The sequence below is a fragment of the Rutidosis leptorrhynchoides genome, chromosome 3 (genome assembly GCF_046630445.1).
Source record: "Rutidosis leptorrhynchoides isolate AG116_Rl617_1_P2 chromosome 3, CSIRO_AGI_Rlap_v1, whole genome shotgun sequence".
Taxonomy (NCBI): Eukaryota; Viridiplantae; Streptophyta; class Magnoliopsida; order Asterales; family Asteraceae; genus Rutidosis; species Rutidosis leptorrhynchoides.
In genome coordinates, this window is record NC_092335.1 from 582,301,079 (window position 1) to 582,373,167 (window position 72,089).

Below are 72,089 nucleotides of genomic sequence, written 5' to 3' on the forward strand. Positions count from 1 at the left end.
CTTTGGACACAAATCAATATATGATCAAGTTACATATATTAACAACTATTTAATGATTTTCGCAATCCTTCACAAAGGATTTAAATGGAACTAAGATGTGTCCGAAATGAATTAAAGGTGAATGAGATATCGTGTCAAAAAGTTGTTTGTTCGGTACAAAATTGTGTTACATTGACTTGTTAATCACATCGCACAAAGAATTAATGTTTGGGTAGTATATTAGTGATTGCCTACAAGATATGTTAAGATCTTCTGAGATATGTTTACCCCACGCCTACGCGTGCCCTCTTGACCTACTAACATGAACGCAACTCTGAAAATCATGACCCGTGCGTGGCCATTATATGACCCAGAAAGATAAGATTTCGTTTTAGATAAGATATATTAGTTACAATTTTAGATATGATATCATACCAGTGACGATTTTGATAAAACCAAAATCTGCTCCTTTCAGTTGCGATCGCATTGATGGAAAGTTACAATTTCGGCAATAATCTTGATTTTAGGGTTGCAGAAAACACATAATAAAAAATGAAGAAATTAACACGCTCCAAACCGTCCCATTTTTACTCTCATTATCAACGACTGTTGTGACGACCCGGAAATTTTCAACCAAATTTAAACTTAATCTTTATATGGTTTCGACATGATAAGCAAAGTCTATTAAATTGAATTTCAGAAACTCTGAACTGTGTTTCATATATTCATTTGACCTCTGACTATTCCCGACCATTCACGAATAACTATCTGTAAATAAATACATATATATTTAAATATAAATATATAAATATGAAAAAGAAACTTATGTGATTTAATTCATTTATGTAAATAAAAATGTAACAGACTGAAACCCGGGCTAGTTGTAAGTGGACTATTTTGCCCTTAGGGTTTATGCTTAGTCTTAAGTGCTTTTTATTTTAATCATTTTATTAGTGTTTTATTATATTTGTGTTGAGACCAGTTTGTGACAAGGGTTACAGAACAAGTTTGTTTATTTAATTTGGACTCTGTTAGGGCCGCCTAATGAGGTACGAAAGATATCAGATAACTGATAAATACCCGTGTGTTGTACAGTGTGGGAATTAAACCCAATTATGTGACGAGTGTGCTGTATTTTCTTCCCATTTCTAGAAAATTCACCAAATACACCGTACCTTCATCCCTCCCACCTAACCAAATCCTAATTCCCCATTGTTGATCTTGAGCTCGAATTGGTCTTGAAATCACGTTCTTTACACTCTACTGACTCTTTTAAGTTATGAATCATGGGCTTTCATGATCAATTTAGTGTTAAAATGGTGTTTTTAAGTGTATTTGTTCAAAAGCTTGATTTTGTGTCAAGATCCATGGATTTGATGTTGTTATGGTCAAAACTTTGTGGGTTTATAGTCTATAACATGTAGTAATTGAGTTGTGGTAAGTTTTGGTGTCGAAAACGAGCTCTAGATCGAGTTTTGGTGAATTTAGCTTGAAGTCCGTAGGTTTTGTTCAGAATCTGCAGATGATGAACACAGTCGGCTGACTGTCGGTCGACAGTCGACCGACTAGCGAGTGAACCGACCGACTGAGTTTAACTTTCGGCCGATTGTGGAAATACAAATAAGTCGACCGATTGTAGAAATACAAATAAGTCGACCGATTGGGAAAATCAGTCGACCGATTGGGAAAATCAGTAGACCGATTGGGAAAATCAGTCTACCGGTTGTGTAAATAGTCGACCGACTATCTACGTCAGTCGACCGATTAAGGAGACAGTCGACCGAATGTGTGTCCAGGGCAGAATGTTTTACCAAAGTGTCTTTTTCTAGCCTTTATGCTGCCAGTTTGTATTTTGGTGTTCAGGATGTAAATTTTGAAAGTGCATTGAAAGTGCATTGAAAGTGCATAAGTGTTAAGCAAGAAAATTTTAGCGGACGCATTTTTTTTTACTAATTTGCTATAATTCACTGTCAGTGTGTCTAATCTTGATGGGAACACTATTCTAACTTGGTTTTTGCTATTCTCAGGAGATAAGGACAAGGAGGAAGCTCAGAAATAATAACTGAGCAGTTGCTGGTAATTGGTGAGTGGGTCTATCTACGGATACAGTTTAAGTAGCATATCATGCTACTGTGGTTGACTCTTTTACCATGCATAGTGTAGGAATTGCCATGATAGAATAATATCATTTGCCTGATGTTGTATGTGAATTATGTGTACACTGTGTGAATGGCACCAGTCGGGCCTAGGGAGACTGGGGACTCGAGAACATGCCTAGGAGAGGTTAGGGTCCATATGAGGTCAACCGTGCCTAGGGGAGGTTGGGTCCATAGGCTACTGATTGTGGAGTATAGTGTGAACGATGCATCCCCTGCATCTGGATAACTATACTGTGAATTGAGTAGCAGGGACTATCGGTAGACTCAGGCCCGATCAGCTGAGAGTCGTGTGCTCGTACAAGCCGCCGATCCTCGTATTGTCTTATTTTATGCTAGTTGGTAGTTAGCAAGTGTTGTTGTTAGTATATAGCTTGTGTGTGGCTTAAGCTATATCTGTTAGATAGATTCCATTCACTTAGCGGTGCGCTAATCCCCCACATGTTCCCCCTTTGCAGGTTTAGGTACTGCTAGTTGGGATGGGTATTGTTGCAGAAGACATGTTTGATAACCTTACTCTGATGTGGACTTTTGTTTAATTAAAGTTTTGTAATAACGTAACACCGTTGTGTAAGCTTAAACGTAATTACACGGATTAATGTAGTGACGTGACTTATATTGTGTTTATTATTAAAGTCTTCCGCTGTGTATTAAAAAAATAATAAAAAAATAAAAAATAAAAATAGCCGGTGTTACAAAAAATAATATATAATATTACTATAAATCTATATATATATGAAAAGTATATTGAATATATATATATATATATGAAAAGTATATTGAATATATATATATATATATATATATATATATATATATATGATTTAGAATTTATTTAATAAACCCTCGTAGCACTCGTTTGTCATCTTGATAGTTACTAATCAAGTTAAAAATGAACTTATGCGATTTTAAAATAAACGGTGATCCGAAAACGAGTTCTATAAATTTTAGGCTTACTAAAAATGTATTTAGGATTTAGTTATTAAATTTTAACACTTTTTATATTTTACCCATAATTGAGCGGGACAGTTGATATAGTTTTTATTTAATAAATTAATAATTAAATTTTATACCATAATTACTAAAATAAATAAAGATAATTACTGTAAAAATTTGGGATTTTTTTTCCGAAACATTTTTATCCGCCATTAATTATCAACGGAGCACGAATTTCAGTCCGTGAATGAAATAGTAGATGACGGCTAACTTAATCACACGTTTTTATTATAAATATTATTTTATTCGATTACTGTTTTTGATTGATTAATTATCAATCTATTATATGCATGCATACAAAATCATTATATGATTGAACATGTAACAAACCTACTTTGATAAACTGATCCGTGAAATTAAATGATAAAAGTAAAAGACACTGTTTTTGTTTTCAGTCCATCCCACCATCTAATTAAAGTCATATATATAATATACATATATGCATTTACTGATACACATCACAATATTATTCTATCGTTCTTCTTAAATCAACTTATAAACAGAACCAAACACCCTTCTATTTTTCCCTGCTATTGAACCATTTATGTTGTCATTCGATCACCATGAACATTATATACACAACCGAAAACCATAAACCAAATACCTACTTCAACTCTACAATCTTCATCACTAACACCACCATAACCCATCACCTCCAAGAAAAGACCACCACCTACGGTTCACCCACTAAAAACGTCCCCCATCACCATGTCAACCAAGAGACGCCACCACCAACCCTTTACCCTTTTTATGTTTTCACTTGAATCACTAATACCGCCACCACCTCAATCAAAACCGCCATCACCTACACCTCAAACCAACCTCATCTTCAAGAGACACCATCACCCTACAACCCTCATCAAAAACAACCACCTTCGTTATCATGATACTGCTGATATTCAATTCTCGTCTAAACTGTAAAACGTCAACAATTAACACCACTATTTTTGCTCAAATTTCCAGCCCAACCATCGCCATGGTAGACTGCAATTGTTGCTGTTTCTTTTCTGTTGACTGACGCATAGAAACAAAGAAAAGAGTGTGTTTGTTAAGCTTTCAAAAAAAAAGAAGAAAGAAGCAATACCACTTATTTGTTTGGGTTTTGTTGATTTTCAAAAGTGAACAAGGAGGAATCATTTAATTGTCAAATCTGTGAGGTCTTTGTGGGTTCCTTATTGTCGACGAATACAGAAGAAAAAGAAGATCTTTTTATTTTAATTTTTCGTTTTTAACCGAAAGGTTTATTGCTTCATAAAATTGATAGATCAAAGGAATGGGCCACAATTTGTTTATTGGGTTTGAGGTGCACAACTATCTTTTATGAGTGCAGTGGACTAAAAGCCCAAACCTTTAAGCCTATTTAAAACTAATTTTAAGCCTATTTAATGGTTCTGTCCCTGTCTTCAAACACCTTATTGCTGCTACTGCTCGAATGCCATAGAAGCTCCAACTACTGGTTTATGTTTCTGTTAAATAAACAACATAATTGTGATGATGGGATGATGGTAAACAGTCGTGAGGAAGATGATGAATATGATATTAATAATGATATCGAGTGATATTAAAATGGTGATCGAATTAATGAGGAGCTGTGAAGTTATTAATGACGTGTTAAACGGGGATGAAAGTGATGAGTAAACGATGAAGATCTCATTATGTTTGCTACTGTTATATTTTTTCTCTCCTTTCAATCGATGGCAACAGCTAAGATGGCTGCTGCATGTTGCCACATCCTGTTATTTATTATTTAAAAACCGTAATCCCTTTTATTTTGACGATCAATTACTTGGGCCGATTACTTTTTCAACTTGGGCCGTGTTTGTTGTGATGTTGAGCCGAAATTTGAGTTTATAATTTCGGCTAGAGATGAAGAAGAGGGAAACAGGTTTTATGGGTTAAAAGGATTTATGAGCGGTTTATATCAGGAAAGAAACAAATAGCGTAATGGTTAAGGATGTTATCGGGTTTGCGGGAGGTTGCGGGTTCAAACCCGGACTTGGGCATTTTTTTTAAAGGACTACTTCTATGAGGTAGTATTACTATTACCATTATTATTATTATTATTATTATTATTATTATTATTATTATTATTATTATTATTATTATTATTATTATTATTATTATTATTATTATTATTATTATTATTATTATTATCATCATCATCATTATCATTATCATTATCATTATCATTACTAAAATAACTCTAATATTATTATGATAATCATTATGAATATTATTATTAACTAATATTACTATTATTCTTACAACCAATATCATTTATATAAAAGATATTTATTACATACCTATATTAATATTACATATTTTTAAACCAAATGTTATTTTTATATATAATAAAATTTAATGATACATATTATACATTATAGTTAGTAATATGATTATTATATATAAAAATTAAACCAAATATAATATATAATATTTCTAAGCATTAATATGTAATAATTATAATAAATAGCGTATAAATTACTAATATAACAAATATATTAATAATATTAATACATAAACTTGTTTAAATATTATTATACGTGTTAATATATATATATATATATATATATATATATATATATATATATATATATATATATATATATATATATATATATATATTTGATATAGGTTCGTGAATCCGAGACCAACCCTGCACTGTTCAGTTTAGTCGAATGAATATTTTTACTACAAAATATTGTATAGTGAGTTTCATTTGCTCTCTTTTACTCTTTACATTTTTGGAACTGAGAATACATGCGCTGTTTTTATAACTGTTTTATCAAATGCTTTTGAGATATATTTTGAACTGAGGATATGAACTGCTTTTATAAATGTTTGATGAAATAGACACAAATATTCAAAAACTACATTCTATGATAGAATTATTTGAATTCAGAGGTTCGATTTCCAAAAAGATTGTATTATTGACCATCGGTGAGATGATTTTGTCATTGCACGTACACATTAGCTCCCAAAATGGTTCGATTTTGTAGTTAGTAATGGAGAGATGATTTTGTCATTGCACGCATGCATTAGCTCCCATTTTAGCTACCATCGGCGAGATAATTTTGTCATTGCACGCACGCATTAGCTCCCGATGTATTGTATTGTATTGTATTCGATTTTGTACTTAGTAACGGAGAGATGATTTTGTCATTGCACGCACGCATTAGCTCCCATTTTAGCCTCCCTCGGAGAGATGATTTTGCATTGCACGCATGCATTTGCTCCCATTGTAAAATTATATTAACTACCACGGTTTGATGATTTTGCATTGCACGCACGCATTAGCTACCGTTGGTGAGTGGTTTGAAAGGTTCCGGTATTCTTCATATGAATAATTTTACAGCAGGAGTAGACCTGCACAGATTGTTTTCTAAATATGAGTATCTTGTGTTCTATTATACTATTGGAAATGATTATTTATGATAAACTAATGAACTCACCAACCTTTTGGTTGACACTTTAAAGCATGTTTATTCTCAGGTATTAAAGAAATATTCCGCTGTGCATTTGCTCATTTTAAAAATATTACTTGGAGTCATTCATGACATATTTCAAAAGACGTTGCATTCGAGTCGTTGAGTTCATCAAGATTATTATTAATTCATTGATAGTTTGGATATATTATGAAATGGTATGCATGCCGTCAACTTTCGATGTAATGAAATTTTGTCTTTTAAAAATGAATGCAATGTTTGTAAAATGTATCATATAGAGGTCAAGTACCTCGCAATGAAATCAATTATTATGTAACATTTATAATCGATATGAACGGGGCATTTCAACGGTCTCCCTACTTCTGAACGTCGTTCAGACAAGTGTTAAGTCTGACAGTGCAATGTTTTGAGCCGGTGTACCCTGAGAACAAATAAATAATTTTTTTTAAGAGAAATGTGTCAACATAAGCCGAGTTTCAAACGGTTTTCTGGTTTGGTCATTTTAATTTTCCATTCATTATCTAATTATTTGATATAAACGTTTATAATCTCATTACTTTTTTCGTATAATTTAGTTACTCGTTTTCAGTTTCGTACAATATCTCCTACAAATACTTGATAATAGTTGGCGTGTAACATACAGTTATAATAGAGGGGCTGCCCTCGAACCCCGCTCGAGTCATATATCACGTCCAACTATGGATTCATAATTTTTTGACGGTGTAGAACTAATGTAAAAAGAACAAAAACGATATCTGTAACAGACTGAAACCCGGGCTAGTTGTAAGTGGACTATTTTGCCCTTAGGGTTTGTGCTTAGTCTTAAGTGATTTTATTAGTGTTTTATTATAATTGTGTTGTGACCAATTTGTGACAAGGGTCCCAGAACAGGTTTGTTTATTTAATTTTGACTCCGTTAGGGCCGCCTAACGAGGTACGAAAGATATCAGATAACTGATAAATACCCGTGTGTTCTAAGTATGGGAATTAACCCAATTATGTGACTAGTGTGCTGTATTTTCTCCCCATTTCTATAAAATTCACCAAAAATACCGTACCTTCATCCCTCCCACCTAACCAAACCCTAATTCCCCATTGTTGATCTTGAGCTCGAATTGGTCTTGAAATCATGTTCTTTACACTCTACTGATTCTTTTAAGGTATGAATCATGAGCTTTCATGATCAATTTAGTGTTAAAATGGTGTTTTTAAGTGTATTTGTTCAAAAGCTTGATTTTGTGTCAAAATCCATGGATTTGATGTTGTTATGGTCAAAACTTTGTGGGTTTATAGTCTATAACATGTAGTAAATGAGTTGTGGTAAGTTTTGATGTCGAAAACGAGCTCTAGATCGAGTTTTGGTAAATTTAGCTTGAAGTCCATAGGTTGTGTTCAGAATCTGCAGATGATGAACACAGTCGGCCGACTGTCGGTCGACAGTCGACCGACTGGCGAGTGAACCGACCGACTGAGTTTGACTTTCGGCCGATTGTGGATATACCAAATAAGTCGACCGATTGGAAAAGTCTATCGACCGGTTGTGTCAACAGTCAACAGACTGTCTAAGTCAGTCGACCGATTGAGGAGATAGTTGATCGACTGTGTGTCTAGGGCAGAATGTTTTACCAAAGTGTTAAGCATGAAAATTTTAGCGGACGCATTTTTTTTTACTAATTTGCTATAATTCGCTGTCAGTGTGTCTAATCTTAATGGGAACACTATTCTAACTTGGTTTTTGCTGTTCTCAGGAGATAAGGACAAGGAGGAAGCTCAAAAATAATAATTGAGCAGTTGCTGGTAATTGGTGAGTAGGTCTATCTACGGATAGAGTTTAAGTAGCATATCATGCTACTGTGGTTGACTCTTTTACCATGCATAGTGTAGAGATTGCCATGTTAGAATAATATAATATGCCTGATGTTGTATGTGAATTATGTGTACACTGTGTGAATGGCACCAGTCGGGCCTAGGGAGACTGGGGACTCGAGACCGTGCCTAGGAGAGGTCAGAGTCCGTATGAGGTCAACCGTGCCTAGGGGAGGTTGGGTCCATAGGCTACTGATTGTGGTGTATAGTGTGAACGATGCATCCCCTGCATCTGGATAACTATACTGTGAATTGAGTAGCAGGGACTATCGGTAGACTCAGGTCCGATCAGCTAGGAGTCATGTGCTCGTACAAGCCGCCGATCCTCGTATTGTCTTATTGTATGCTAGTTGGTAGTTAGCATGTGTTGTTGTTAGTATATAGCTTGTGTGTGACTTAAGCTATATCTGTTAGATAGATTCCATTCACTTAGAGGTGCGCTAATCCCCCACATGTTTCCCCCTTTGCAGGTTTAGGTACTGCTAGTCGTGATGGGTATGGATGCAGAAGACATGTTTGACAACCCTACTCTGATGTGGACTTTTGTTTAAATAATGTTTTGTTATAACGTAATACCGTTGTGTAAACTTAAACGTAATTACACGGATTAATGTAATGACGTGACCTTTACTGTGTTTATTAATAAAGTCTTCCGCTGTGTTTAAAAAAAATAAAAAATGGCCGGTGTTACAAGTGAAATGTCCCGTTCTTATTGATTAAAAACGTTCCATATTAATTGATTTCGTTGCGAGGTTTTGACCTCTATATGAGACGTTTTTTCAAAGACTGCATTCATTTTTAAAACAAACCATAACCTTTATTTCATAAATACAAATTTTGAAAGTGCAAGCATGAAAATTTTAGCGGACGCATTTTTTTACTAATTTGCTATAATTCGCTGTCAGTGTGTCTAATCTTAATGGGAACACTATGCTAACTTAGTTTTTGCTGTTCTCAGGAGATAAGGATGAGGAGAAGCTCAGAAATAATAATTGAGCAGTTGCTGGTAATTGGTGAGTGGGTCTATCTACGGATAGAGTTTAAGTAGCATATCATGCTACTGTGGTTGACTCTTTTACCATGCATAGTGTAGAGATTGCCATGTTGGAATAATATAATATGCCTGATATTGTATGTGAATTATGTGTACACTGTGTGAATGGCACCAGTCGGGCCTAGGGATACTGGGGACTCGAGACCGTGCCTAGGAGAGGTCAGGGCCCGTATGAGGTCAACTGTGCCTAGGGGAGGTTGGGTCCATAGGTTACTGATTGTGGTGTATAGTGTGAACGATGCATCCCCTGCATCTGGATAACTATACTGTGAATTGAGTAGCATGGACTATCGGTAGACTCAGGTCCGATCAGCTAGGAGTCGTGTGCTCGTACAAGTCGCCGATCCTCGTATTGTCTTATTGTATGCTAGTTGGTAGTTAGCATGTGTTGTTGTTAGTATATAGCTTGTGTGTGACTTAAGCTATATCTGTTAGATAGATTCCATTCACTTAGCGGTGCGCTAATCCCCCACATGTTTCCCCCTTTGCAGGTTTAGGTACTGCTAGTCGTGATGGGTATGGATGCAGAAGACATGTTTGACAACCCTACTCTGATGCGGACTTTTGTTTAAATAATGTTTTGTTATAACGTAACACCGTTGTGTAAACTTAAATGTAATTACACGGATTAATGTAATGACGTGACCTTTACTGTGTTTATTAATAAAGTCTTCCGCTGTGTTTAAAAAAAAATAAAAATTGGCCGGTGTTACAAGTTAGTATCAGAGCATGGTTTGGCTGCAAATACGTGCGCGTATTTTGTTCCCAAACCCTGAGGCAAGTCAAACATGTCTGTGAGAGTGGGGGCTAAGTGGAAAATAGGATATACGTGTGTTAGTTGTGATTGAACTAACTGTTATCCACTAAGCTTTTGTGTGAGATGTTTTGTAGCACAGGTATGGCTGATAGAAACGCAACTGGCCCCTCCAACCCCGGAACATTCAGAGCACCAGAAGAGGGTGTTGAGTCGGATGATGATCAGAGTAGTTACATCCTTCAGTTAGAAAGCAAGCTAAAAGAGGCTGAGGACAAAATTAATGAGCTTGAATTGGCGAGGCATTCTGAAAATGATGATACACCACCTGGATTCCCAATAGCGCAATCCCAAACGATACCTAATGTGCCCCAGAACCAGTTTCAGAATCAAATACCTAACCAATATTATATGCCACCACAAAACACCTTTACTTACCAAAATCGCATGATGATGAATCCATACCAAATGCAAATGTTCCAACAACCTTACATGCAACCATCCAAAAGGTGTACTTATAAAAATTTTCGTGATTGCAAACCCTCCGAGTTCTCTGGAAGTACTGATCCGACTGTAACTCTCAATTGGTTGCGAGAAGTTGAAAGGGTATTTGAAGCGTGTCAGTGTGAACCCGAGCTGAAGGTAACATATGCTAGTAGACTGTTGAAAGGTAGGGCTATGATTTGGTGGGATTCTTTGATTTCCAGTATACCGAAAGAGCAAGTGAGTATGATCACATGGGAGCAGTTTTATGGGAAGGTGTGTGAACAGTATTGTAATCCGTTTGATATGAACCGAATCAAGACTGATTTCTTGAAATGAAGATGACACCTCAAATGATGATCGATGAGGTAGTTGAGAAGTTTATGGATAAACTGAGGTTTGTACAACAATGGGTGGCAGGCGAAGCATCTCGTATTCAGCATTTTGTTAATATTATTCTTCCAGAGTACCGAACTTTGGTTAGAACAGCTACATCGTTGTCTCAAGCTGTTGGATGGTAGAAAGTGATGTTCAGGCTGCCAGAAACAGAATGTTTGGTAATGTGCTACAACAAGGTGGGCAAGTATCTGGTCAATCAGGATCTAAATCCAAGAAGTCTAGTGGGTTTAAATCGAAGGGTAAAAGTGGTCAGAGTAGTACTGGATCTGGATCAGGTAAAGGGAATCGGTGTCACACGTGTCGATCTTCTCACAGTGGTCAGTGTTCTGAGGCTACAAGAAGATGCTTAAAGTGTGGTGTGGTTGGACATGAGTCTTCAGCATGTCCGTATCCGAATAGTGTGTGTTGGAGTTGTCATAAACCAGGGCATCGTGCAGTTAGTTGTCCATCGAAAAGTGGTAGTTCCGGGGTAGGGTTAGGGGCGCGTTCGGCATCAGCCGGAGGGTCAACTGCCTCAAGTGGGCAAAAGAGGAAGAATCCTCCAATAGCAGAGGCTAGAGCTTTTCAGATGTCGGTTGAGAATGCTGTGGCAACCGACGAAGTGATCACCGGTATGTTTCTAATCAACTCAATACCTGCTCGCGTATTGTTTGATTGTGGTGCCAATAGGTGTTTTATGTCCCTAGATTTCTGTGCTAAGTTGAAATTACCAGTTACTGTGTTACCCTAGCTGGTTAGTGTAGAAGTAGCTGATGGTAAGATCACACCCGTCACAACGTATGTGTCTGGGGTTCGTATAGAGATCGAAGGGAAGTCTTTCCCGGTGACTTGTTTAGTGTTACCTATTCCTAGCTATGATGTAGTATTAGGAATGGATTGGTTGAGCTCGCTTAGGGCTAATATTAAGTGTGATAGGAAAATGATTACCTTTCGTTCGACCGATGGAACCCGTGTTATGGCCCGAGGGGAGTGGGGTGGGTATAATTTTCGGTTGATAACCATGATGAAAGCGAAAAAGTCGATGGCAAAGGGCTGTGAATCATTTCTTGCATATGTAATTGATGCGAAGAAGGAAAAGAAAACTGTGGCTGATATTCCGGTAGTATCAGAATTTCCCGAAGTGTTCCCAGATGAGTTACCAGGTCTGCCACAGGTAAGGGAAGTCGAATATAAGATTGAGTTGGTTCCTGGAACAACTCCAGTTGCAAAAGCAACATACCGATTAGCGCCGTCTGAAATCCGTGAAATGATGTCACAGATTCAAGAGTTATTAGATCGTGGGTTCATCCGACCGAGTTCTTCACCGTGGGGTGCTCCGGTATTGTTTGTTAAAAAGAAAGATAGGTCAATGCGTATGTGTATTGATTATTGTGAATTGAACAAAAGAACAATGAAAAATAAGTATCCATTACCTCGAATAGACAATTTGTTCGATCAGTTACAGGGTGCTTCATTCTTTTCCAAGATAGATTTACGATCCGGGTATCATCAGGTTCGTGTTGCTGAATCAGATATACCGAAAATAGCGTTCAGAACTAGGTATGGTCATTATGAATTTCTTGTCATGCAGTTTGGTTTGACGAATGCGCCAGCAGTCTTCATGGATTAATGAATAGAGTGTGTCGTCTGTTCTTAGATAAGTTTGTGAATGTGTTCATAGATGATATACTAGTGTATTCAAAGACAGAGAGTGAACATGTTGAACATCTGAGACAGGTTTTGAACTTGTTGAAACGTGAGCAACTATTTGCAAAATTTTCAAAATGTGAATTTTGGTTACGTGAAGTGCAGTTTTTGGGTCATGTGATTTGTTTTGAATGTATAAAGGTTGATCCGATAAAGATAGAAGCGGTAATGAATTGGAATTCTCCGAAGACTCTGACTGAGATTAAGAGTTTTCTGGGTTTGGCTCGTTATTATCGCAGGTTTATCAAAGATTTTTCTAAAATAGCGGGTCCGTTGACTAAGTTGACTCGTAAAGATGTAGCCTTTCGATGGACGGATGAACAGGAAAAGGCTTTTCAGATTTTGAAACAGCTACTGTGTCAGGCACTAGTGTTAGCTTTACCAGAAGGTTCAGACGACTTCGTGGTATACTGTGATGCGTCATATGCTGGATTGGGTTATGTATTAATGCAAAGAGATAAAGTAATCGCCTACGCCTCGTGACAGTTGAAAGTTCATGAGAAGAATTATCCAGCGCATGACCTTGAAATGGCTGCAAAAGTGTTTGCTTTGAAACTGTGGAGACATTATTTGTATGGAACTCATTGTGTTATTTGTACAGATCATAAGAGTGTCCAATATATCTTCTCACAAAAAGAATTGAATATGCATCAGAGACGGTGGCAAGAGTTGATCAAAGATTATGATTGTGAAATTAAATATCATCCGGGTAAGGCAAATGTGGTTGCAGATGCGCTAAGTCGTAAAAAGTCAAGTGAAAATGTGAAATTTCTTCGTTTAAATATAACTTCAGATTTGATTAACAGCTTAAGAACAGTTCAGGCCTGTGCTTTGGAGGACGAACATATTAAATCTGAATAAATGATCAAAAGAAAATTGGACTTAATTGATGACTCACGTGGACTAAAGACTTTAAAAAATCGTATTTGGGTGCCTAAGCTTGGAGATTTGAGGGATTTAATTATGACAGAAGCTCACAAATCCATATTAACAGTACATCCGGGTAGTAATAAGATGTATCATGATTTAAAAACAGTGTATTGGTGGCCGACAATGAAAACAGATATCGCTCGATATGTCGAAAAGTGTCACATTTGTGCTCAGGTGAAGGCAGAACACCAGAAACCTTATGGTTCGTTACGTCAGTTACAGATTCCAGAGTGGAAATGGGAACATATAACGATGGATTTTGTGACCAAACTACCAAAGAACTCAGAAACGACACGATATGATTTGGGTAATAGTGGATCGTCTAACTAAAAGTGCTCATTTTCTTGCTATTGGCGAGACAGCTTCGTTAAGTGAGTTAGCCGATTTGTATGTGAAAGAAATAGTTAGTCGACATGGTGTGCCGTTATCGATCGTTTCAGACAGAGATTCCAGATTTGTGTCAAACTTTTGGAATAGTCTTCAACAGAATCTGGGTACACGTGTGAATTTAAGTACAGCTTATCATCCTCAGACAGACGGTCAGAGTGAAAGAACGATACAGACTTTGGAGGATATGTTAAGGGCTTGTGTGTTAGAATACGGTGGTTCGTGGGATACACATTTACCGTTGGTCGAATTCGCGTATAATAATTCATATCATTCGAGTATAGGGATGCCGCCCTATGAAATGTTGTACGGTCGTCGTTGCAGAACTCCGACTTGTTGGTTAGAAACCGGGGAGAAATAGTTTGCAGGTCCCGAAATTGTTCAAATGACAGCTGAAAAAGTTGCAATTGCGAGAGAAAAGTTGAAAGCCGCTAGAGATAGGCAGAAAATATATGCTGATCCGTGTAGACGTCCGGTAACCTTTCATGTGGGTAAACGAGTGTATCTAAAAGTTTCGCCGTGGAAAGGGGTTATCAGATTCGGTAAACGTGGTAAGTTAGCACCAAGATTTATATGTCCATTTCAGATCAGTGAAGGGTTGAATGATCAGACTGTGGTGTTAGATCTTCCGCCAGAGTTAGCCAGTATTCATAATACATTTAACGTGTGTTATCTTCGTAAGTGTAAAGTCGATGATGAAACGCAACTCCTTCCTTTAGAAGATTTAAGGGTCGATTTGAATAAGAAATTGGTGGAAGAGCCGGTCCGTGTAGTTGACCGAAAGGTGACTAAGTTAAGAAATAAAGAGATACCGATGGTATTGATCGAGTGAAAACACAGTTTGGGTTCTAATCTTACGTGGGAAACGGAAGAGTTGATGAGAAACCGCTACCCTTATTTGTTTGACCAAGGCCAGATTCCGAGGACGGAATCTCCTTAAGGGGGGTGGATTTGTAACAGACTGAAACCCGGGCTAGTTGTAAGTGGACTATTTTGCCCTTAGGGTTTGTGGTTAGTCTTAAGTGATTTTATTTTAATTATTTTATTAGTGTTTTATTATAATTGTGTTGTGACCAGTTTGTGACAAGGGTCCCAGAACAGGTTTATTTATTTAATTTGGACTCCGTTAGGGCCGCCTAACGAGGTACGAAAGATATCAGATAACTGATAAATACCCGTGTGTTGCACAGTGTGGGAATTAACCCAATTATGTGACTAGTGTGCTGTATTTTCTTCCCATTTCTAGAAAATTCACCAAAAATACCGTACCTTCATCCCTCCCACCTAACCAAACCCTACTTCCCCATTGTTGATCTTGAGCTCGAATTGGTCTTGAAATCATGTTCTTTACACTCTACTGATTCTTTTAAGGTATGAATCATGAGCTTTCATGATCAATTTAGTGTTAAAATGGTATTTTTAAGTGGGTTTATAGTCGACCGACTGGCAAGTGAACCGACCGACTGAGTTTGACTTTCGGCCGATTGTGGATATACCAAATAAGTCGACCGATTGGGAAAGTCAGTCGACCGGTTGTGTCAACAGTCGACAGACTGTCTACGTCAGTCGACCGATTGAGGAGACAGTCGACCGACTGTGTGTCCAGGGCAGAATGTTTTACCAAAGTGCCTTTTTCTAGCCGTTATGCTACCCGTTTATATTTTGGTGTTCAGGATGTAAATTTTGAAAGTGCAAGCATGAAAATTTTAGCGGACGCATTTTTTTTACTAATTTGCTATAATTCACTGTCAGTGTGTCTAATCTTAATGGGAACACTATTCTAACTTGGTTTTTGCTGTTCTCAGGAGATAAGGACAAGGAGGAAGCTCAGAAATAATAATTGAGCAGTTCTGGTAATTTGTGAGTAGGTCTATCTACGGATAGAGTTTAAGTAGCATATCATGCTACTGTGGTTGACTCTTTTACCATGCATAGTGTAGAGATTGCCATGTTAGAATAATATAATATGCCTGATGTTGTATGTGAATTATGTGTACACTGTGTGAATGTCACCAGTCGGGCCTAGGGAGACTGGGGACTCGAGACCGTGCCTAGGAGAGGTCAGAGTCCGTATGAGGTCAACCGTGCCTAGGGGAGGTTGGGTCCATAGGCTACTGATTGTGGTGTATAGTGTGAACGATGCATCCCCTGCATCTGGATAACTATACTGTGAATTGAGTAGCAGGGACTATCGGTAGACTCAGGTCCGATCAGCTAGAAGTCGTGTGCTAGAACAAGCCGCCGATCCTCCTATTGTCTTATTGTATGCTAGTTGGTAGTTAGCATGTGTTGTTGTTAGTATATAGCTTATGTGTGACTTAAGCTATATCTGTTAGATAGATTCCATTCACTTAGCGGTGTGCTAATCCCCCACATGTTTCCCCCTTTGCAGGTTTAGGTACTGCTAGTCGTGATGGGTATGGATGCAGAAGACATGTTTGACAACCCTACTCTGATGTGGACTTTTGTTTAAATAATTTTTTGTTATAACGTAACACCGTTGTGTAAACTTAAACGTAATTACACGGATTAATGTAATGACGTGACCTTTACTGTGTTTATTAATAAAGTCTTCCGCTGTGTTTAAAAAATAAAATAAAAAATGGCCGGTGTTACAAGTGAAATGTCCCGTTCTTATAGATTAAAAACGTTCCATATTAATTGATTTCGTTGCGAGGTTTTGACCTCTATATGAGACTTTTTTCAAAGACTGCATTCATTTTTAAAACAAACCATAACCTTTATTTCATAAATAAAGGTTTAAAAAGCTTTACGTAGATTATCAAATAATGATAATTTAAAATATCCTGTTTACACACGACCATTACATAATGGTTTACAATACAAATATGTTACATCGAAATCAGTTTCTTGAATGCAGTTTTTACACAATATCATACAAACATGGACTCCAAATCTTGTCCTTATTATAGTATGCAACAGCGGAAGCTCTTATTATTCACCTGAGAATAAACATGCTTTAAACGTCAACAAAAATGCTGGTGAGTTATAGGTTTAACCTATATATATCAAATCGTAACAATAGACCACAAGATTTCATATTTCAATGCACATCCCATACATAGAGATAAAAAGTATTCATATGGTGAACACCTGGTAACCGACATTAAAAAAAGATGCATATATAAGAATATCCCCATCATTCCGGTACACCCTTCGGATATGATATAAATTTCGAAGTACTAAAGCATCCGGTACTTTGGATGGGGTTTGTTAGGCCCAATAGATCTATCTTTAGGATTCGCGTCAATTAGGGTGTCTGTTCCCTAATTCTTAGATTACCAGACTTAATAAAAAAGGGCATATTCGATTTCGATAATTCATGCATAGAATGTAGTTTCACGTACTTGTGTCTATTTTGTAAATCATTTATAAAACCAGCATGTATTCTCATCCCAAAAATATTAGATTTTAAAAGTGGGACTATAACTCACTTTCACAGATTTTTACTTCGTCGGAAAGTAAGACTTGGCCACTGGTTGATTCACGAACCTATAACAATATATACATATATATCAAAGTATGTTCAAAATATATTTACAATACTTTTAATACATTTTGATGTTTTAAGTTTATTAAGTCAGTTGTCCTCGTTAGTAACCTACAACTAGTTGTCCACAGTTATATGTACAGAAATAAATCGATAAATATTATCTTGAATCAATCCACGACCCAGTGTATACATATCTCAGTATTGATCACAACTCAAACTATATATATATTTTGGAATCAACCTCAACCCTGTATAGCTAACTCCAACATTCACATATAGAGTGTCTATGGTTGTTCCGCAATATATATATAGATGGGTCGACATGATAGGTCGAAACATTGTATACGTGTCTATGGTATCTCAAGATTACATAATATACAATATAAGTTGATTAGGTTATGGTTGGAATAGATTTATTACTTACTTTCACGTAGGTAAAATGAGTAGTTTTTATCAATCTTGTTTTACTCGCCATTTCTTCGTTTCTAATCCGTTTTGAGTGATTCCAGTGGACATGGTTTCGTATTGAACTTAAATTTATGAATCTAAATAGAAAAATTATAAGTTTATAGTCGGAAATACAAGTTACAAGTCGTTTTTGAAAGAGGTAGTCATTTCCGTCGAAAGAACGACATCTTGATGACCATTTTGAAAAACATACTTTCATTTTGAGTTTAACCATGATTTTTGGATATAGTTTCATGTTCATAAGAAAAATCAGTTTTCCAGAAGTATAGCTTTTAAATCTAAGTTCTTATTAGCTTTTAATTATCCCAACCAAAACAGCCCCCGGTTTTACTACGACGGCGTATATCCAGTTTTATGGTGTTTATCGTGTTTCCGTGTTTTAAATCATTAAGTTAGCATATCATATAGATATAGGACATGTGTTTAGTTGATTTTAAAAGTCTAGTTAGAAGGATTAACTTTATTTGCGAACAAGTTTAGAATTAACAAAACTATGTTCTAGTGATTACAAGTTTATAACGTTGAATAAGACAGCTTTTTATGTATGAATCGAATGATGTTATGAGCATCATTACTACCTCAAGTTCCTTGGATAAACCTACTGGAAATGAGAAAAATGGATCTAGCTTCAAAGGATCCTTGGATGGCTTGAAAGTTCTTGAAGCAGAATCATGACACGAAAACAATTTCAAGTAAGATTTCCACTGGAAATAAGATTGTTATAGTTATAGAAATTGAATTAAAGTTTGAATATGATTATTACCTTGTATTATAAAGATAACCTACTGTAAGTAACAAAGGTTTCTTGATCTTGGATGATTACTTGGAAGTAAACTTGCAATCTTGGAAATATTCTTGGTTTTATGAAACTAGAACTTTTGGAATTTATGAAGAATACTTAGAACTTGAAGATAGAACTTGAGAGAGATCAATTAGATGAAGAAAATTGAAGAATGAAAGTGTTTGTAGGTGTTTTTGGTCGTTGGTGTATGGATTAGATATAAAGGATATGTAATTTTGTTTTCATGTAAATAAGTCATGAATGATTACTCATATTTTTGTAATTTTATGAGATATTTCATGCTAGTTGCCAAATGATGGTTCCCACATGTGTTAGGTGACTCACATTGGCTGCTAAGAGCTGATCATTGGAGTGTATATACCAATAGTACATACATCTAAAAGCTGTGTATTGTACGAGTACGAATACGGGTGCATACGAGTAGATTTGTTGATGAAACTGAACGACGATGTAATTGTAAGCATTTTTGTTAAGTAGAAGTATTTTGATAAGTGTCTTGAAGTCTTTCAAAAGTGTATGAATACATATTAAAACACTACATGTATATACATTTTAACTGAGTCGTTAAGTCATCGTTAGTCGTTACATGTAAATGTTGTTTTGAAACCTTTAGGTTAACGATCTTGTTAAATGTTGTTAACCCAATGTTTATAATATCAAATGAGATTTTAAATTATTATATTATCATGATATTATGATGTACGAATATCTCTTAATATGATCTATATACATTAAATGTCGTTACAACGATAATCGTTACATATATGTCTCGTTTCAAAATCATTAAGTTAGTAGTCTTATTTTTACATATGTAGTTCATTGTTAATACACTTAATGATATATTTACTTATCATTTAACATAATTAACCAAGTGTATCAATATCTTAATATGATTCATATGTACCTAGTAAGACGTTATAACGATAATCGTTATATATATCGTTTTCGAGTTTCTTAATTTAATAGTCTCATTTTTATGTATATAACTCATTGTTAAAATACCTAATGAGATACATACTTATAATAAAATCATATTAACTATATATATAACCACATATATGTCATCGTATAGTTTTTACAAGTTTTAACGTTCGTGAATCACCGGTCAACTTGGGTGGTCATTTGTCTATATGAAACCTATTCCAATTAATCAAGTCTTAATAAGTTTGATTGCTTAACATGTTGGAAACACTTAATCATGTAAATATAAATTTCATTTAATATATATAAACATGGAAAAGTTCGGGTCACTACAGTACCTACCCGTTAAATAAATTTCGTCCCGAAATTTTAAGCTGTTGAAAGTGTTGACGAATCTTCTAGAAATAGATGCGGGTATTTCTTCTTCATCTGATCTTCACACTCCCAGGTGAACTCGAGTCCTCTACGAGCATTCCATCGAACCTTAACAATCGGTATCTTGTTTTGTTTAAGTCTCTTAACCTCACGATCCATTATTTCGACGGGTTCTTCAATGAATTGAAGTTTTTCATTGATTTGGATTTCGTCCAATGGAATAGTGAGATCTTCTTTAGCAAAACATTTCTTCAAATTTGAGACGTGGAAAGTGTTATGTACAGCCGTGAGTTGTTGAGGTAGCTCTAGTTGGTAAGCTACTGGTCTGACATGATCTATAATCTTGAATGGTCCAATGTACCTTGGATTTAGTTTCCTCCGTTTACCAAATCGAACAACACCCTTCCAAGGTGAAACCTTAAGCATGACAATTTCTCCAATTTCAAACTCTATATCTTTTCTTTTTACAGTCCGCGTAGCTCTTTTGTCGACTCTGAGCGGTTTTCAATCTTTGTTGAATTTGGATGATTTTCTCGGTAGTTTCTTGTATTATCTCCGGACCCGTAATCTGTCTATCCCCCACTTCATTCCAACAAATTGGAGACCTTCACTTTCTACCATAAAGTGCCTCAAACGGCGCCATCTCAATACTAGAATGATAACTGTTGTTGTAGGAAAATTCTGCTATCGGTAGGTGTCGATCCCAACTGTTTCCGAAATCAATAACACATGCTCGTAGCATGTCTTCAAGCGTTTGTATCATCCTTTCACTCTGTCCATCAGTTTGTGGATGATAGGCAATACTCATGTCTAGACGAGTTCCTAATGCTTGCTGTAATGTCTGCCAGAATCTTGAAATAAATCTGCCATCCCTATCAGAGATAATAGAGATTGGTATTCCATGTCTGGAGACGACTTCCTTCAAATACAGTCGTGCTAACTTATCCATCTTGTCATCTTCTCTTATTGGCAGGAAGTGTGCTGATTTGGTGAGACGATCAACTATTACCCAAATAGTATCAAAACCACTTGCAGTCCTTGGCAATTTAGTGATGAAATCCATGGTAATGTTTTCCCATTTCCATTCCGGGATTTCGGGTTGTTGAAGTAGACCTGATGGTTTCTGATGCTCAGCTTTGACCTTAGAACACGTCAAACATTCTCCTACATATTTAGTAACATCGGCTTTCATACCCGGCCACCAAAAATGTTTCTTGAGATCCTTGTACATCTTTCCCGTTCCAGGATGTATTGAGTATCTGGTTTTATGAGCTTCTCTAAGTACCATTTCTCTCATATCTCCAAATTTTGGTACCCAAATCCTTTCAGCCCTATATCTGGTTCCGTCTTCCCGAATATTAAGATGCTTCTCCGATCCTTTGGGTATTTCATCCTTTAAATTTCCCTCTTTTAAAACTCCTTGTTGCGCCTCCTTTATTTGAGTAGTAAGGTTTTTGTGAATCATTATATTCATAGATTTTAATCGAATGGGTTCTCTGTCCTTCCTGCTCAAGGCGTCGGCTACCACATTTGCCTTCCCCGGGTGGTAACGAATCTAAAATTCGTAATCATTCAACAATTCAATCCACCTACGCTGCCTCATATTCAGTTGTTTCTGATTAAATATGTGTTGAAGACTTTTGTGGTCGGTATATATAATACTTTTGACCCCATATAAGTAGTGCCTCCAAGTCTTTAATGCAAAAACAACCGCGCCTAATTCCAAATCATGCGTCGTATAATTTTGTTCGTGAATCTTCAATTGTCTAGACGCATAAAACAATCACCTTCGTTCGTTGCATTAATACACAACAGAGACCTTGCTTTGATGCGTCACAATAAATCACAAAATCATCATTCCCTTCAGGCAATGACAATATAGGTGCCGTAGTTAGCTTTTTCTTCAATAACTGAAACGCTTTCTCTTGTTCATCCTTCCATTCAAATTTCTTCCCTTTATGCGTTAATGCAGTCAAGGGTTTTGCTATTCTAGAAAAGTTTTGGATGAACCTTCTGTAGTAACCAGCTAGTCCTAAAAACTGGCGTATGTGTTTCGGAGTTTTCGGGGTTTCCCACTTTTCAACAGTTTCTATCTTTGTCGGATCCACCTTAATACCTTCTTTGTTCACTATGTGACCGAGGAATTGAACTTCTTCCAACCAAAATGCACACTTTGAAAACTTAGCAAACAATTCTTCCTTCCTCAATACTTCTAACACCTTTCTCAAATGTTCACCGTGTTCTTGGTCATTCTTTGAGTAAATAAGTATGTCATCAATGAAAACAATGACAAACTTGTCAAGGTAGGGTCCATACACTCGGTTCATAAGGTCCATGAACACAGCTGGTGCATTATTTAAACCAAACGGCATGACCATAAACTCGTAATGACCGTAACGTGTTCTGAAAGCAGTCTTTGGAATATCATCTTCTTTCACCCGCATTTGATGATACCCAGAACGTAAGTCAATCTTTGAATAAACAGACGAGCCTTGTAGTTGATCAAATAAGTCGTCAATTCTCGGTAGTGGGTAGCGGTTCTTGATGGTAAGTTTGTTCAACTCTCGGTAGTCGATACACAGCCTGAATGTACCATCTTTCTTCTTGACAAACAAAACAGGAGCTCCCCACGGTGATGTGCTTGGTTGAATGAAACCACGCTCTAAAAGTTCTTGTAATTGGCTTTGCAGTTCTTTCATCTCACTGGGTGCGAGTCTGTAAGGAGCACGAGCTATTGGTGTAGCTCCTGGTACAAGATCTATTTGAAATTCAACGGATCGATGTGGGGGTAATCCCGGTAATTCTTTCGGAAATACATCGGGAAATTCTTTTGCGACGGGAACATCATTGATGCTCTTTTCTTCAGTTTGTACTTTCTCGACGTGTGCTAGAACAGCATAGCAACCTTTTCTTATTAGTTTTTGTGCCTTCAAATTACTAATAAGATGTAGCTTCGTGTTGCCCTTTTCTCCGTACACCATTAAGGGTTTTCCTTTTTCTCGTATAATGCGAATTGCATTTTTGTAACAAACGATCTCTGTTTTCACTTCTTTCAACCAGTCCATACCGATTATCACATCAAAACTCCCTAACTCTACTGGTATCAAGTCAATCTTAAACGTTTCGCTAACCAGTTTAATTTCTCGATTCCGACATATATTATCTGCTGAAATTAATTTACCATTTGCTAATTCGAGTAAAAATTTACTATCCAAAGGCGTCAATGGACAACTTAATTTAGCACAAAAATCTCTACTCATATAGCTTCTATCCGCACCCGAATCAAATAAAACGTAAGCAGATTTATTATCAATAAGAAACGTACCCGTAACAAGCTTCGGGTCTTCATGTGCCTCTGCCGCATTAATATTGAAAACTCTTCCGCGGCCTTGTCCATTCGTGTTCTCCTGGTTCGGGCAATTTCTAATAATGTGGCCCGGTTTTCCACATTTATAACAAACTACATTGGCATAACTTGCTCCGACACTACTTGCTCTGCCATTACTCGTTCCGACACCATTTGTTCCTTTCGTTCTGTTAACCCCTGGTCCGTAGACCTCACACTTTGCCGCGCTATGACCATTTCTTTTACACTTGTTGCAAAATTTGGTACAGAACCCCGAGTGATACTTTTCACACCTTTAGCATAGCTGCTTCTGATTGTTGTTGTTGTTGCGGTTATTATTGTTGTTAAGATGATTGTTGTAGTTGCTGTTGTTGTTGTTGTTGTTGTTGTTGTTGTTGTTGTTGTTGGGCCATTTGTTGTAGTTGCGATTGATGTTGCGATTGTTAGGATAGTTGTTGCGATTATTGTTGTAATTGCTGTTGTTGTTGTATTGGTGATTCTTATCACCGTTTTTCTCCCACTTTCTTTTGACTTGCTTCACATTGGCCTCTTCAGCAGTCTGTTCTTTAATTCTTTCTTCAATCTGGTTCACTAGTTTGTGAGCCATTCTACATGCCTGTTGTATGGAGGCGGGCTCGTGTGAACTTATATCTTCTTGGATTCTTTCCGGTAATCCTTTCACAAACGCGTCGATCTTCTCTTCCTCATCTTCGAACGCTCCCGGACACAATAGGCATAATTCTGTGAATCGTCTTTCGTACGTGGTAATATCAAATCCTTGGGTTCGTAACCCTCTAAGTTCTATCTTGAGCTTATTGACCTCGGTTCTGGGACGGTACTTCTCGTTCATCAAGTGCTTGAATGCTGACCACGGTAGTGCGTAAGCATCATCTTGTCCCACTTGCTCTAGATAGGTATTCCACCATGTTAACACAGAACCTGTGAAGGTATGTGTAGCGTACTTCACTTTGTCCTCTTCAGTACACTTACTTATGGAAAACACCGATTCGACCTTCTCGGTCCACCGTTTCAATCCGATCGGTCCTTCGGTTCCATCAAATTCCAAAGGTTTGCAGGCAGTGAATTCTTTGTAGGTGCATCCTACACGATTTCTTGTACTGCTAGATCCAAGGTTATTGTTGGTATGTAGCGCGGCCTGTACTGCGGCTATGTTTGAAGCAAGAAAGGCACAAAATTCCTCTTCACTCATATTCAAGGTGTGTCGAGTAGTTGGTGCCATTTCCTTCAAAATAGTCAAATGAAACGAGTTAATCATATAGAATATCAAGAGTAGTCAATAGTATTTCGTAGCGTAATATGAACTTATTTATAAAAGCTCTTTCTTCATATTAGCGTTTTATACTCTTTAATTCGGGTAGTACCTACCCGTTAAGTTCATACTTAGTAGCTAACATACCATTTCAACTACTACAATTCTATATGAAAAACTAATCACAAAAAAAATATATATCATATTCAAACCTTTATACAATAACTTGCAAACTTACAATACCGCTATTTTACATATAGCATGAAATATAGCACATAAAACTTTGATACAAAGTAGTTGCGAAGATAATTCTAGTTAATAAATAAGGCGTTCAGCAAAGGCAACAAAGACACGTAATTCATACGTCCAGAAACAAGTCATGCATTCTGGTTTTACTAATACCACTTCCCATCCTTGGTCTTGTGGAACGTAACCGTTGTGACCGATAGTATGACAACGTGTTGTAACGTCGTTAAAAGGATGAAGGTTACGTAATGACCAACAGTCTCATAATAACCTAAAAACCTCATTTCTTACCCCAATTACCGACTCCGTCACTTGTGGGAACGTTTTGTTTAATAGTTGTAGCCCGATGTTCTTTTTCTCACTTTGGTGAGAAGCGAACATTACTAACCCGTAAGCATAACATGCTTCTTTATGTTGCATGTTAGCCGCTTTTTCTAAATCATGAAGTCCTATATTCAGATACATTGAGTCAAAATAATTTCTTAACCCGTTGCGTAAAATAGCATTTGGGTTCCCCGCAATATATGCGTCAAAGTAAACACATCGTAACTTATGGGTTTCCCAATGTGATATTCCCCATCTTTCAAACGAAAGCCTTTTATAAACCAAGGCATTCTTGGAACGTTCTTCGAATGTCTTACAAACTGATTTTGCCATAAATAGTTGTGCCGAGGAATTCTGACCGACTCTAGACAAGATTTCATCAATCATGTCTCCGGGTAAGTCTTCTAAAATATTGGGTTGTCTATCCATTTTGTGTTTTTATACTGTAAAATAGACAAGAGTTAGATTCATAAAAGATACTTATTAATACAGGCAATTTTTACATATATCGTAAAGCATAAGCACACTATATTACATATATTACACCGCACAAATACAACTATCTTATTCCGACACACTCGTTTCTTCTTTTTAGAACTTGGTTCTTTTTGCTAAGTTTTTAGGGATATATGATGTTCCCCTAATACGAGCCGTCGTTTTCCACATTGGTCTAGAAAAGCCTGGTGGTTTAGAGGTTCCCGGGTTATTGTTACAACTTAAGAAATACGGGTGTTGACGATACATATAAAGTTCATCGGGGTTGGAATCAGATTTCTCTATTTTTATGCCCTTTCCCTTATTGTTCTCTTTTGCCTTTTTAAATTCAGTTGGGGTAATTTCTATAACATCATCGGAATCCTCGTCGGGATCCGATTCATCGGAGAATTGGTAATCCTCCCAATATTTTGCTTCCTTCGCGGAAACACCGTTGAGCATAATTAACCTTGGTCGGTTGGTTGAGGATTTTCTTTTACTTAACCACTTTATTATTTCCCCCACCGGTTCTATTTCTTCTTCCGGTTCCTCCTCCTCCGGTTCCGATTCTTCTTTCGGTTCTGATTCTTCTTCCGGTTCCTCTTCGGGAACTTGTGAATCAGTCCACGAATCATTCCAAATTACATTTGACTCTTCATTATTATTAGGTGAGTCAATGGGACTTGTATTAGAGGTAGACATCTATCACATAATATCAAACACGTTAAGAGATTAATATATCACATAATATTCACATGTTAAAAATATATAGTTTCCAACTAAATTTGTTAAGCAATCATTTTTCAAGTAAACACGGTCGAAGTCCAGACTCACTAATGCATCCTAACAAACTCGATAAGACACACTAATGCAAAATTGTGGTTCTCTAAGACCAACGCTCGGATACCAACTGAAATGTCCCGTTCTTATTGATTAAAAACGTTCCATATTAATTGATTTCGTTGCGAGGTTTTGACCTCTATATTAGACATTTTTTCAAAGACTGCATTCATTTTTAAAACAAACCATAACCTTTATTTCATAAACAAAGGTTTAAAAAGGTTTACGTAGATTATCAAATAATGATAATTTAAAATATCCTGTTTACACACGACCATTACATAATGGTTTACAATACAAATATGTTACATCGAAATCAGTTTCTTGAATGCAGTTTTTACACAATATCATACAAACATGGACTCCAAATCTTGTCCTTATTTTAGTATGCAACAGCGGAAGCTCTTAGTATTCACCTGAGAATAAACATGCTTTAAACGTCAACAAAAATGTTGGTGAGTTATAGGTTTAACCTATATATATCAAATCGTAACAATAGACCACAAGATTTCATATTTCAATTCACATCCCATACATAGAGATAAAAATCATTCATATGGTGAACACCTGGTAACCGACATTAAAAAAAGATGCATATATAAGAATATCCCCATCATTCCGGGACACCCTTCGGATATGATATAAATTTCGAAGTACTAAAGCATCCGGTACTTTGGATGGGGTTTGTTAGGCCCAATAGATCTATCTTTAGGATTCGCTTCAATTAGGGTGTCTGTTCCCTAATTCTTAGATTACTAGACTTAATAAAAAGGGGCATATTCGATTTCGATAATTCAACCATAGAATGTAGTTTCACGTACTTGTGTCTATTTTGTAAATCATTTATAAAACCTGCATGTATTCTCATCCCAAAAATATTAGATTTTAAAAGTGGGACTATAACTCACTTTCACAGATTTTTACTTCGTCGGAAATTAAGACTTGGCCACTGGTTGATTCACGAACCTATAACAATATATACATATATATCAAAGTATGTTCAAAATATATTTACAATACTTTTAATACATTTTGATGTTTTAAGTTTATTAAGTCAGCTGTCCTCGTTAGTAACCTAGTTGTCCACAGTTAGATGTACAGAAATAAATCGATAAATATTATCTTGAATCAATCCATGACCCAGTGTATACGTATCTCAGTATTGATCACAACTCAAACTATATATATATTTTGGAATCAACCTCAACCCTGTATAGCTAACTCCAACATTCACATATAGAGTGTCTATGGTTGTTCCGCAATATATATATATATATATATATATATATATGGGTCGACATGATAGGTCGAAACATTGTATACGTGTCTATGGTATCTCAAGATTACATAATATACAATATAAGTTGATTAGGTTATGGTTGGAATAGATTTATTACTAACTTTCACGTAGGTAAAATGAGTAGTTTTTATCAATCTTGTTTTACTCGCCATTTCTTCGTTTCTAATCCGTTTTGAGTGATTCCAGTGGACACGGTTTCGTATTGAACTTAAATTTATGAATCTAAATAGAAAAAGTATAAGTTTATAGTCAGAAATACAAGTTACATTTCATTTTTGAAAGAGGTAGTCATTTCTGTCGAAAGAACGACATCTTGATGACCATTTTGAAAAACATACTTTCACTTTGAGTTTAACCATGATTTTTGGATATAGTTTCATGTTCATAAGAAAAATCATTTTTCCAGAAGTATAGCTTTTAAATCAAAGTTCTTCTTAGCTTTTAATTATCCCAACCAAAACAGCCCCCGGTTTTACTACGACGGCGTATATCCAGTTTTATGGTGTTTATCGTGTTTCCGGGTTTTAAATCATTAAGTTAGCATATCATATAGATATAGAACATATGTTTAGTTGATTTTAAAATTCTAGTTAGAAGGATTAACTTTATTTGCGAACAAGTTTAGAATTAACTAAACTATGTTCTAGTGATTACAAGTTTATAACGTTGAATAAGACAGCTTTTTATGTATGAATCGAATGATGTTATGAACATTATTACTACCTCAAGTTTCTTGGATAAACCTACTGGAAATGAGAAAAATGGATCTAGCTTTAAAGGATCCTTGGATGGCTTGAAAGTTCTTGAAGCAGAATCTTGACACGAAAACAATTTCAAGTAAGATTTCCACTCGAAATAAGATTGTTATAGTTATAGAAATTGAATTAAAGTTTGAATATGATTATTACCTTGTATTATAAAGATAACCTACTGTAAGTAACAAAGGTTTCTTGATCTTGGATGATTACTTGGAATGGATTTAGAAAACTTGGAAGTAAACTTGCAATCTTGGAAGTATTCTTGGTTTTATGAAACTAGAACTTTTGGAATTTATGAAGAACACTTAGAACTTGAAGATAGAACTTGAGACAGATCAATTAGATGAATAAAATTGAAGAATAAAAGTGTTTTTAGGTGTTTTTGGTCGTTGGTGTATGGATTAGATATAAAGGATATGTAATTTTATTTTCATGTAAATAACTCATGAATGATTACTCATATTTTGTAATTTTATGAGATATTTCATGCTAGTTGCCAAATGATGGATCCCAAATGTGTTAGGTGACTCACATGGGCTACCAAGAGCTGAGCATTGGAGTGTATATGCCAGTAGTACATACATCTAAAAGCTGTGTATTGTACGAGTACGAATACGGGTGCATACGAGTAGATTTGTTGATGAAACTGAACGAGGATGTAATTGTAAGAATTTTTTTAAGTAGAAGTATTTTGATAAGTGTCTTACAGTCTTTAAAAAGTGTATGAATACATATTAAAATACTACATGTATATACATTTTAACTGAGTCGTTAAGTCATCGTTAGTCGTTACATGTAAATGTTGTTTTGAAACCTTTAGGTTGACGATCTTGTTAAATGTTGTTAACTCAATGTGTATAATATCAAATGAGATTTTAAATTATTATATTATCATGATATTATGATGTACAAATATCTCTTAATATGATCTATATACATTAAATGTCATTACAACGATAATCGTTACATATATGTCTCGTTTCAAAATCATTAAGTTAGTAGTCTTATTTTTACATATGTAGTTCATTGTTAATACACTTAATGATATATTTACTTATCATTTAACATAATTAACCAAGTGTATCAATATCTTAATATGATTCATATGTACCTAGTAAGACGTTATAACGATAATCGTTATATATATCGATTTCGAGTTTCTTAATTTAATAGTCTCATTTTTATGTATATAACTCATTGTTAAAATACCTAATGAGATACATACTTATAATAAAATCATGTTAACTATATATATAACCATATATATGTCATCGTTTAGTTTTTACAAGTTTTAACGTTCGTGAATCACCGGTCAACTTGGGTGGTCATTTGTCTATATGAAACCTATTCCAATTAATCAAGTCTTAATAAGTTTGATTGCTTAACATGTTGGAAACACTTAATCATGTAAATATCAATTTCATTTAATATATAAACATGGAAAAGTTCGGGTCACTACAACAAGTTGGTATCAGAGCATGGTTTGGCTGCAAATACGTGCGCGTATTTTGTTCCCAAACCCTGAGGCAAGTCAAACATGTCTGTGAGAGTGGGGGCTAAGTGGAAAATAGGATATACGTGTGTTAGTTGTGATTGAACTAACTGTTATCCACTAAGCTTTTGTGTGAGATGTTTTGTAGCACAGGTATGGCTGATAGAAACGCAACTGGCCCCTCCAACCCCGGAACATTCAGAGCACCAGAAGAGGGTGTTGAGTCGGATGATGATCAGAGTAGTTACATCCTTCAGTTAGAAAGCAAGCTAAAAGAGGCTGAGGACAAAATTAATGAGCTTGAATTGGCGAGGCATTCTGAAAATGATGATACACCACCTGGATTCCCAATAGCGCAATCCCAAACGATACCTAATGTGCCCCAGAACCAGTTTCAGAATCAAATACCTAACCAATATTATATGCCACCACAAAACACCTTTACTTACCAAAATCGCATGATGATGAATCCATACCAAATGCAAATGTTCCAACAACCTTACATGCAACCATCCAAAAGGTGTACTTATAAAAATTTTCGTGATTGCAAACCCTCCGAGTTCTCTGGAAGTACTGATCCGACTGTAACTCTCAATTGGTTGCGAGAAGTTGAAAGGGTATTTGAAGCGTGTCAGTGTGAACCCGAGCTGAAGGTAACATATGCTAGTAGACTGTTGAAAGGTAGGGCTATGATTTGGTGGGATTCTTTGATTTCTAGTATACCGAAAGTGCAAGTGAGTATGATCACATGGGAGCAGTTTTATGGGAAGGTGTGTGAACAGTATTGTGATCCGTTTGATATGAACCGAATCAAGACTGATTTCTTGAAATGAAGATGACACCTCAAATGACGATCGATGAGGTAGTTGAGAAGTGTATGGATAAACTGAGGTTTGTACAACAATGGGTGCCAGGCGAAGCATCTCGTATTCAGCATTTTGTTAATATTATTCTGCCAGAGTACCGAACTTTTGTTAGAACAGCTACATCGTTGTCTCAAGCTGTTGTGATGGCTAAGATGGTAGAGAGTGATGTTCAGGCCGCCAGAAACAGAATGTTTGGTAATGTGCTACAACAAGGTGGGCAAGTATCTGGTCAATCAGGATCTAAATCCAAGAAGGCTAGTAGGTTTAAATCGAAGGGTAAAAGTGGTCAGAGTAGTACTGGATCTGGATCAGGTAAAGGGAATCGGTGTCACACGTGTCGATCTTCTCACAGTGGTCAGTGTTCTGAGGCTACAAGAAGATGCTTAAAGTGTAGTGTGGTTGGACATGAGTCTTTAGCATGTCCGTATCTGAATAGTGTGTGTTGGAGTTGTCATAAACCAGGGCATCGTGCAGTTAGTTGTCCGTCGTAAAGTGGTAGTTCCGGGGCAGGGTCAGGGGCGCGTTCGGCATCAGCCGGAGGGTCAACTGCCTCGAGTGGGCAAAAGAGGAAGAACCCTCCAACAGCAGAGGCTAGAGCTTTTCAGATGTCGGTTGAGAATGCTGTGGCAACCGACGAAGTGATCACCGGTATGTTTCTAATCAACTCAATACCTGCTCGTGTATTGTTTGATTGTGGTGCCAATAGGTGTTTTATGTCCCTAGATTTCTGTGCTAAGTTTAAATTACCAATTACTGTGTTACCCAAGGCGGTTAGTGTAGAAGTAGCCGATGGTAAGATCACACCCGTCACAACGTATGTGTCTGGGGTTCGTATATAGATCGAAGGGAAGTCTTTCCCGATGACTTGTTTAGTGTTACCTATTCCTAGCTATGATGTAGTATTAGGAATGGATTGGTTGAGCTTGCTTAGGGCTAATATTAAGTGTGATAGGAAAATGATTATCTTTCGTTCGACCGATGGAACCCGTGTTATGGCCCGAGGGGAGCGGGGTGGATATAATTTTCGGTTGATAACCATGATGAAAGCGAAAAAGTCGATGGCAAAGGGCTGTGAATCATTTCTTGCATATGTAATTGATGCGAAGAATGAAAAGAAAACTGTGGCTGATATTCCGGTAGTATCAGAATTTCCCCAAGTGTTCCTAGATGAGTTACCAGGTCTGCCAACGGTAAAGGAAGTCGAATATAAGATTGAGTTGGTTCCTGGAACAACTCCAGTTGCAAAAGCTCCATACCAATTAGCACCGTCTGAAATCCGTGAAATGATGTCACAGATTCAAGAGTTATTAGATCGTGGGTTCATCCGACCGAGTTCTTCACCGTGGGGTGCTCCGGTATTGTTTGTTAAAAAGAAAGATGGGTTAATGCGTATGTGTATTGATTATCGTGAATTGAACAAAAGAACAGTGAAAAATAAGTATCCATTACCTATAATAGACGATTTGTTCGATCAGTTACAGGGTGCTTCATTCTTTTCCAAGATAGATTTACGATCCGGGTATCATCAGGTTCGTGTTACTGAATCAGATATACCGAAAATAGCGTTCAGAACTAGGTATGGTCATTATGAATTTCTTGTCATGCCGTTTGGGTTGACGAATGCGCCAGCAGTCTTCATGGATTTAATAAATAGAGTGTGTCGTCTGTTCTTAGATAAGTTTGTGATTGTGTTCATAGATGATATACTAGTGTATTCAAAGACAGAGAGTGAACATGCTGAACATCTGAGACAGGTTTTGAACTTGTTAAAACGTGAGCAACTATTTGCAAAATTTTTAAAATGTGAATTTTGGTTACGTGAAGTGCAGTTTTTGTGTCATGTGATTTGTGTTGAAGGTATAAAGGTTGATCCGATAAAGATAGAAGCGGTAATGAATTGGAATTCCCCGAAGACTCCGACTGAGATTAAGAGTTTTCTGGGATTGGCTGGTTATTATCGCAGGTTTATCAAAGATTTTTCTAAAATAACGGGTCCGTTGACTAAGTTAACTCGTAAAGATGTAGCCTTTCGATGGACGGATGAACAGAAAAAGGCTTTTCAGATTTTGAAACAGCTACTGTGTCAGGCACCAGTGTTAGCTTTACCAGAAGGTTCAGATGACTTCGTGGTATACTGTGATGCATCATATGCTGGATTGGGTTGTGTATTAATGCAAAGAGATAAAGTAATCGCCTACGCCTCGTGACATTTGAAAGTTCATGAGAAGAATTATCCAGTGCATGATCTTGAAATGGCTGCAGTAGTGTTTGCTTTGAAACTGTGGAGACATTATTTGTATGGAACTCATTGTGTTATTTGTACAGATCATAAGAGTTTGCAATATATCTTCTCACAAAAAGAATTGAATATGCGTCAGAGACGGTGGCAAGAGTTGATCAAAGATTATGATTTTAAAATTAAATATCATCCGGGTAAGGCAAATGTGGTTGCAGATGCGCTAAGTCGTAAAAAGTCAAGTGAAAATGTGAAATTTCTTCGTTTAAATATAACTTCAGATTTGATTAACAGCTTAAGAACAGTTCAGGCATGTGCTTTAGAGGACGAACATATTAAATCTGAACAAATGATCAAAAGAAAATTGGACTTAATTGATGACTCACGTGGACTAAAGACTTTAAACAATCGTATTTAGGTGCCTAAGCTTGGAGATTTGAGGGATTTAATTATGACAGAAGCTCACAAATCCAGATTGACAGTACATCCGGGTAGTAATAAGATGTATCATGATTTGAAAACAGTATATTGGTGGCCGACAATGAAAACAGATATCGCTCAATATGTCAAAAAGTGTCACATTTGTGCTCAAGTGAAGGCAGAACACCAGATCTTTATGGTTCGTTACGTCAGTTACAGATTTCAGAGTGGAAATGGGAACATATAACGATGGATTTTGTGACCAAACTACCAAGAACTCAGAAATGACACGATATGATTTGGGTAATAGTGGATCGTCTAACTAAAAGTGCTCATTTTCTTGCTACTCGTGAGACAGCTTCGTTAAGTGAGTTAGCCGATTTGTATGTGAAAGAAATAGTTAGTCGACATGGTGTGCCGTTATAGATCGTTTCAAACAGAGATTCCAAATTTGTGTCAAACTTTTGGAATAGTCTTCAACAGAATCTGGGTACACGTGTGAATTTAAGTACAGCTTATCATCCTCAGACAGACGGTCAGAGTGAAAGAACGATACAGACTTTAGAGGATATGTTAAGGGCTTGTGTGTTAGAATACGGTGGTTCGTGGGATACACATTTACCGTTGTTCGAATTCGCGTATAATAATTCATATCATTCGAGTATAGGGATGCCGCCCTATGAAATGTTGTACGGTCGTCGTTGCAGAACTCCGACTTGTTGGTTAGAAGCCGGGGAGAAATAGTTTGCAGGTCCCGAAATTGTTCAAATGACAGCTGAAAAAGTTGCAATTGCGAGAGAAAAGTTGAAAGCCGCTAGAGATAGGCAGAAAATGTATGCTAATCCGCGTAGACGTCCGGTAACCTTTCATGTGGGTGAACGAGTGTATCTAAAAGTTTTGCCGTGGAAAGGGGTTATCAGATTCGGTAAACGTGGTAAGTTAGCACCAAGATTTATTGGTCCATTTCAGATCAGTGAAGTGTTGAATGATCAGACTGTGGTGTTAGATCTTCCGCCAGAGTTAGCCGGTATTTATAATACATTTAACGTGTGTTATCTTCGTAAGTGTAAAGTCGATGATGAAACGCAACTCCTTCCTTTAGAAGATTTAAGGGTCGATTTGAATAAGAAATTGGTGGAAGAGCCGGTCCGTGTAGTTGACCGAAAGGTGACTAAGTTGAGAAATAAAGAGATACCGATGGTATTGATCGAGTGGAAACACAGTTTGGGTTCTAATCTTACGTGGGAAACGGAAGAGTTGATGAGAAACCGCTACCCTTATTTGTTTGACCAAGGCCAGATTCTGAGGACGGAATCTCCTTAAGGGGGGTGGATTTGTAACAGACTGAAACCCGGGCTAGTTGTAAGTGGACTATTTTGCCCTTAGGGTTTGTGCTTAGTCTTAAGTGATTTTATTTTAATTATTTTATTAGTGTTTTATTATAATTGTGTTGTGACCAGTTTGTGACAAGGGTCCCAGAACAGGTTTGTTTATTTAATTTGGACTCCGTTAGGGCCGCCTAACGAGGTACGAAAGATATCAGATAACTGATAAATACCCGTGTGTTGCACAGTGTGGGAATTAACCCAATTATGTGACTAGTGTGCTGTATTTTCTTCCCATTTCTAGAAAATTCACCAAAAATACCGTACCTTCATCTCTCCCACCTAACCAAACCCTAATTCCCCATTGTTGATCTTGAGCTCGAATTGGTCTTGAAATCATGTTCTTTACACTCTACTGATTCTTTTAAGGTATGAATCATGAGCTTTCATGATCAATTTAGTGTTAAAATGGTGTTTTTAAGTGTATTTGTTCAAAAGCTTGATTTTGTGTCAAAATCCATGGATTTGATGTTGTTATGGTCAAAACTTTGTGGGTTTATAGTCTATAACATGTAGTAATTGAGTTGTGGTAAGTTTTGATGTCGAAAACGAGCTCTATATCGAGTTTTGGTGAATTTAGCTTGAAGTCCGTAGGTTGTGTTCAGAATCTGCAGATGATGAACACAGTCGGCCGACTGTCGGTCGACAGTCGACCGACTGGCGAGTGAACCGACCGACTGAGTTTGACTTTCGGCCGATTGTGGATATACCAAATAAGTCGACCGATTGGGAAAGTCAGTCGACCGGTTGTGTCAACAGTCGACAGACTGTCTATGTCAGTCGACCGATTGAGGAGACAGTCGACCGACTGTGTGTCCAGGGTAGAATGTTTTACCAAAGTGCCTTTTTCTAGCCGTTATGCTGCCCGTTTATATTTTGGTGTTCAGGATATAAATTTTGAAAGTGCAAGCATGAAAATTTTAGCGGACGCAATTTTTTTACTAATTTGCTATAATTCGCTGTCAGTGTGTCTAATCTTAATGGGAACACTATTCTAACTTGGTTTTTGCTGTTCTTAGGAGATAAGGACAAGGAGGAAGCTCAGAAATAATAATTGAGCAGTTGCTGGTAATTGGTGAGTGGGTCTATCTACGGATAGAGTTTAAGTAGCATATCATGCTACTGTGGTTGACTCTTTTACCATGCATAGTGTAGAGATTGCCATGTTAGAATAATATAATATGCCTGATGTTGTATGTGAATTATGTGTACACTGTGTGAATGGCACCAGTCGGGCCCAGGGAGACTGCGGACTCGAGACCGTGCCTAGGAGAAGTCAGAGTCCGTATGAGGTCAACCGTGCCTAGGGGAGGTTAGGTCCATAGGCTACTGATTGTGGTGTATAGTGTGAACGATGCATCCCCTGCATCTGGATAACTATACTGTGAATTGAGTAGCAGGGACTATCGGTAGACTCAGGCCCGATCAGCTGAGAGTTGTGTGCTCGTACAAGCCGCCGATCCTCGTATTGTCTTATTGTATGCTAGTTGGTAGTTAGCAAGTGTTGTTGTTAGTATATAGCTTGTGTGTGGCTTAAGCTATATCTGTTAGATAGATTCCATTCACTTAGCGGTGCGCTAATCCCCCACATGTTTTCCCCTTTGCAGGTTTAGGTACTGCTAGTCGTGATGGGTATGGATGCAGAAGACATGTTTGACAACCCTACTCTGATGTGAACTTTTGTTTAAATAATGTTTTGTTATAATGTAACACCGTTGTGTAAACTTAAACGTAATTACACGGATTAATGTAATGACGTGACCTTTACTGTGTTTATTAATAAAGTCTTCCGCTGTGTTTAAAAATAAAAAAAAAATGGCCGGTGTTACAATATCATTGGTTAAAGACGTCGAACTTTAACATATAGATTACACTAATTAAAATCTCAGTCGTCAGTGACAGCTGACCCAATTGTCATACACCGAATCCGCCCCTGGCCCCTCCTAGTCCATGGGTTGTCTCGACGTACCCCAGTCAATAATTGGGTATGAGACTCCAGATTCATGTTGTTGTTTTTGTACGAGTGGTGATATATTGATATGGTGTAGTGTGTCGATATAAATCATACATGACTGTTTAGACCACTCTTATTCATGACACATGTCATGGAACCACACTGTTATCACATCAGCAGCTTCTTCCAACCACATTCACTAACATCCATCACACCCACCACATTGACCCCACATTTATATTTTATTATTATTATTTACTATTATTAATTTTATTATTATTTTTTATAAACCGTATATATATTTGAGTATAAATAAAAATAATATTATTCATTTTTTAGTACTCCGTATTTATATCTATTTATCTAAAATCTAAAAATAGTATTATATATATATATATATATATATATATATATATATATATATATATATATATATATATATATATATATATATATATATATATATAATCGTAACATATTATATCATTCATGTATGTAAATAGCGAAAGTAAAAAAAAAAACATTAGAGCTCGTGCGTTGCACATGTGAGTAAAATAATTGTGCAAAATTAATTGATTTTTAAACAATTGTTCTTTTGAGTTTAAGAGCCCGTGGTGTTGACAAATTTTAAAAGTTCTTTTAAGTTTAAGAGCATGTGGGTTTGAAAAATTTTAAATGTAGTTAACAACTTAACGTCTACAATTTTTTTTATTCTCACCATTAATATCTTTCCGTTTAAAATTTGTCATAGAATGTATTTCAACACCATTTTTTCTAATATACTCCCTAATATTTACGGAGTAATATTCATTATATATATACCAAATAACTAACGCTAACATCGTGTTCCCTAGTTTTAAATTTTTGATCTCATAGTTTTATGAGCTCGTGCGTTGTACGAAAAAATTTATGTTTTAGCCATGTAAATATAGTTGAGCTCCTGTGTTGCACGAAATTTGAAAATTTATGTGTTCACAATTTAAATATCGAGTTTTGAGCCTATACGTTTCACGACTTTAATGAGTGGAGAAAGTATACATATATGAATGGTAATATAGTGATTTGTCGTAATTAGTAAATGAATATATGAATAGTGAATTTTATTTATAATTCTAATTATATTTATATATTATATATTATATATTATTATTATTATTATTATTATTATTATTATTATTATTATTATTATTATTATTATTATTATTATTATTATTATTATTATCAATGTATACGTATTTGTATCCTCTTCAAATAAAAAGAAACGAATAAGCATCCATATTTCATATATATATATATATATATATATATATATATATATATATATATATATATATATATATATATATAATAAATAAATAAATGTATATATATATATATATATATATATATATATATATATATATATATATATATATATATATATAACTTTTAACCACAATCAAGAAAAACTTTTTGATTTATATATATGTATAGATATATATATTACCCCACCTACCCACCTTCCCCATATCATCTCCCCCATCTCTCCCTTTCTCTGTGCAATTTCATCATAAATTATCCAACTCTTGTTCTTCAACATAAATTGTGAGTTTGTGTGTGAGAAATTGAGTTTATTTTATTTGTTTACTATTTTTATATAAAGAAATCAACAGATACAGCGTCCTTCAATATGTCAAACATAGACATTTTGAACCAGAGTTGTTCAACCGCGCACATCAAGACGGTCGCTAGTATCGACACCGTTGGAACCGCGCCACCAACGGCTGCCCAACAGCTAACCGATGTGAGTGGTCTTAGTTGAGATTATAAAACATTGGTGAAGTGATTATATAAAGGATCGATAGATTAGTGGAATGCAATAAAAAATGAATTTTATTAATAGAAATATTAAAAGTCCCATTAGATCTTGGATCATGTGTACATTGGATCCGTGATGAAGATGTAAAGAAGAATAGTATTTAAGAAGTTTTTTTATTAGATATTTTGTGTTTTCGATCAATTAAAAATCAAGTAATATACTCGCGTGGTACGTATATGTAATGAAACAGAGGACTCCATTTTATCACAAGGATTGGAACATATGCAATATGCATGTATATATATTCACTTTAAGTACTCATCACGAAACCTATATTTTTATCAATATCTTGTGGTTTTCAAGAGCTATAGCATACGTTCCACTTGCATTGTAGCACCATATATAGAGTGGTCAGCGGTCAATAAACTACAAAACAGCCCGTACATGCTTTTTTAGTTAATCATGAGTATGGATGGGAATGGATACCCGATTTAATGGATATCCCCTCGATTATTCGTCGATATGAACGATTTAAATAGATATGAATGCGGATATTGATTAATTGAATTTGAATATGAATGAAAAGTTTCATCCATGGATGAATCCGCTTTCACCCGAAATAACTAAATATATAAATTTATCACTCGAATTAATATCATTTATGTAGTGATATTTCATTAATTATATTCATATTTCTTTATATTTTCTTTAAAAATATAAATTTTTTCTTATATTTTGTTCTATTTAAATTATTAAATGTATTTATCGTACTTTAATGTTTTAAATGGATACCATGTAACTAAAAAGTAAGCAATTTACCGGTAATCGATCTTTACATGTTTAATAGTCTATTTGTTGACTATTTGTTATATAGATTAATATAAATGTTACTTTCGATCGCATAAACTATTAAAAAATATTATTTTTAATCGTATATAATGAATCACTGCTTATAATTGTTAAAAATAAAATAAATTTAAAAAGTTATGAATAATTATTCATTAATCCGCTTTACCCGACGGATATAAATATAGATAGATGAAATTTTTATAAATGATTATAAATTTGGATATGGATTAAAAAAAATAAATTGAGATGAATATGGATACGGCTTCATCCAATTCATATTCGATCAATTGTCATCTCTAAACATAAACAACAATCTAAACTTTATAATTTATATAATGAAGAAAACACATGCTAAAAAGGTGTTATACCGTACAATATCTTAAAACTCATTTGATGTTATATATATACATTAATTTAGTAGTGCACATATATCTTATACATATACATATCTCCAGGGGAGGTTCGGAGGGGAAGCAAAGTGATCAACCGTCCAGAGCTCATGAATTTTTGGGGCCCAAATTTTTTATATATACAAACATAATCGAAGATTTGAGAAATAGGAGAACTAGGAAAACTCAAATGAAGCAGCGAAGATAACGCACAATAGGCCCAAAAACACAATCAATGCCTCGAAAATAAAAGAAATTAAAGTCCAATAGCATTCTAGCAAAGTCGAAGGAGTTTTTTTAAATGGTTTATAATATTCGTTTGGGCCCAAGGGCCCTTTTTTTTTCAAATCGTTCAGGACCCTTAAATTTCCGGGACCGGCCCGGCATATCTCCTCTACAAAACAAACTCTTATTTTGGGGAGTAGTTTCCAAGGCGCGTCCTAATCCCCTACCTCACATAAAGCATGACATACAAATCTTATGTGTCACACCCTAAGAATACCCCTACTATGCTTACACGTGTCATTCCCTAGGTTTATTCAGCTACGGATTTTTAAAAAGAAAACAAAAAAAAACATAAACTGTATAAAAAAAAATAAAGAAAAAAACTCTCACACCTACACGAATTCAATCTGTTTCCCTCAGTTACCCTAATCTAATTGTTCTTCTTCTTCAATCTTCTCAATCGCCACACATCTAAATCTAAATTCCATTCACGTCGATTTTTTATGTTTTAAATTTGGTTTCACACGTTTCACGTCGACACCATTTGCTCCGATCCTTTACCGTTTTCTTCAACCCTAATTTCTTCATACGGATCTGTCCGGTTTTGTTTAATTTAGTTATTTTATATCTCCATCGACTATACAATTTGTTAGAATTTTAAGCCGCCACATATGCCCTAATTTGATTTGAAACTCAGGTACGCCATTCTCCTTTGATTTAATAAATTAGCAATCTTTACTAATTCAATTGAATTTGGCCATTTTTAATTCACATATTAATGTAAATCTATGTAATTTTATTCTTTGTTTAATTACATCATTTTAACTAGTGAAATTTCTATTCAGATTTATTTTTTTAAATATATAAAAATATATAAATATATTTTTTAAATTCCTTACAGAATACATGATTAACACATTAAATTATTAATTTAAGAAAGAATAATATGATATTATTCAAAAATACGCAATTAGTCATTGACCATGCTAATATAGCTGTTTGGAAAAATTATATTTCGAAAATTTTTGTTAATTTAATATGCAATTAGTCATTGACCATGATATTATAGATGTTTTTTAAAAAACCTCATCATGATATTTTTGATTCTGTTTTTGGATTACAATGAAAAACATGTAACCTAATGGAGATTGTTAATCTTTTTTATGATTAAATTTTGCCTGGAAATTATTAGTTACTATTATTAATTTTTGATATTTTTCTGGATATCATTTGATAAAATCAATAATTAGGTTTAAAATATACAAATTCGGTTGATTGATATTTTATAGTTTGATTGCAAATTCTGTTACCCTTTTGATATTTTATAGTTTGCAAATTATGTCCGGAATTAGGCATGCTTTTAGATTCGCGATTTGCAAATGATTTTGGGAGTTCTAACAACGTGCTCGATTTCCAAGACGGCAGCTGTGAACAGGATGTGTCGCTCTCTGAATTGTTGTCACTCATACAAAATGGCAAGACGTTCACAATGACCAGAATTAGTGAGTATACTTTAGCAGACATATATGATTATGTACAAAAGGTAATCGTATAATCCCATTGTTTTCGCTTCAACGAGTCACTTTTTTTTTTTGTTAGATTCTTTCACTTATTATGATACAACTGTATGTAGCACCCCGAGAGGGACTTTCATTTGAAATTCTAAGCAATGGAGATAATCATGAATTTGTTAGAGATCTACTAAGCACTGATGGATATCCACTCAGACTTTTAGATGTTCCAGAGGTAATAAGCAATTAAGCATTTCAAATGTCAGTTGATACATCATTTTATTTATGTATTTTTTAGAGTTGAATAATTTTAACAGAGAGGAACGATTGTCGAAAATCTTACCGAGGAAACTGTTAGGGACTGGGATCATATGATGGAACTACTGTCCATCTGTGAAGGTGGGAACATTTTCAACTATTTTTAGTACTAGATTCATATGAAGGCTGCCATATAAACCTCAGCTTACTAACACTGGGAAGTGTAATTCGAAAGCTAAGGTTAGTCAAATTTTCTTCCTTTTAGCTATGATTATGTCCAACCATCTGGCTTCTGATAGCTATACCTGGCAAATGGGTCAGGTTGGGTTGGTTTGGATAACGGGTCAAAATAGTTTTGGTAGAAATGGTTCATGGGTCAAACGGGTCAGATTTGAAATGGGTCCAAATGGGCAGTAACAGGTCGAAATGGGTCAGATTTTTTTATAATTGTTATTTATGCATTATTTTATTTTAGTTAATATTATTTCTCATTTATATTCATTATATATATATATAAAAAAATATAAAGTTCACATACCAGGTATACTGATATCCTGATAGGAATATCAAGTTTACATATTAGGTTAGATTTTTTGTAACATTTAAACTAACATGTGTTTTCTTTGTGATTGGATATAGTACAAGAAGAAGTGGACACATACCGTTTAGAGACTCAAAGTTAACCTGTATACTGCAATCGTCGTTAGGAGGTAAATCTAGAACTGCAATCATTACCCGAAACACTACGTTTAAAATAATAATTTTTCAGTTTGTTTGATAGCAACACATGATGCAAAGCAAAAAGGCTCGATTATAATTGATATGAACATTGTTTGAAGGTATGCCAATTTGTTACTTCAGTGTGTTTGATAGCAACACATGATGGTGAGATATTAGACTCTATTTTGCGTATGTGAACACTCTATTTTGATACTTAAATTCTTCATGGGCTCATAATGCTAATAAAAATAAAAATTATGTTTCATAGCATACCAGTTTATGGAATTGCCAAAAACAAATGGAGTCTAATAGAACTAACTAATTGTAGGTTACAAGTGGGGTCTAATACAAGTGGTCTGTATTCTGTAACAAAGTCAAAAGAATGCATATACTATGTTTGCATAGGTAAGGATGTTTGAATGTGTCTCATTTTCTGAATTTTTCATACAAAAACATATACGAGTACAAAAATCTGAGATAACTGTGTAGTGCTTATATCTATATCAAGTAGTTGAAACAACAATGTGATACCCATTAACTTATACAGTTTCATACCCACTTAATTCATGCCTGATACAAGTAGTTGAAAAAACAATTAGTATAGTTCACCCAACTGTTCACAGTCAGCAAAAAATATGTTAAAGGATGATTTCTGATTGATAGTAACTGAGTTGACCCATATTTAGGGTAGCAATCAGGATGCATAAAGTACACTGGTTATTATATATTAAGAATTACAATAGGATGACATTTGATCATATTTGGAGTCTCTTTTTGGCTAAAGTAGTAGGACAATTCAAATTAATGAATTCTATGTGCAGCTTTTATAAGAAATTGCTTCTTGAGACAAGATGGAACCTTCACTTCTTTGGTTAGAGTTGTAAAGGTTAGTAGTTCACTTTTAATTCGTTAGAGGTGGTAATATCGACCCGTTTACTTATGCACGGGTTCATATGGTTTCTTTATTATTATTATTTCTATCGAAACAAATGAGTAAATTTAAATTTGCTTTAAATTCACAAATACAGATTTTTATAAAACTACTGTGATTTTAGTATATTTGGTACACCAATTTTTAAATAAAAAAAAAACTGCAGTGCAAGTGCTTCGAGTCAGTCTGACCCATACCAACAGTTATCTTCTTAAACTATTTTGTTCCCTCCTTTGAAGCACAAAATCTAATTAAAATGCCCCTTTTTTCCCTGCAGGATACACAGATCGATGAACCTACTTTGGCAAAGGCATGGCCCAAGCAAGCTCTTCATCTTCCATCTTACGTTAGGTACTTACAATATTCAATACTGTAGCAACTGAATTTGTGAAAATGATGTTGTGAAAAACCTAATGCATTGTGTACTAAATTATGCTTTCAATCTACACTAGCCAAATGTTCATCAATGTAGTCATGCGGAAATGTATTACGTAGGACACATCTTTATCATACCTTCTAATTGATATAACATTTTACCTCCAGTTTGTTTGATTAAGAGTCTCCGTGCAACGCACGGGCTCTTAAAGGCTAGTTATATGTGATAGTAATACGGGGTACAAATTTTCGTTATGCTTAATAGTCAACACATTTATTTGATTGCAAGTAAAGTTACTTGTATTAGTAAAATATTTACTTAAATTATTGTGGTGAGGCTATTATTCATAGTCAAAGGGATCTAGTCCAAATCATGTCACATAATTTTAATATTGTAATTTAATACGGAGTAATAATTAATTAGAAAAAAATTCGACCGCGCGTTGCTGCGGTTGTATTCAACGCGCAGTTGAATTTAGATATATGTTGTTTGGTACCTAATATATCTAATAGGTTGGGTTGTTTGTTGTACGTGCATGTATATGTATGAAATATAGCCCGAAGTATTTAGTGTTTTTTAACGCTGTCCGTTTCGCGTATAGTTAGTCGTGTTGTGTTCGTAAAATTATTTCGAGTTGAACGGTGGGCTCGTAAAAATTTAACTCGCACTGAGCGAGAAGATATGACCCGTTAAAAAATCGGGTGGAATTAGTTTCTTTTATTTTAATAAAATTATATATTTACAATTTCTACCCCTGAAAAAAATGTAAATTTAAGGGGTCGTTGTGTAAATTGAGGCAAAGTTGATGGGTCGATTGTGAACACAAACTCAAAACGAAAATTCAAAACAACTGAAACGACGAAATTCTGGGTGCGATTTAGTATATAGGAATAATAAAATGAAGACCGCGCACCAAGTGACCAAAACACATGGGAATTCACTTTAGACGTCGTCTCTTCATTATCTTCATATCATTTTATTTAGTATGAATCAAATGTAGCTTTTAGAAATTTTTTGAACCTCGGCCAAAAAATCAATGATGGAGTCCGAACGCGATATTAAATTCTACTCACCCGATCTTCATGGACGCGCATTAGCAGTGTTACCGCCCGCAGGAGGAATACCCATGACGAATACATACGGGCATTGCGTGTGGTAAAAACTCTTCAGATGAAGCTCAAATGTATACATGTCTACAACCCGATAATAGCCATCTTTTTAACAATCCTGTTTAAGCCTTCACCAACAAGAGGAAAGAGAAAGGGGGAGAGTGGATCACCTTGTCTAAACCCCTTTATCAGGTTAAATCGTTCGTAGGGGACGCATTCAACATGATGGAATTTGAGGCTGAATGTAAACAAAATGCAATCAAGCCGATCCACCGCGAACCAAAGCCCATCAAATGCATGATATCCATTAGAAACTTTAATTTGAGAGAATAAAAAGCCTTAGAAAAATCAGTCTTAAAAAGGAAACTTTTTTACATCTTTTAACTTCATTCACTGCCTCATTAAGAATTAAAACGCCATCTAGAATCGATTGAACTTTTAGAAAAACAGCCTGCTCATTGCCCACGAGCTTTGGAATGATATCTCGTAAGCGATTGGAAAGGGTTTTAACAATGATCTTGAAATATCTTCCAATTAGGCTTATCGGGCAGTAATTACCTAATTCCACTGGGTCTTGATATTTTGCAACTAAGGATACAAACAATTCATTGCATCCATAAGAAATCTCACCATGAGCCCAAAAGGAATCTATCGCATTCATTAAATCTCCTTTAATAATATTTCAGAATTTCTTAAAAAATTTAAAAGAAAATTCGTCGGGACCCGAGGCCTTTGAGTTATCACAATTTTAAGTAGCACTCCAAATATCTTGTTCAATGAATTGGACCTCGAGTTTAGCCGCATCTAGGAGTGGTCAGTATTTGGTTTGAAACCGTGGAACCCGAAAACCGAACCGAAACCAAACCGGTTAAAAACCAACCGAATTTGAAAAATGGTTTTTGGATCGAGTCAAACCGAAACCGAATTTGAATTCGGTTTTCGGTTCGGTTTTCGGTTTTAAAAATTCCGAATTCAGTTTAACCAAAAACCGAATTCAAAACCGAATTCAAAATTTTTATATATTTAATTTGTATATTTATGTTTTAATGTCATTATAATTTGGGATCTAATCAATAAAATATGTCCTCACCCATATGACGATTTGGTAACTCAATTATAATTATGTTATTCAAATTATTATGTTGTTCTTCTTAATAACAGAAGCGATAAACGTAATATTTACGCTGTAAATATTAATAAGTTATCGAATTTTTAATAATTTAATAGTACGTCATTGTTTTGGGATATAAATAACTAAGACATCAGTAACGCCACAATTTAACTACCATCGTTCTCATTTTTTACATAATATTCGGTTTTAACCGAAAACCGGACCGAATCCGAATTTGAATTCGGTTTTCGGTTTGGTTCGGTTTTAACTTTGAATTCGGTTTTCGGTTCGGTTTTCGGTTTTGCTCAAAAAAAAATCAAAACCGAATACACCGAACCGAATAAACCGAAAACCGAACCGATGAACACCCCTAGCCGCATCTACCAACCTAATCCAAATTATATGCGTGCAGTGTATTTTTGTCCTCAAAAAAAGTCCCATCATAACGAAAAATCTTACTCCCTCCTTCCCATCTTAAATGTCCACTATTGACTTTTCAAAGTCTATCTTTGTTAACTTCGACTGTAAATATTTTTATTTGGATTATATAATATTTGATGAAAATTATATGAATGGAAACAAATTTAAAAGTCAATTCATTCATATAGTTTCAATCAAATATTATATAGCACAAATAAATATATTCACGGTCAAAGTTGATAAAAAAAGACTTTGAAAAGTCTAGTAAACACTTAAGATGAGACGGATGGAGTATCTTTTATGGCCACCGGATCCTCTTCCTAATTCGATTGTACCAAATTAATGTAGTAACTCACTTCGTTTTACATTCTACTTTAGCCATTATTTATTCGTAACTTTGAACATCAAGTCCCAACAGCTAAGTATTTTAAAATTTAATATTTAGAATAAATAATAAAAGAGTTTAATAACCTTTTGTACCATGTTTATTTGATCAGTTTAATTTTGATTACCTTTTTACCTAATATAGGCAATTTGGTATATATGTTTTTCTTTCAATTGGGTTTCTCAAATTGTTTTAGCTCGACTCCGGACAACCTACCTTTTTGTGCCTTACCCTGACAGTTTTAACTGAATACAAACTCAGATCAAACTCTAATTCGTCCAACGCAACCGGAATGACCAAAAGATAAAAAAGAAATTACAATTAGAATTTTTTGAATTGCAGCCCTAAGATCATTTCTTATGCGGCGTCAGTCCTTCATCGCTAGATTAGGTGTACAAACTGACGTGAACTGACGTAACTTAACGGGCGTCAGTTCCCGGGCGTTAGTTAGGGCTGTGACGAAAAAAAAAAGGTTAGTTTCTGTTGGCCGTTGCTGATTGGTCCACGTGGCCTGGTGGTCTTCAACGACTATAGAGCCGTTAGGTTTTCTATTTTTTTTTTTTTTTTAATATATAATTTTACATATAATATACCCCATTCCATCTCTTTTTTACACGCAAAATCATTTTTTACTCTCAATTTTTATACAATCAAACATATTTTCACAATTCTCAAATCCAAAAAATGGTCAATCGTTGCTTGATCAACCTCGACGTCCATCACGAAGGTGAACTTTTCGACAATCGACAATTTTTGTACGACGGGTTCACAAAATCGTTCGAAGCTCTAGACGTTACCGGCTTCGACGTAGCACGAGTAGTAAGCTTTATACGCGATATGGTAGATTGCGAAGCCGCCGACGTGTGGCACTGTGACGAGGTCACGGAATTTTTCAAGGAATTTCGATCCGAAGCCGTGTGGGAAACGAATGGTCGGAAAGGTCAAACTGAAGAACCAACGTATCACGTTGTACTGTAGGAACGTGTGGAGCCTTCCTGCTTCGAACGGTCGAGATGATGATACGTCTTCGCATGAATCGGGATCTCCCACTCGCTATGGACGTTAATTGTTGTTTTTTTATTATTTATGATTTAATAAGTAATTTTAGGATTTAATAAGTAATTTTAGAACTTTAATTTTTTTTAACTTTTAATTTTAGGTTTTTAAATGTAACCGTTAGGACTTTTTTTTTAATAAAATCATAATCGTGTTTAGGACTTTTAATATTTAGTTTTTTTTTTTAATCGTGTTTTACTATTTTTTTTAGTAATCCTGTGGTATTTTTTTATATTTAAAATGTGTTACAAATATAAAGAAAATGTAAAAAAAAAATAAAAAAACTGGTGGACCCTACTGAAAACTGACACCCACTGTTAAAAAGGTCAGAAACTGACCCTGCTGACTCACAGTCAGTTTGCACTTTTTAGAAAGAAAAAAAAGGTCAAAAACTGCGTGTGACGTTTGCGTCACTGTAAGAAATGGTCTAATAATCATCTTTCAAAATTTTAGACATGCACTATTAGTTGTACTTAGGGATGGCAATGGATCGGATATGGATCGGTTGATGTCGTATCCATATCCATTTTGTTTTTGTTCATCCATATCCATATCCATATCCATTTAGTTTCAGGTCATCCGTCCATATCCATATCCAGTGGATTAAGCGGGTTAATGGATATCCAATTGATATTAAAAAAATTGTTATAATATTTTCTAATGTGCGATTAAAACGAAAACATAGTATAGCAAAAATAAATATAAATGACATTATTTAATTCTATCCATAAAAATGTGTAATCTTTGTCGAAGATATAACAAAATTTGTTAAATTTATTATAAAACATAGATTATAATAAATTAAATATGAAATCTGTAAGTTTATTTTATTAGATATACATGTTTTATTGTAATATATTATAGTTATTTTGTTATGATGTTGAAAGCAAAATATAAATCTAACGGTAGATGAACTTGTAATAGTGTATATATATATATATATATATATATATATATATATATATATATATATATATATATATATATATATATATATATACGTATTTGTATACGTATTTCGGGTGGCCATTGCCATCCCTAGATTATATATTCATCCATGTCCATATCCATATCCATTTAGGTGAAATGTCCCGTTCTTATTGATTAAAAACGTTCCATATTAATTGATTTCGTTGCGAGGTTTTGACCTCTATATGAGACGTTTTTCAAAGACTGCATTCATTTTAAAACAACCCATAACCTTTATTTCATAAATAAAGGTTTAAAAAGCTTTACGTAGATTATCAAATAATGATAATCTAAAATATCCTGTTTACACACGACCATTACATAATGGTTTACAATACAAATATGTTACATCGAAATCAATTTCTTGAATGCAGTTTTTACACAATATCATACAAACATGGACTCCAAATCTTGTCCTTATTTTAGTATGCAACAGCGGAAGCTCTTAATATTCACTTGAGAATAAACATGCTTTAAACGTCAACAAAAATGTTGGTGAGTTATAGGTTTAACCTATATATATCAAATCGTAACAATAGACCACAAGATTTCATATTTCAATACGCATCCCATACATAGAGATAAAAATTCATTCATATGGTGAACACCTGGTAACCGACATTAACAAGATGCATATATAAGAATATCCCCATCATTCCGGGACACCCTTCGGATATGATATAAATTTCGAAGTACTAAAGCATCCGGTACTTTGGATGGGGTTTGTTAGGCCCAATAGATCTATCTTTAGGATTCGCGTCAATTAGGGTGTCTGTTCCCTAATTCTTAGATTACCAGACTTAATAAAAAGGGGCATATTCGATTTCGATAATTCAACCATAGAATGTAGTTTCACGTACTTGTGTCTATTTTGTAAATCATTTATAAAACCTGCATGTATTCTCATCCCAAAAATATTAGATTTTAAAAGTGGGACTATAACTCACTTTCACAGATTTTTACTTCGTCGGGAAGTAAGACTTGGCCACTGGTTGATTCACGAACCTATAACAATATATACATATATATCAAAGTATGTTCAAAATATATTTACAACACTTTTAATATATTTTGATGTTTTAAGTTTATTAAGTCAGCTGTCCTCGTTAGTAACCTACAACTAGTTGTCCACAGTTAGATGTACAGAAATAAATCGATAAATATTATCTTGAATCAATCCACGACCCAGTGTATACGTATCTCAGTAGTGATCACAACTCAAACTATATGTATTTTGGAATCAACCTCAACCCTGTATAGCTAACTCCAACATTCACATATAGAGTGTCTATGGTTGTTCCGAAATATATATAGATGTGTCGACATGATAGGTCGAAACATTGTATACGTGTCTATGGTATCTCAAGATTACATAATATACAATACAAGTTGATTAAGTTATGGTTGGAATAGATTTGTTACCAATTTTCACGTAGCTAAAATGAGAAAAATTATCCAATATTGTTTTACCCATAACTTCTTCATTTTAAATCCGTTTTGAGTGAATCAAATTGCTATGGTTTCATATTGAACTCTATTTTATGAATCTAAACAGAAAAAGTATAGGTTTATAATCAGAAAAATAAGTTACAAGTTGTTTTTGTAAAGGTAGTCATTTCAGTCGAAAGAACAACGTCTAGATGACCATTTTAGAAAACATACTTCCACTTTGAGTTTAACCATAATTTTTAGATATAGTTTCATGTTCATAATAAAAATCATTTTCTCAGAATAACAACTTTTAAATCAAAGTTTATCATAGTTTTTAATTAACTAACCCAAAACAGCCCGCGGTGTTACTACGACGACGTAAATCCGGTTTTACGGTGTTTTTCGTGTTTCCAGGTTTTAAATCATTAAGTTAGCATATCATATAGATATAGAACATGTGTTTAGTTAATTTTAAAAGTCAAGTTAGAAGGATTAACTTTTGTTTGCGAACAAGTTTAGAATTAACTAAACTATGTTCTAGTGATTACGAGTTTAAACCTTCGAATAAGATAGTTTTATATATATGAATCGAATGATGTTATGAACATTATTACTACCTCAAGTTTAGTAGGTAAACCTACTGGAAGTGACAAGAAATGATCTAGCTTTAAAGGATCTTGGATGGCTTGAAAGTTCTTGAAGTAGGATCATGACACAAACACAAGTTCAAGTAAGATTTTTACTCGAATTAAGATAGTTTATAGTTATAGAAATTGAATCAAAGTTTGAATATGAATATTACCTTGAATAAGAAAGATAACCTACTATATATAACAAAGGTTTCTTGATCTTAGATGATTACTTTGAATGGATTAGAAAGCTTGGAAGTAAATTAGTAAACTTGAAGGGATTTTTGAAGTGTTCTTGAAGTGTTCTTCCTATGATGATTATAGCTTGATTCTTGAAGTGATTTTTGATGAAGATGATGATTAACTACTGGAAAAATACGTTCATAATAGTGTGTGTGTGTCGAGAGAGAATTAGAAAGAGAATTGGAAGTGAAATGGAGTGAATGATGAGTGGTAATTGGTGAGTGGTGAGTGGGGTTAAAAGGAGTTCTAGTTAGTTGACTAGCTCATGGTAGAAGTTAAAATTGATTAGTCATACATGACATAATCAATAGTGGAATCCCATGATAGTTCCTATTGGTATATACCCATAGTAAGTACGTTTTGAAGCTGTGTATAATACGGGTAAGAATACGACTAGAATTCTTGATGAAAGAAAAGAATGGGAAAGTAACTGTAACCATTTTCGTTAAGTATGAGTGTTTTGATATATGTCTTGAAGTCTTCCAAAAATATTTTAATACATCTAAATACACTACATGTATATACATTTTAACTGAGTCGTTAAGTCATCGTTAGTCGTTACATGTAAGTGTTGTTTTGAAACCTTTAAGTTAACGATCTCAATTAATGTTGTTAACCCATTGTTTATTATATCTAATGAGATGTTAAATTATTATATCATCATGATATTATGATATATTAATATATCTTAATATGATATATATACATTTAAATGTTGTTACAACGATAATCGTTACATATATGTCTCGTTTCGAAATCCTTAAGTTAGTAGTCTTGTTTATATGTATATAACTCATTGTTAATATAATTATGGAGATACTTACTTATCATAATCTCATGTTAACCATATGTATATCCATATATATATCGTCATGTCGTTTTTACAAGTTTTAACGTTCGTGAATCGCCGGTCAACTTGGGTGGTCATATGTCTATATGAAACATATTTCAATTAATCAAGTCTTAACAAGTTTGATTGCTTAACATGTTGGAAACATTTAATCATGTAAATATCCATCTCAATTAATATATATAAACATGAAAAAGTTCGGGTCACTACAGTACCTACCCGTTAAATAAATTTCGTCCCGAAATTTTAAGCTGTTGAAGGTGTTGACGAATCTTCTGGAAATAGATGCGGGTATTTCTTCTTCATCTGATCTTCACACTCCCAGGTGAACTCGGGTCCTCTATGAGCATTCCATCGAACCTTAACAATTGGTATCTTGTTTTGCTTAAGTCTTTTAACCTCACGATCCATTATTTCGATGGGTTCTTCGATGAATTGGAGTTTTTCGTTGATTTGAATTTCATCTAACGGAATAGTGAGATCTTCTTTAGCAAAACATTTCTTCAAATTCGAGACGTGGAAAGTGTTATGTACAGCCGCGAGTTGTTGAGGTAACTCAAGTCGGTAAGCTACTGGTCCGACACGATCAATAATCTTGAATGGTCCAATATACCTTGGATTTAATTTCCCTCGTTTACCAAATCGAACAACGCCTTTCCAAGGTGCAACTTTAAGCATGACCATCTCTCCAATTTCAAATTCTATATCTTTTCTTTTAATGTCAGCGTAGCTCTTTTATCGACTTTGGGCGGTTTTCAATCGTTGTTGAATTTGGATGATCTTCTCGGTAGTTTCTTGTATAATCTCCGGACCCGTAATCTGTCTATCCCCCACTTCACTCCAACAAATCGGAGACCTGCACTTTCTACCATAAAGTGCTTCAAACGGCGCCATCTCAATGCTTGAATGGTAGCTGTTGTTGTAGGAAAATTCTGCTAACGGTAGATGTCGATCCCAACTGTTTCCGAAATCAATAACACATGCTCGTATCATGTCTTCAAGCGTTTGTATCGTCCTTTCGCTCTGCCCATCAGTTTGTGGATGATAGGCAGTACTCATGTCTAGACGAGTTCCTAATGCTTGCTGTAATGTCTGCCAGAATCTTGAAATAAATCTGCCATCCCTATCAGAGATAATAGAGATTGGTATTCCATGTCTGGAGACGACTTCCTTCAAATACAGTCGTGCTAACTTCTCCATCTTGTCATCTTCTCTTATTGGTAGGAAGTGTGCTGATTTGGTGAGACGATCAACTATTACCCAAATAGTATCAAAACCACTTGCAGTCCTTGGCAATTTAGTGATGAAATCCATGGTAATGTTTTCCCATTTCCATTCCGGGATTTCGGGTTGTTGAAGTAGACCTGATGGTTTCTGATGCTTAGCCTTGACCTTAGAACACGTCAAACATTCTCCTACGTATTTAGCAACATCGGCTTTCATACCCGGCCACCAAAAATGTTTCTTGAGATCCTTGTACATCTTCCCCGTTCCAGGATGTATTGAGTATCTGGTTTTATGAGCTTCTCTAAGTACCATTTCTCTCATATCTCCAAATTTTGGTACCCAAATCCTTTCAGCCCTATACCGGGTTCCGTCTTCCCGAATATTAAGATGCTTCTCCGATCCTTTGGGTATTTCATCCTTTAAATTTCCCTCTTTTAAAACTCCTTGTTGCACCTCCTTTATTTGAGTAGTAAGGTTATTATGAATCATTATATTCATAGATTTTACTCGAATGGGTTCTCTGTCCTTCCTGCTCAAGGCATCAGCTACCACATTTGCCTTCCCCGGGTGGTAACGAATCTCAAAGTCGTAATCATTCAATAATTCAATCCACCTACGCTGCCTCATATTCAGTTGTTTCTGATTAAATATGTGTTGAAGACTTTTGTAGTCGGTATATATAATACTTTTGACCCCATATAAGTAGTGCCTCCAAGTCTTTAATGCAAAAACAACCGCGCCTAATTCCAAATCATGCGTCGTATAATTTTGTTCGTGAATCTTCAATTGTCTAGACGCATAAGCAATCACCTTCGTTCGTTGCATTAATACACAACCGAGACCTTGCTTTGATGCGTCACAATAAATCACAAAATCATTATTCCCTTCAGGCAATGACAATATAGGTGCCGTGGTTAGCTTTTTCTTCAATAACTGAAACGCTTTCTCTTGTTCATCATTCCATTCAAATTTCTTCCCTTTATGCGTTAATGCAGTCAAGGGTTTTGCTATTCTGGAAAAGTCTTGGATGAACCTTCTGTAGTAACCAGCTAGTCCTAAAAACTGGCGTATGTGTTTCGGAGTTTTCGGGGTTTTCCACTTTTCAACAGTTTCTATCTTTGCCGGATCCACCTTAATACCTTCTTTGTTCACTATGTGACCGAGGAATTGAACTTCTTCCAACCAAAATGCACACTTTGAAAACTTAGCGTACAATTCTTCCTTCCTCAATACTTCTAACACCTTTCTCAAATGTTCATCGTGTTCTTGGTCATTCTTTGAGTAAATAAGTATGTCATCAATGAAAACAATGACAAACTTGTCAAGGTATGGTCCACACACTCGGTTCATAAGGTCCATGAACACAGCTGGTGCATTAGTTAATCCAAATGGCATGACCATAAACTCGTAATGACCGTAACGTGTTCTGAAAGCAGTCTTTGGAATATCATCTTCTTTCACCCGCATTTGATGATACCCGGAACGTAAGTCAATCTTTGAATAAATAGACGAGCCTTGTAGTTGATCAAATAAGTCGTTGATTCTCGGTAGTGGGTAGCGGTTCTTGATGGTAAGTTTGTTCAACTCTCGGTAGTCGATACACAACCTGAATGTACCATCTTTCTTCTTGACAAACAAAACAGGAGCTCCCCACGGTGATGTGCTTGGTCTAATGAAACCACGCTCTAAAAGTTCTTGTAATTGGCTTTGCAGTTCTTTCATCTCGCTGGGTGCGAGTCTGTAAGGAGCACGAGCTATTGGTGCAGCTCCTGGTACAAGATCTATTTGAAATTCAACGGATCGATGTGGGGGTAATCCCGGTAATTCTTTCGGAAATACAACGGGAAATTCTTTTGCAATGGGAACATTCATTGATGCTCTTTTCTTCAGTTTGTACTTTTTCGACGTGTGCTAGAACAGCATAGCAACCTTTTCTTATTAGTTTTTGTGCCTTCAAATTACTAATAAGATGTAGCTTCGTGTTGCCCTTTTCTCCGTACACCATTAAGGGTTTTCCTTTTTCTCGTATAATGCGAATTGCATTTTTGTAACAAACGATCTCTGCTTTCACTTCTTTCAACCAGTCCATACCGATTATCACATCAAAACTCCCTAACTCTACTGGTATCAAGTCAATCTTAAATGTTTCGCTAACCAGTTTAATTTCTCGATTCTGACATATATTATCTGCTGAAATTAATTTACCATTTGCTAATTCGAGTAAAAATTTACTATCCAAAGGCGTCAATGGACAACTTAATTTAGCACAAAAATCTCTACTCATATAGCTTCTATCCGCACCCGAATCAAATAAAACGTAAGCAGATTTTTGTCAATAAGAAACGTACCCGTAACAAGCTCCGGGTCTTCCTGTGCCTCTACCGCATTAATATTGAAAACTCTTCCGCGGCCTTGTCCATTCGTGTTCTCCTGGTTCAGGCAATTTCTAATAATGTGGCCCGGTTTTCCACATTTATAACAAACTACATTGGCATAACTTGCTCCGATACTACTTGCTCCGCCATTACTCGTTCCGACACCATTTGTTCCTTTCGTTCTATTAACCCCTGGTCCGTAGACCTCACACTTCGCCGCGCTATGACCGTTTCTTTTACACTTGTTGCAAAATTTGGTGCAGAACCCCGAGTGATACTTTTCACACCTTTGGCATAGCTGCTTCTGATTGTTGTTGTTGTTGCGGTTATTATTGTTGTTGGGATGATTGTTGTAGTTGCTGTTGTTGTTGTTGTTGTTGTTGTTGTTGTTGTTGTTGGACCGTTTGTTGTAGTTGCGATTGATGTTGCGATTGTTGGGATAATTGTTGCGATTATTGTTGTAATTGCTGTTGTTGTTGTATTGGTGATTCTTATCACCGTTTTCCTCCCACTTTCTTTTGACTTGCTTCACATTGGCCTCTTCAGCAGTCTGTTCTTTAATTCTTTCTTCAATCTGGTTCACTAGTTTGTGAGCCATTCTACATGCCTGTTGTATGGAGGCGGGCTCGTGTGAACTTATATCTTCTTGGATTCTTTCCGGTAATCCTTTCACAAACGCGTCGATCTTCTCTTCCGCATCTTCGAATGCTCCCGGACATAATAGGCACAATTCTGTGAATCGTCTTTCGTACGTGGTAATATCAAATCCTTGGGTTCGTAACCCTCTAAGTTCTGTCTTGAGCTTATTGACCTCAGTTCTGGGACGGTACTTCTCGTTCATCAAGTGCTTGAATGCTGACCACGGTAGTGCGTACGCATCGTCTTGTCCCACTTGCTCTAGATAGGTATTCCACCATGTTAACGCAGAACCTGTGAAGGTATGCGTAGCGTACTTTACTTTGTCCTCTTCAGTACACTTACTTATGGCAAACACCGATTCGACCTTTTCGGTCCACCGTTTCAATCCGATCGGTCCTTCGGTTCCATCAAATTCCAAAGGTTTGCAGGCAGTGAATTCTTTGTAGGTGCATCCTACACGATTTCCTGTACTGCTAGATCCAAGGTTATTGTTGGTATGTAGCGCAGCCTGTACTGCGGCTATGTTTGAAGCTAGAAAAGTACGGAATTCCTCTTCATTCATATTCATGGTGTGTCGAGTAGTCGGTGCCATTTCCTTCAAAATAGTCAAATGGAACAAGTTAATCATACAGAATATTAAGAGTAGTTAATAGTATTTCGTAGCATAATATGAACTCATTTATAAAAGCTTTTTCTTCATATTAGCGTTTTATAAGTTTAAATTCGGGTAGTACCTACCCGTTAAGTTCATACTTAGTAGCTAATATACAATTCAACTACTACAATTCTATATGAAAAACTGATTATAATAATATTTCGCGTTCAAACTTTTACACAATATTTTACAAACTTACAATACCGCTTATTTTACATATAGCATGAAATATAGCACACAATAAATTTGATACAAGATGGTTGTGAAGATAATTCTATCTAGTACACAAGTCGTTCAGCAAAGGCAATAAAGATACGTAATTCATATGTCCAGAAACAAGTCATGCATTCTGGTTTTACTAGGATTACTTCCCATCCTTGGTCTTGTGGAACATAACCGTTATGGCCGTTGATAAGACAGCGTGTTGTAACGTCGTCAAAGGGACGAGGGTTACGTAATGTCCAACAGTCCCGTAACAATCTAAAAACCTCATTTCTTACCCCAATTACCGACTCCGTCACTTGTGGAAACGTTTTGTTTAATAGTTGTAGCCCGATGTTCTTGTTCTCACTTTGGTGAGAAGCGACCATTACTAATCCGTAAGCATAACATGCTTCTTTATGTTGCATGTTAGCCGCTTTTTCTAAATCACGAAGTCCAATATTCGGATATATTGAGTCAAAATAATTTCTTAACCCATTGCGTAAAATAGCATTTGGGTTCCCCGCAATATATGCGTCAAAGTAAACACATCGTAACTTATGGATTTCCCAATGTGATATCCCCCATCTTTCGAACGAAAGCCTTTTATAAACCAAGGCATTCTTGGAACGTTCTTCGAATGTCTTACAAACTGATCTCGCCTTAAATAGTTGTGCCGAACAATTCTGACCGACTCTAGACAAGATTTCATCAATCATGTCTCTGGGTAGGTCTCTTAAAATATTGGGTTGTCTATCCATTTTGTGTTTTTATACTGTAAAATAGACAAGAGTTAGATTCATAAAAAAAAATACTTATTAATACAGGCAATTTTTACATATATCATAAAGCATAAGCACACTATATTACTTATATTACACCACACGAATACAACTATCTTATTCCGACTCTCTTGTTTCTTCTTTTTCAATTTTGGTTCGTTTTGCCAAGTTTCTAGGGATATATGATGTTCCCCTAATACGAGCCGTCGTTATCCACATTGGTTTAGAAAAACCTGGTGGTTTAGAGGTTCCCGGGTCATTGTTACAACTTAAGGACTTCGGGGGTTGACGATACATATAAAGTTCATCGGGGTTGGAATTAGATTTCTCTATTTTTATGCCCTTTCCCTTATTATTTTCTTTTGCCTTTTTAAATTCAGTTGGGGTAATTTCTATAACATCATCGGAATTCTCGTCGGAATCCGATTCATCGGAGAATTGGTAATCCTCCCAATATTTTGCTTCCTTAGCGGAAACACCATTGACCATAATTAACCTTGGTCGGTTGGTTGAGGATTTTCTTTTACTTAACCGTTTTATTATTTCCCCCACCGGTTCTATTTCTTCATCCGGTTCCGATTCTTCTTCCGGTTCCGATTCTTCTTCCGGTTCCGACTCTTCTTCCGGTTCCTCTTCGGGAACTTGTGAATCAGTCCACGAATCATTCCAATTTACATTTGACTCTTCATTATTATTAGGTGAGTCAATGGGACTTGTTCTAGAGGTAGACATCTATCACATAATATCAAACGCGTTAAGAGATTAATATATCACATAATATTCACATGTTAAAAATATATAGTTTCCAACAAAATTTGTTAAGCAATCATTTTTCAAGTAAACACGGTCGAAGTCCAGACTCACTAATGCATCCTAACAAACTCGATAAGACACACTAATGCAAAATTCTGGTTCTCTAAAACCAACGCTCGGATACCAACTGAAATGTCCCGTTCTTATTGATTAAAAACGTTCCATATTAATTGATTTCGTTGCGAGGTTTTGACCTCTATATGAGACGTTTTTCAAAGACTGCATTCATTTTAAAACAACCCATAACCTTTATTTCATAAATAAAGGTTTAAAAAGCTTTACGTAGATTATCAAATAATGATAATCTAAAATATCCTGTTTACACACGACCATTACATAATGGTTTACAATACAAATATGTTACATCGAAATCAGTTTCTTGAATGCAGTTTTTACACAATATCATACAAACATGGACTCCAAATCTTGTCCTTATTTTAGTATGCAATAGCGGAAGCTCTTAATATTCACCTGAGAATAAACATGCTTTAAACGTCAACAAAAATGTTGGTGAGTTATAGGTTTAACCTATATATATCAAATCGTAACAATAGACCACAAGATTTCATATTTCAATACGCATCCCATACATAGAGATAAAAATTAATTCATATGGTGAACACCTGGTAACCGACATTAACAAGATGCATATATAAGAATATCCCCATCATTCCGGGACACCCTTCGGATATGATATAAATTTCGAAGTACTAAAGCATCCGGTACTTTGGATGGGGTTTGTTAGGCCCAATAGATCTATCTTTAGGATTCGCGTCAATTAGGGTGTCTGTTCCCTAATTCTTAGATTACCAGACTTAATAAAAAGGGGCATATTCGATTTCGATAATTCAACCATAGAATGTAGTTTCACGTACTTGTGTCTATTTTGTAAATCATTTATAAAACCTGCATGTATTCTCATCCCAAAAATATTAGATTTTAAAAGTGGGACTATAACTCACTTTCACAGATTTTTACTTCGTCGGGAAGTAAGACTTGGCCACTGGTTGATTCACGAACCTATAACAATATATACATATATATATCAAAGTATGTTCAAAATATATTTACAACACTTTTAATATATTTTGATGTTTTAAGTTTATTAAGTCAGCTGTCCTCGTTAGTAACCTACAACTAGTTGTCCACAGTTAGATGTACAGAAATAAATCGATAAATATTATCTTGAATCAATCCACGACCCAGTGTATACGTATCTCAGTATTGATCACAACTCAAACTATATATATTTTGGAATCAACCTCAACCCTGTATAGCTAACTCCAACATTCACATATAGAGTGTCTATGGTTGTTCCGAAATATATATAGATGTGTCGACATGATAGGTCAAAACATTGTATACGTGTCTATGGTATCTCAAGATTACATAATATACAATACAAGTTGATTAAGTTATGGTTGGAATAGATTTGTTACCAATTTTCACGTAGCTAAAATGAGAAAAATTATCCAATCTTGTTTTATCCATAACTTCTTCATTTTAAATCAGTTTTGAGTGAATCAAATTGCTATGGTTTCATATTGAACTCTATTTTATGAATCTAAACAGAAAAAGTATAGGTTTATAGTCAGAAAAATAAGTTACAAGTCATTTTTGTAAAGGTAGTCATTTCAGTCGAAAGAACAACGTCTAGATGACCATTTTAGAAAACATACTTCCACTTTGAGTTTAACCATAATTTTTGGATATAGTTTCATGTTCATAATAAAAATCATTTTCTCAGAATAACAACTTTTAAATCAAAGTTTATCATAGTTTTTAATTAACTAACCCAAAACAGCCCGCGGTGTTACTACGACGGCGTAAATCCGGTTTTACGGTGTTTTTCGTGTTTCCACGTTTTAAATCATTAAGTTAGCATATCATATAGATATAGAACATGTGTTTAGTTAATTTTAAAAGTCAAGTTAGAAGGATAAACTTTTATTTGCGAACAAGTTTAGAATTAACTAAACTATGTTATAGTGATTACGCGTTTAAACCTTCGAATAAGATAGTTTTATATATATGAATTGAATGATGTTATGAACATTATTACTACCTCAAGTTTAGTAGGTAAACCTACTGGAAGTGACAAGAAATGATCTAGCTTCAAAGGATCTTGGATGGCTTGAAAGTTCTTGAAGTAGGATCATGACACAAACACAAGTTCAAGTAAGATTTTTACTTGAATTAAGATAGTTTATATTTATAGAAATTGAATCAAAGTTTGAATATGAATATTACCTTGAATAAGAAAGATAACCTACTGTATATAACAAAGGTTTCTTGATCTTAGATGATTACTTGGAATGGATTAGAAAGCTTGGAAGTAAATTAGTAAACTTGAAGGGATTTTTGAAGTGTTCTTGAAGTGTTCTTCCTATGATGATTATAGCTTGATTCTTGAAGTGATTTTTGATGAAGATGATGATTAACTACTGAAAAAATACGTTCATAATAGTGTGTGTGTGTTGAGAGAGAATTAGAAAGAGAATTGGAAGTGAAATGGAGTGAATGATGAGTGGTAATTGGTGAGTGGTGAGTGGGGTTAAAAGGAGTTCTAGTTAGTTGACTAGCTCATGGTAGAAGTTAAAATTGATTAGTCATACATGACATAATCAAGAATGGAATCCCATGCTAGTTCCTATTGGTATATACCCATAGTAAGTACGTTTTGAAGCTGTGTATAATACGGGTAAGAATACGACTAGAATTCTTGATGAAAGAAAAGAATGGGAAAGTAACTGTAACCATTTTCGTTAAGTATGAGTGTTTTGATATATGTCTTGAAGTCTTCCAAAAATATTTTAATACATCTAAATACACTACATGTATATACATTTTAACTGAGTCGTTAAGTCATCGTTAGTCGTTACATGTAAGTGTTGTTTTGAAACCTTTAAGTTAACGATCTCAATTAATGTTGTTAACCCATTGTTTATTATATCTAATGAGATGTTAAATTATTATATCATCATGATATTATGATATATTAATATATCTTAATATGATATATATACATTTAAATGTCGTTACAACGATAATCGTTACATATATGTCTCGTTTCGAAATCCTTAAGTTAGTAGTCTTGTTTATATGTATATAACTCATTGTTAATATAATTATGGAGATACTTACTTATCATAATCTCATGTTAACCATATGTATATCCATATATATATCGTCATGTCGTTTTTACAAGTTTTAACGTTCGTGAATCGCCGGTCAACTTGGGTGGTCATATGTCTATATGAAACATATTTCAATTAATCAAGTCTTAACAAGTTTGATTGCTTAACATGTTGGAAACATTTAATCATGTAAATATCCATCTCAATTAATATATATAAACATGGAAAAGTTCGGGTCACTACATTAGGTTCATCCATATCCGTATACATATCCATTTGGGTTCATCCATATCTATCATGAAGCGGGTGGATCGGGTGGATATCCACTGAATCGGGTGGCCATTGCCATCCCTAGTTGTACTCGAATAATAACCAACTACTAACTAGTTAATACCACCAAATCAACCTCAATATACTAAGGAGAATCATTTAAGCGTATACATGTACATATACACGTATACATATATTAAAGCACCTATAATTTTCCTTGCGTATATTATTTAAGCAGGAGCGAGCAGAAAGAGAGAGTGTAAAGAGGGTCAACTAATGAATATTGGCCAGCTTTTTTTCTGTTACAGTAAACAGAGCCAAGATGCTATCGGGTTGTTCGACCCTAAAGTAAATCTAATTCATGTTCAGTTCAAGTTGAGGACATCGCCGTAGAACTAGGTCAATTGTCCTAAATTCTCATGACACTTCTTTCATCTTAAGAATTGGGCCAAAACTCTTAAAAGTTGTCTAATTTGTATCCGGACACTTATAGTCAGATCTAGCTAACAAGGAGTGACAATGACACCAGTACTTCAATTTTTTCCACAAATTACGCTTTAAATTATATAGGATACCACTATATTTGAATATAGAACCACTTACCATATATATTTTTAGTATTGAAGATTTTTTAGTTCAACAACCATTAAATATCATTAATCCACTTCGGATCCCTTTAAATTATAGTCATAAAATCATCACTCTTTATTGTCTCTCGTTAAGGCAAACAAATATTATTCAATAATTATATAAATAACTACTATAAATAAATTTATTTCCCCAGACAACTTTCAGAATATTTTAGAGCTTAGACAAGTCATCCAACTTACTTGTAAGTCATGTGTCATACTAGCCCAAACCAAATAAAACTCTCAACCGAACCTGGCTGAAACCCTTTGTTCATCACCTATGGTCCATAAAAGAGCCCAATATTTATATGTAGAACGAATGATAACGGGTCTTGAACTTGATTTGTTGGGCCCTTTGAAAGAAGTCGTCTGTGGATTATGATCGATACCTTTGGAATTTCGTCACTTAGGGTGTGTTTGATAGCGCAGCTTCTTGGAGCTTATGAGAGCTTAAGTTTATTCTTTTTCATAAGCATAAGCTCAGTGCCGTCTCAACAATTTAAAAGCACTAGACAATAAAATGGGCCCAAATATACGTTAAATTTTTTACTACACATAAAAAAAAAATACTCAAATTTTTCTATTTATTTACTTACATTGTATTTAACTATTAAAACAAGGTATTTTAAATTTAATTGAAAATTTTTTATTTGATTTAATTAAATATATTGAGAAAAATATTTACATATTCAAAATTTTGGACCCTTCTAAATTTTTGAGCCCTAGGCAGTTGGTTATCTTGCCTATGTTTGAAAACACCCCAGTTAAGCTAGTAGCATCGTTTGGATGACATAATATTCATAGCTTATAAAAAAAAAAAGCTCTGGAAAAGGAAGCTAGTTGAATTAGCTTATGGGTGTGTTTGGACAAAACTAGTTGGATCTGAAGCTTATAATTTGTTATGAGTGTTTGATGTAGTAGCTAGAGCTGGAGCTTATTCTTGTAAATTGACTAAAAAGGGTCACATTCATAATATTTTAAAAAATAATGATGGGTTTTTAAGTCATTCTAATCCTCATAAGTTCTACTTTTCTTTAGAAGCTAGTTTGAGGAGCTTTTTTTTCTAGAGCTTATGAAAATCATAAGCTCTACTTTTTTTCTACTACCAAATCAAGCTTATGTTTTTTAACTTATTCAAATAATAAGCTCAATCTATAAGCTCTCATAAGTTCTTAGAAGCTGCATGCCAAACACACCCTATAAAAATAAGCTCATAGGCTTCCTAGCTTATAAAGTTGGAAATTATATATTTGACCCTTATATAATTATCTATCATATATTTTGTTGTCTATTTAAGTCAATTTACAACCATAAGCTCCAGATTCAGCTACTTTTCACTAAACACTTATTAAAAATAAGCTCCAGCTTCCAGCTTTAAAAATAAACTCCAGCTACCAGCTCCAACCATAAGCTCCAGCTCCAGCTAGTAACGTCAAACACACCCTTAGAGAGTGTTTGGAGATGCGATTTGAAACTGATTGATGCATTATAGTGTTTGGTAAGACAAATTTAAAAGTCGATTATTCACGATATTAGGAGATGTAAACGTGGTTTTGAAGAAGTATAGTACCAAACGTGATTTTGGTTTTGCACATAAATTACCAAAGTGCCTCTCAATTTGAATACACCAGAATGTTCGCTACAGATATGAAAGGCTGATTCTCATGAGTATATATTTATTTATATTTATAATATAATAATAATAGCTATTTATTACTTTTGCATCCATTTTTTATTTTTTATTTTGACAAAGAAATAAAAACTATATAAATAGAACTAATCTCCAAAAAGGAGACTAGAAAACAATATACAAGGGATCGACCAGAAAAGAGGTTCGATGACAGTAAACAAACTCTAACCAAAACAAAGACCGAGACGCTAACTAAAACCGAACATTTACGTGGACAAGACAACACAAAAGAATACAACCACGAACAATGTAGCTAAAACTAACTAAACAACACACAAACAATAAAGACCTAATCAAGTACCACTGTTTGAAATGTTGATGCCATCTTCCGCATTCGCCTTAAACGAAAAAGTAGACTCGATCCCAATCCCATCCGAGTTCAAACCTCCATTCTAAATTCGTCAAAGAAGCCGACACCAATGAACTTCTCTCCCGCCCCCGCTCCAATACGCTTCCCTATAACACTGAAAAGTATTATCAACTTTTGACCTCCCTTGACTACCCCTTCGATCTCGTCCCCGTCACTCGAATCATGCAAACAAAGCGCCCCGTCCTTTACATTCGTTTTCTTTTCTTTACCTTTCCTCTTACCCGCACACTTCGTATCACCCTTCTTCTTCGTGTAAAATCGAAATTTATTAGCATGCACATGTCAACCCCTACAATGCCCTTTACAATTCTTATGCACAAATGCAATACTTTCGACCCGTACTATTACCAGTAGCGACTATAGCCAAATTATTAAGGAGTTCACAATTAACTTCATCACCAGCAACCGGTGACAAAACTTCCGCAAGTCGTATTTTTTATGAAGGGCACGAACTTAAACCATTAAGCTTTTGATCAACGAAGTCAATCGAATATGCATTTTTTGCAACTCCAACTTCTTCACAAGACATTTTTACTTGCATCCCTTTTAAATGCGTAGTGTTAGTATTATTATTATAATATTATTATATCATATCTTATATAATAACTATATCTAATAGACAAAAGTTTTGAATAGTATAGGGGTATTTTCGACTTTTTACATTTTTTATTTTTTAAATTTTAACCAAATTTTATTTCACCAAGAAAGACCCCCACACTTTTTCAACAATTCAAATCGACCCCCCAAACAGGGGGGTAAAGTGTCAAACAACCATTTTCATAAAAAAAATCTTAAATAAACTTCTCTCAAATATTCAACGGGTCATATCTTCTCTATAACGATCCGACTTTTTCGACTTGCTTTTGTGCTTTGTGTTTTCACGAAACTGCGTATTTGTGCTTACTGAGCTATATTATACTCTGGGATCTTACTACATGTGGATTACTTTCGTTTATATGTTTAAACGTGCCTTTAAGTACGTAGGTTACTTAACTTGATCTCCGAAAGCCTTTATGAACGTTAGTGTCACTTGACGTTTAGAACGAACTGCGTACTGTGTACACGTTTAACTTTGGTCATAATCGGAATATTATGACTACGAAATACTTATTGTTATTTTATAATAACAATTACTTGAGTTTTTGGATGCTTAATTACGCTTAGTAATTTACTAGAACACACTAGTTAGTCTTGTTGGACTTTCTACCTTGTTGTACTTAAGCCCACCCTACACTAGCAAGTGGACTATTTAATTAGCCCAATTATTAATGACTAGTGACCCAATAATATGTAAGATAAATGCCCATTTATTAGAGGGAACATACTAGCATTTTTGTTAACCATAATCCATAATGCTGCATGGGATCCTAACATAAGCACCAACTTTAGACAACCATTAACTAAAAAGCAAAAAGGTGTCCCCCTTGTCCCCTCCCAAAACCCACGGCCACCATCACCTCCCCATACCCTCACCTCCTATAAATACCAAGCGTATTCATCCCATTTCACACTTGATCTCATTCACAATTTACACACATTTACTCTCTAATTCTCTATCTAGTCTTTCTCACTCTAAAAAGTGTAAGTTTTAAATTTTCTTTCTCTTCTTCTTCTCTTCATATCCACGACATCATCATCATTTAAAGGATCTAGCTTTTAGCTTTTGATCTTGTTATATCTTGTAGATTCAAACTTGGGTTTGAATCCTTCAAGAACATGAAAGATTCAAGCTTTCTAGCTTTAAACCTTCATTTACTTGTTAGATCTAGCTTATGATTTCTTTATTTTGTTATAAAAATCAAAACTTGTATTTATGATCTTCATGTAACTTGAAGATCTAGTCTTTTGCTTTAAGGATCTTCAAGAACACTAAAGATCCAAGCTTTCTAGCTTAGGGTTTCATTATTTTGTTAAAGATCTTAGCTTTTTAGCTTATGGTCTCATTACTTTCATTAGATCTTAGCTTTCTAGCTTATGGTCCCATTAATCTAGTAAAGATCCAAGCTTTCTAGCTTAGGGTTTTCTTAATACTTGAGATCTAAGTTATTATTGTAGATCTCACTTACTTGTAACCTTTTTGTATTTGTTGTGATGATAAAGATTAAGTCTTCATCATCACATATGATGGAGATGCATAAACTTGTGTAAAAAGGACAAAGGTTGAAGCTTTATTGGATTTATGCAATAAAGAGGCAATCTTGATGTTCAAAACTTGTAGAATGATAGATTTTACTCTTAGTTGTGTGTTGATGGTTGAACCTTGGTTAAAGTGATGCTAACACATCAATGAGTTGTACACTTGAAGCTACAAGCATCAAGGATGAGAACCGTGATGAGCATCAAGCACCAAGAATCCCACCGGAGAAATTGTTTGCTGTTTTTCGGGGTCTGATCAGACTCCTGGACTTCTGGAAAATTGATTTTCAAATATTTCGTTTCGATTAGATGACTTTTCGTTTAGGCCTCTCCAAAATCCGATATACGGTTTAGGATTTATAGCCCTCCGAAAGTCACTACGCCTTTGTAACGTTGTGCTGAAATTTCTGACCTACTCGCACTTAAACCGTCGCCACGGTCAAAAGAAGACGAGTTAGGTTCTGAAAACTGGTCAGCGGTTAGAGGACTCACATACGGAGGCTTGGCCACTGACTACGCGTCTTTTCGATTTGTATAGAGGTCGTAACAGCGGTCCAAATCACCCTTTTGTTTCGATCTCTATTCTTGTTAAACTTACCTTTGCTTTGACGAATGATGATAATGTTGATGATGACACTTAAACTTAATTTATTCACTTCTAAACTTTGGGGACAACATACTGACCTAGTGACCTAGTGACCTTTGACTTAGGTTGACGACCTTTCGGACCGACTTACTACCTGCATACGTTTCATATCGACTTTTACTGCTTATTCACTGTGAGTTATAACTTCCCTTTTTTACTTTAACTATTTTTGGGACTGAGAATACATGCGCTTTTTACGTTTTATATACTAGACGCGAGTACTTAAACTTTATATATGTGTGGGTTACAAAACGGCACAAAGATTCCCCTTAGCTCGGTAACGTTTAATCATTGGTTTCCTAACCGTGAACGCGAATCTTAGATATAGATCCATATGGTTTGACAACCCCACTCGGGCTAGTCGCGCTAGCAGACAACGGGTGTTTAATACTTTGAGGACAAACGCACTTGCCATGTGTACTTTTAGGGGGTGATATACATACGTTAAGTCTAGTTACCGGGTGCCCACGGTTAAGCTTATACTTTTCATACTGATTTAAACTGCTGATTGAAGCACTGAAATCTCGTGGTCTACATTACTTTACCGATTACAAACTATAGCTCACCAACATTCGTGTTGACTTTTAAGCGTGTATTTCTCAGGTGCTTAGACGATGTTGCTTCCGCTGTTAGACTTGCTGTCTTGGTGTTATAGACTTGCTGTTATGGACCTGCTATATTAGATTTCCGCTGCATTACTTAGAGATGTCTCAATCATGAAACTTTTATCTTACATTCGCAACTTATGTTATTTTCAAACAATGGTTTTGTAACAACCTTTAGGTCATGTACTTATGTTAACACTTCTATTCATAGGAAGCACGTTATCTTTTGTAAAACGCTATCTTTTTATGAATGCAAAACTGGGTTTCAAACAGCATATAGTGTTTGACCTTGTAATGATCCTGTTGTTGATGAACCGTACACGATGGTTTTGTACGGGGCGTCACATTTGGTATCAAAGCATTGATTATAGGGAATTAGGTTTCATTTGTGAGTCTAGACCAGACGGAGTAGGATCCACTAATAGGACTAATCTACAACTTGCTCGTTTACTTGTTACTGCTTACTTATACTGATGTATGATCTTGATGCATGCTACTGCTTACCCTTACTGCTATGTGAACTTGCTGTATGCTATTGCTTATCCTCGTTACTGCATGCTACTATCTGCCTTTGATTGCATGTTACTTTGTTTAGTACTGTTGTTATTGCCATGCTATGTACTGCGGTAGACGATCTAGGTTGCTGTAGTGCCTGATTACGTGCTTGCTATATGTCTTACTGACATGAAAAAAGTTATTTTTCCTTGTTCAGATGTCAGACATGCTGCCCATGACCTTTGACTTCGAGAGTGACTCAGAAACGTCTGCTACCTTGCCTACGATTGTTGCTAATTCACCGCTACCCTTCGGAGACTCTGGCGATTCGCCTTCTGGAGATAGTGGACTCGTGCTTGACCTGATGGACATCTCGGACGGAGACGAGGATCCAGAGGAGATTCCAGCTCCACCCAGCCCTGGACTCCCGGGGCCACAACACCATTCCGGTGATGCTGTGATTCCTGGGGGAAACGGAGACGGTCCTTTCCGTAACGAGCATGGACATTGGGCTAGACGCACCACTGATGGACGTGTTGTACCGAATCCGCTAGGCAGATATCGACTTATGACCACCGGCCAGACGTTTTCTCCCGCCCGCGATGATCCTGCATTACCTTACGACGATTTAGATGATTCATCATCCGACGACTCCAGCGAGGAGGATCCCGAGGAGGATTCTGAGGAGGACCCTGAGGAGGAGCCCGTGCAGCCACCCTTTACTCCACCGAAGAAGCGGTACCGTTTTGATGGTACTATTATTTCAGGGGTTAACGGAGGTAGACCGTTCATGGACGCACATGGACAGTTGGTTAGGGTCACCGCCAGTAAGAGGGTTGTACCGTATCCTGCCGATCCATTCGTGCATAAGACCGCCCGCCCTGTGACGTCTACATCTGCATCATCTGGACCATCTGCACCATCTGCACCACCTGCCCCACCAGCATCCCCCGTCGTCGAGGAACTGACGAGGGAAGTGTATGCCCTCCGTGCTCGGGTAACTGAGCTCGAGGATCAGATGTCCCACCTGCTGGACATCATTTACCCACCTTCGCCCTAGGACTATTGTATTAGATTTCCTTATGTATTCCGTTTGTAGTTTGCTGTTTTTCATTAATGTAATGTACGAACCTCATGCCATTGTACGTAACTTTCTTATTATGAATGGAATTACTGTTGCTTAATTGTTATACGGCGTTTACTTTAAGTTATCACATGTTAGCTTTTGGTGCTATCTGCTGCTGTTTGCCATGCTTAGTTATCGTGTATTGTGTTGTTTCTGTACTGTTTACCTTATGCCATGACGTTACCGATTATGGGATTTTGACTTAATTCGAAACTTTTGTTTGGAAGATCGATGGCTACCGGAAGAGGTCCGAGAGAAATCCCCACCGCAACTCAAATCGAGGAGATGATAGCTACTCGAGTAGCCGCGGCTATAGCGAATGCCAACCCTGCTCCAGCTCCACCGGCTAACCCCGCTGTTCAGAACGGGTGTACTTACAAGGAGTTCCAGAGCTGCAAGCCTCACAATTTCAGCGGAACAGAAGGGCCAGTTGGGCTGACGAGATGGTTTGAGAAGTTGGAATCTGTGTTCCGTGTGAGTAACTGCTCAGAGGGGAATAAGACTAAGTTCGCATACTGCACTTTGTCGGATGGCACTTTGACTTGGTGGAATACGCTCGTCCAGGCGCGACGAATCGACGAAGCTTACGCTACACCATGGGAAGAGTTTAAGAGTGCCATGATCGAGGAGTACTGCCCCAGAACCGAAATTCAGAAAATGGAAGTGGAGTTTTGGGAACTGAAAGTTGTAGGAACTGATCTTGATGGCTATAACCGAAGGTACTTGGAGTTAGCTTTGATGTGCCCCACAATGGTTACTCCGGAGTACAAGCGGATGGAGAGGTATATGTGGGGACTCCCTAAAGACATTCAAGGAAATGTCACTTCATCGAAACCAGCAAATGTCCCAGAAGCTATACGTATGGCGCACACCCTGATGAATCAAATTACCTGCCAAGAGCCAGAGAAGGCGAAATCAGAATCGGGAGCTAGTAATGGGAAACGTAAGTGGGACAGAAACAAGGGAAAAGGTTTTGACCAGAACCCAGTTAAGAGGTATGAGAATTTCAAAGGGAACAACGACCGGAGGAACCCGAACCCGAACCCTAGCTCCAACCCTAACTACAAAGGTACCCTTCCTCAGTGTAAGATATACTACAAGCATCATATTAGAAAATGCAACGTAATGTGTGAGAAGTACAAAAGGATGAGACACATCGGCAGAGACTGTAAAAGCACCGTCCCAGTTGTGAGGACAAACCCAAATGGACCAAGGAAGTGCTATGAGTGCAGACAACAGGGTAAATTCAGGAATGAATGTCCCAACAAGAAGAAGGATGGCGGACCAGCACGTGGAAGAGCCTTCAACATGAACGCAAGAGATGCCTGCGAGAATCCTGACTTGGTTACAGGTACATTCACTATCAATAACCTATTAGCTTATGTTATGTTTGATACTGGTGCCGATAGGAGCTATGTATGTAGACACTTTTGCTCTAAGATATATTGGTCATTAGTTCATTTGGAGGAGAGTACGTTTGTTGAGGTAGCCAATGAAAAATATTAGAAAGTTGACCAAATTGGCCGAGGAGGTATTAACAACCTAGCCGGAGTGGATTTTGAGATTGATATAATACCTATCAAATTGGGAAGCTTTGATGTGATTGTCGGTATGGACTGGTTGTCAAAGATAAGAGCCGAAGTTATCTGTGGTGAGAAGATTCTCCATATACCATGCGAGACTGGAGAGCCACTGATTGTTTACAGAGAGAGATGTAGTCCGAAGTTGAACCTTATTAGTTGCTTAAAGGCACAAAAGGTTATGAAGAAGGGGCGTTTTGCTATTCTGGCACATGTGAAGAAGCTAGAAGTTGAAGAGAAGAGTGTGGATGATGTACGGATTTTGAACGAATTTCCCGACGTCTTTCCAGAAGAGTTTCCTGGATTACCGCCACCGAGATCAGTGG